At 36.1% G+C, this 72,089-nt stretch overlaps 5 protein-coding genes and 1 non-coding gene across 7 annotated transcripts; 3 read left to right on the forward strand and 3 right to left on the reverse strand.

The window, feature by feature from the left end:
• Positions 1 to 9,753: 9,753 nt before the first annotated feature.
• On the reverse strand, positions 9,754 to 10,940 carry LOC118348290. Of its 2 annotated transcripts, none has more exons than XR_004801372.1 (3): positions 10,699 to 10,940; positions 10,369 to 10,466; positions 9,754 to 10,013 (listed from the first exon to the last, which is right to left on the reverse strand). XR_004801372.1 is itself a non-coding variant. In XM_035689667.1 (3 exons), exons 1-3 carry the CDS (start codon positions 10,706 to 10,708, stop codon positions 9,880 to 9,882), a joined length of 327 nt encoding a protein of 108 aa, XP_035545560.1. In that variant the 5' UTR covers positions 10,709 to 10,940; the 3' UTR covers positions 9,754 to 9,879. The 2 variants fall into 2 exon arrangements, 1 of the variants encoding a protein (XP_035545560.1); XM_035689667.1 differs by having other exon boundaries at positions 9,754 to 10,098.
• Positions 10,941 to 13,088: 2,148 nt separating this feature from the next.
• On the reverse strand, positions 13,089 to 16,356 carry LOC108993307 (CASP-like protein 2B2). The gene is made up of 3 exons (XM_018968185.2): positions 15,560 to 16,356; positions 15,306 to 15,438; positions 13,089 to 13,510 (listed from the first exon to the last, which is right to left on the reverse strand). The coding sequence occupies exons 1-3, from the start codon at positions 15,781 to 15,783 to the stop codon at positions 13,259 to 13,261; spliced, it is 609 nt and encodes a 202-aa protein (XP_018823730.1). The 5' UTR covers positions 15,784 to 16,356; the 3' UTR covers positions 13,089 to 13,258.
• A 6,732-nt stretch (positions 16,357 to 23,088) lies between these two features.
• Positions 23,089 to 23,541, reverse strand: LOC108993337. The gene has a single exon (XM_018968216.1). It carries the CDS (start codon positions 23,539 to 23,541, stop codon positions 23,089 to 23,091), a length of 453 nt encoding a protein of 150 aa, XP_018823761.1.
• A 13,248-nt stretch (positions 23,542 to 36,789) lies between these two features.
• On the forward strand, positions 36,790 to 37,537 carry LOC108993427 (NADH-ubiquinone oxidoreductase 20.9 kDa subunit-like). The gene is made up of 2 exons (XM_018968346.2): positions 36,790 to 37,066; positions 37,171 to 37,537. The coding sequence occupies exons 1-2, from the start codon at positions 36,913 to 36,915 to the stop codon at positions 37,317 to 37,319; spliced, it is 303 nt and encodes a 100-aa protein (XP_018823891.1). The 5' UTR covers positions 36,790 to 36,912; the 3' UTR covers positions 37,320 to 37,537.
• Positions 37,538 to 53,096: 15,559 nt separating this feature from the next.
• On the forward strand, positions 53,097 to 57,661 carry LOC108993395 (scarecrow-like protein 13). Its single transcript, XM_018968295.1, has 2 exons — positions 53,097 to 53,201; positions 55,543 to 57,661. The coding sequence occupies exon 2, from the start codon at positions 55,780 to 55,782 to the stop codon at positions 57,418 to 57,420; it is 1,641 nt and encodes a 546-aa protein (XP_018823840.1). The 5' UTR covers positions 53,097 to 53,201; positions 55,543 to 55,779; the 3' UTR covers positions 57,421 to 57,661.
• Positions 57,662 to 68,740: 11,079 nt separating this feature from the next.
• Positions 68,741 to 68,833, forward strand: LOC118348343. Its single transcript, XR_004801437.1, has one exon. It is a non-coding gene; the product is annotated as a small nucleolar RNA SNORD96 family (small nucleolar RNA).
• The last annotated feature ends 3,256 nt before the right edge of the window (positions 68,834 to 72,089 follow it).

Here is a 72,089-nt window from a genome sequence, read left to right on the forward strand (position 1 = left end):
CGCTCGAGCTGCATGTCGAGCGGTATCCAAGTCAGAGAGCTTCGCTCGACCCTCGCTCGACACCCAACTCGAGCGAGTTCAGGCAGAGAGCTTCGCTCGACTCTCGCTCGACTGTTGGCTTGAGCGAAGTGCAGAAAACCTACATTCGCTCGAGTGTTCGCTCGAGCCAATGTTCACAGAAGTGAACATTACTGTTCCTATAAATACCAAACGGCGCCCACTTCTCTTACAACTTCAGAAATCACTTTTTTCACTTGTTTTTAGTGTTTTCTTGAGAGAGAAGTTATAGAGTGAGTTTTGAGAGATAACTTCCTTGTGAAGTTTTGTTGTATTCATCTGTACTCCATCTTTGTTGATAGTGAAATCTCCAATACCGACCCCACCAGTGGACGTAGGCTCAGATTGAGTCGAACCACTTAATTCTTGGTGTTCTTTCTGTGTGATTGTCATCAATTTCTTTCGTTTAGTTCCGCTACTATACTTCGAGTTAGTCTTAGATCTACAGTTATTCCCAACAGTTTATTTATTTAAGTTGATTTGTAATTGTGTAAGTTCGAATAATTGGTTTTTTGGTTGATTTGTGAGATTTTTCTAAGAAATAAGTTTGTTTTTGCTTTTATTTGGGTTTGTAAGATTTATAACTTTCCTTTGTACACGGGGTTTGGACAGTGGTGGCGCTAATCTACCGCCCATCATCCGAACAAGGCATTTGCAGATAAGAGTCGGAGCCACCCCCCCCCCCCCTCTCTGATCCCTTACGGTGAGCAACAGAGTCTGAGATCACCCTTCCGGGGGGCGAATTGCATCCCTAATGGAAACTGATGCTTTTGTAAAATGGTAGTAAAATCCCCTATGCCTATTTCTATCTCTAATTTTTGTGTGTTATAAAAAAAAATACATAATGATATAGTTTTCAATATGTAAATTAAAGGTGTTAAAATACCTTTCGTCACGTCTTCCGTCTGCACAAGAATGTAAAACACAAATAATGATAATAATAGAGAATGCAAATGACAATACTTGTTTTCTATACTTGTTTTTTCATAAAAGCAATAAAATAGTAGATCAAACCTGTAATTTTATAACAACTTCAAGATAACTTTGTCTCTTAATAACCTGTCATCACAAAATCTTTTGCAAACATAAAGAATAAATTGACAAAATAATAATCTAAAACAACAACAAATATCACTAGCAACAACAACATAAAATATAAAGTTGACTATGCGATAGATAGTCGGGCCCTTAATTTATAAAAATATAAATATAGAATATAAGTCATAATATCATATATAAATATAGATATAATAATACATAAAGTCTAACTATAAATATCAAAGTTTGTTTCGCCTCGCATTTCTCTCATTCCTAGTCGTCGTGCTCCTCATCTCCCCCTTCCTTTCAGGCTTTCAACCCAAGTGGCCAGCATCCTCTTTTCTCTCTTCAATCTCTTCTCCTTCGTCTTACCCTCGTCCTTTAAGCTGACTTCTAAATTCAAAGACCCACGACTGTGACCAAGGGTTACAAGTCCGAGAGTTTATTGGCCCACAAATGTGACCATGTTGACCCTGGCCTATAAAGATCTGTGCACACATCTGTGTGATTATTACTTGATTTTTTTTATTTATTTAAGTTGATTTGTAATTTGTGTAAGTTTGAATAATTGGTTTTTTGGTGGATTTGTGAGGTTTTTCTCATCTATGAGTTTGTTTTTGCTTTTATCTGAATTCATAAGAATTATAACGTTACTTCGTGTGTTTGTTTTGGTGTTAGACAAGGTGGTTGACGGTGGTGCCGCTAATCTACCGCCCCTCATCCGAACAAGGAACCTACCGATAAGGGTCGGCGCCCAACTCACCCACTCCTTCGGTCCACGTGGTGAGCGACAGGCTCTGAAATCACCCTTCTAGGGTGCGGGTTGCATCCCTAATGGATACTGATTATTTTACAAAATGGTAATAAAATCCCTTATTCCTATTTCTATATCTAATTTTTGTACGATATAAAATCATATAGTTTTTGGTGTTTAAGTTAGAAGGTGTAAACAACTTTAGTCAAGTTCTTCCGTCCGCCCAAGATTGTAAGAGGCAAGGTAAACCACACAAATAACGATAATAATAGAGAATGGCAAATGAGAATATATAAATTTTACAATATTTACTTTAATTTTTTATAAATAGATATATATTTACTAGATAAAAGCAATAAAATAGTAGATCAAACCTGTAATTTTGTAACAACTTCCAAATAACTTCGTCTCTTAATAACCTGTCATCACAAAATCTTTTGCAAACAATAAGAATAAATTAACAAAATATTAAACTACAACAACAAAAAATTTCACTAACAACAATGATATAAAATATAAAGTTGACTATGCGAAGGAAAGTCGGGCCCTTAATTTATATAAATGTAAATATATAATATAAGTCATCATATCGTGTATATATATATATATATGATATAATTATACATAAAACCTATCTATAAATACCAAAGTTTGTTTCGCCTCGCATTTCTCTCATTCCTAGTCGTCCTGCTCCTCTACTCCCCCTTCCTTTCAGGCTTTCAAGCCAAGCAGCCAGCATCCTCTTTTCTCTCTCAAATCTCTTCTCCTTTGTCTTGCCCTTTTCTTCTCCTCCTCCACTAAGCTAACTTCTAAATTCAGAAACCCACGACTGTGACCAAGGGTTACGGATCTGCGAGTTTATTGGCCCACAATTGCGACCCTGTTGACCCTGGGCTATAAAGATCAATAGGTTGACGATTTGTGCACACATCTTTTTATAACTTGTGAAATGTGGATTTGTGCAAAGATTCGACGAGTATAACTTGATTTTGTTTATTTATTTAAGTTGATTTGTAATTGTGTAAGTTCGAATAATTGGTTTTTTGGTTGATTTGTGAGACTTTTCTAAAACATAAGTTTGTTCGTTCTTTTATTTGGATTTGTAAGATTTATAACTTTACTTTGTGTGATTGTTTTGGTGTTAGACAAGGTGTTTGAGTGGTGGTGGCGCTAATCTACAGCCTGTCATCCAAACAGGGCAGCAGCTATACATATAGGGGCCGGAGCCCAACTACCCCCCCTGTGTCCCATGTTGTGAGCGACATAATCCGAGACCACTCTTCTGGGGTGCAGTTTGCATCCCTAAGGGAGACTGATGCTTTTACGAATAGGTAGTAAAATCTCTTATGCCTATTTCTATCTCTAATTTTTGTGCGATATAAAAGAAATACATAATCATTCAGTTTTTTTGTGTAAATTAGAAGGTGTAAAGTTCTTCCATCTGCACAAGAATGTAAGATGCAAGGTTAACAACACAAATAATGATAATAATAGAGAATGCAAATGACAATATAAAAATTTTACAATACTAGTTTTAATTTTTTTATAAATAGATACATATCTATTGGATAAGAACAATAAAATAGTAGATCAAACCTGTAATTTTATAATAACTTCAAGATAACTTCATCTTTTAATAACCTGTCATTACAAAATCTTTTGCAAACATAAATAATAAATTAACAAAATAATAATCTAAAACAACAACAAATATCACTAACAACAATGACATAAAATATAAAGTTGACTAAGCGATAAAGTCGGGCCCTTAATTTATAAAAATGTAAATATAGAATATAAGTCATAATATCATATATAAATATAGATATAATAATACATAGTTTGTTCCACCTCGCATTTCTCTCATTCCTAGTCGTCGTGCTCCTCTTCTCCCCCTTCCTTTCAGGCTTTCATGCCAAGTGGCTAGCATCCTCCTTTCTCTCTCCAATCTCTTCTCCTTCATCTTGCCCTTTTCTTCTCCTCCTCCTCCTTTAAGCTAACTTCTGAATTCAGAGACCCACGATTGTGACCAAGGGTCACGAGTTTGCGAGTTTATTGGCCCACAACTACGACCATGTTGACCCTGGGCTATAAAGATCTATAGGTTGACAATTTGTGCACACATCTCTCTATGACTTGTGACATGTGGGTCTGTGCACAGATTTGTGCGATTATTACATGGTTTTGTTTATTTATTGACATAAGGGATGGAGCCCAACTTACCCCCCCTCCCCATGCGGTGAGCGACAAAGTCTGATACCACCATTCTGGGGGGGTGGGTTGCGTCCCTAATGGAGATTGATGCTTTTACAAACTGGTAGTAAAATCCTTTATGCCTATTTCTATATCTAATTTTTGTGCGATAAAATAAACAAAAAAAAAAGCATAATCATATAGTTTTCAGTGTGTAAATTAGAAGGTGTAAACAACAATAGTCAAGTTCTTTCGTCTGCACAAGAATATAGGAGGCAAGGTTAACCACACAAATAATGATAATAATAGAGAATGCAAATGACAATAAAAAAAATTTTACAATACTTGTTTTAACTTTTTATAAACAGATAAAAGCAATAGCATGGTAGATCAAACCTGTAATTTTATAACAACGTTATGATAACTTCGTCTCCTAATAACCTGTAATCACAAAATCTTTTGCAAACATAAAGAATAATAAATTAATGAAATAATAATCTAAAACAACAACAAATATCACTAACAACAAATATCTAAAATATAAAGCCACTATGCGATGGAGAGTCGGACTCTTAATTTATATAAATATAAATATATAATATAAGTCATCATATCAAACCATATATATATAGATATAGATATAATAATATATAAAGTATAACTATAAAAACCATAGTTTTTTTCACCTCGCAATTCTCTCATTCCTAGTCGTCGTGCTCCTCTTCTCCCCCTTCCTTTCAGGCTTTTACACCAACTAGCCAGCATCATCTTTTCTCTCTCCAACCTCTTCTCCTTCATCTTGCCCTTTTCTTCTAATCCTCCTTTAAGCAGACTTCTTAATTCAAAGACCCACAATTGTGACCAAGTGTTACGGGTCTGCAAGTTTATTGGCCCACAAATGCAACCATGTTGACCCTGGGCTATTAAGATCTGTGCACACATCTCTTTATGACTTCTGACATGTGGGTCTGTGCACACATCTGTGCGATTATTACTTAATTTTTTTTATTTATTTAAGTTGATTTGTGATTTGTGTAAGTTTGAATAATTGGTTTTTTGGTGGATTTGTGAGGTTTTTCTCAACTATAAGTTTGTTTTTGCTTTTATTTGGATTCTTAAGAATTATAACCTTACTTTGTGTGTTTGTTTTGGTGTTAGAAAAGGTGGTTGACGGTGTTGGTGCTAATCTACCGCCCCTCATCCGAACAAGGACCTGCCGATAAGGGTCGGGGCCCAACTCACCCCCTCATTCGGTCCACGTGGTGAGCGACAGGCTCTGAAACCATCCTTCTAGGGTGCGGGTTGCATCCCTAATGGATACTGATTATTTTGCAAAATGGTAATAAAATCCCTTATACCTACTTCTATATCTAAGTTTTGTATGATATAAAAAAAAAAAAAAAAAATTACATAATCATATTGTTTTTAGTGTGTAAATTAGAAGGTGAAAACAACTTTAGTCAAGTTCTTCCGTCCGCCCAAGATTGTAAGAGGCAAGGTAAACCGCACAAATAACGATAATAATAGAGAATGGCAAATGAGAATATATAAATTTTACAATATTTACTTTAATTTTTTATAAATAGATATATATTTACTAGATAAAAGCAATAAAATAGTAGATCAAACCTGTAATTTTATAACAACTTCCAAATAACTTCGTCTCTTAATAACCTGTCATCACAAAATCTTTTGCAAACAATAAGAATAAATTAACAAAATATCAAACTACAACAACAACAAATTTCACTAACAACAATGATATAAAATATAAAGCTGACTATGCGATGGAAAGTCGGGCCCTTAATTTATATAAATATAAATATATAATATAAGTCATCATATCGTATATATATATATATGATATAATTATACATAAAACCTAACTATAAATACCAAAGTTTGTTTCGCCTCGCATTTCTCTCATTCCTAGTCGTCCTGCTCCTCTACTCCCCCTTCCTTTCAGGCTTTCAAGCCAAGCAGCCAGCATCCTCTTTTCTCTCTCCAATCTCTTCTCCTTTGTCTTGCCCTTTTCTTCTCCTCCTCCACTAAGCTAACTTCTAAATTCAGAGACCCACGACTGTGACCAAGGGTTACGGATCTGCGAGTTTATTGGCCCACAATTGCGACCATATTGACCCTGGGCTATAAAGATCTATAGGTTAACTTGATCAGAGACGATGTGTGCACACATCTTTTTATAACTTGTGAAATGTGGATTTGCGCAAAGATTCGACAAGTATAACTTGATTTTGTTTATTTATTTAAGTTGATTTGTAATTGTGTAAGTTCGAATAATTGGTTTTTTGGTTGATTTGTGAGACTTTTCTAAAACATAAGTTTGTTCATTCTTTTATTTGGATTTGTAAGATTTATAACTTTACTTTGTGTGATTGTTTTGGTGTTAGACAAGGTGTTTGAATGGTGGTGGCACTAATCTACAGCCTGTCAACCAAACAGGGCACCTATACATATAGGGGCCGGAGCCCAACTACCCCCCCTGTGTCCCATGTTGTGAGCGACATAATCCGAGACCACTCTTCTGGGGTGCAGTTTGCATCCCTAATGGAGACTGATGCTTTTACGAATAGGTAGTAAAATCTCTTATGCCTATTTCTATCTCTAATTTTTGTGCGATATAAAAAAAATACATACTCATATAATTTTATTGTGTAAATTAGAAGGTGTAATGTGCTTCCGTCTGCACAAGAATGTAGGATGCAAGGTTAACCACACAAATAATGACAATATAATAGAGAATGCAAATGACAATATAAAAATTTTACAACACTAGTTTAATTTTTTTTATAAATAGATACATATCTATTGGATAAAAACAATAAAATAGTAGATCAAACCTGTAATTTTATAACAACTTCAAGATAACTTAATCTCTTAATAACATGTCATCACAAAATCTTTTGCAAAAAACATAAAGAATAAATTAACAAAATAATAATCTAAAACAACAACATAAAGCTGAATATGCGATAGAAAGTCGGGCCCTTAATTTATAAAAATATAAATATAGAATATAACTCATAATATCATATATATATATATATATAGATAAATACATAAAGTCTAACTATAAATATCATAGTTTGTTTCGCCTCGCATTTCTCTCATTCCTAGTCGTCGTGCTCCTCATCTCCTCCTTCCTTTCAGGCTTTCAACCCAATTGGCCAGCATCCTCTTTTCTCTCTCCAATCTCTTCTCCTTCGTCTTACCCTCGTCCTTTAAGCTGACTTCTAAATTCAAAGACCCACGACTATGACCAAGGGTTACAGGTCTGAGAGTTTATTGGCCCACAAATGTGACCATGTTTACCCTGGGCTATAAAGATCTGTGCACACATCTCTTTATGACTTCTGACATGTGGGTCTGTGCACACATCTGTGCAATTATTACTTGATTTTGTTTATTTATTTAAGTTGATTTGTAATTTGTGTAAGTTCGAATAATTGGTTTTTTGGTGGATTTGTGAGGTTTTTCTCAACTATAAATTTGTTTTTGCTTTTCTTTGGATTTGTAAGATTTATAACTTTGCTTTGTGTGATTGCTTTTGTGTTAGACAAGGTGATTGACGGTGGTGGCACTAATCTACTGACTGTCATCCAAACAGGGCTCCTACCGATAGGGCCCAAGGCCCAACTCGCCCCTTCCTTGGCCCATGCAGTGAGCGACAGAGTCTGAGACCACCATTCTAGGGTGTGGCTTGCATCCCTAATGGAGACTGATGCTTTTGCAAAATGGTTGTAAAATCCCTTATGCCTATTTATATCTCTAATTTTTGTGCAATATAAAAGAAATACATAATCCTATAGTTTTTAGTGTGTAAATTAGAAGGTGTAAACACCTTTCGTCAAGTTTTTCCGTCTGTACAAGATTGTAAGAGGCAAGGTAAACCACACAAATAATGATAATAATAGAGAATGCAAATGATAATATAAAAATTTTACAATACTTATTTTAATATTTTATATATACATATATCTATTAGATAAAAGCAATAAAATAGTAGATCAAACCTGTAATTTTATAACAACTTCAAGATAATTTTGTCTTTTAATAACCTGTCATCACAAAATCTTTAACAAACAGTAAGAATAAATTAACAAAATATTAATCTACGACGACAGCAACAAATTTCACTAATAACAATGATATAAAGCTGACTATGCGATGGAGAGTCGGGCCCTTAATTTATATATAGAAATAATAATATATAAAGCCTACTAACTATAAGTACTATAATTTGTTTCACCTCGCATTTCTCTCATTCCTAATCGTCGTGCTCCTCTCCTCCCCCTTCCTTTGAGGCTTTCACGCCAAGTGGTCAGCATCTTCTTTTCTCTCTCCAACCTCTTCTCCTTCGTCTTGCCCTTTTCTTCTCCAACTCCTTTAAGCTGACTTCTGAATTCGGAAACCCACGACTGTGACCAAGGGTTACGGGTCTATGAATTTATTGACCAAAACTGCGACCATGTTGACCCTGGGCTATAAAGATATATAGGTTGAAGTTCTGTGCACACATCTCTTTATGACTTCTGACATGTGTGTCTGTGCATAGATTTGTGATGCTATTACTTGATTTTGTTTATTTATTTAAGTTGATTTGTAATTGTGTAAGTTCGAATAATTGGTTTTTTGTTTGATTTGTGAGATTTTTCTCAATTATAAGTTTGTTTTTGCTTTTATTTGGAGTTGTAAGATTTATAACTTTACTTTGTTTGATTGTTTTGGTGTTATACAAGGTGGTCGAACGGTGGTGGAGCTAATATACCACCCATCATCCAAACAGGGCATTCTCAATTATAAATTTGTTTTTGCTTTTATTTAGATTTTTAAGATTTATAACTTTGTGTGATTGTTTTGGTGTTAGTCAAGGTGGTCGGACAGATGTGGCGCTAATCTACCACCCGTCATCCAAACAAGGCACCTACCGATAGGCCCCCCCCTCCCCGACGGTCAATGCGGTGGGTGACGAAGTCTGAGACCACCCTTTTGGGGTGCGGGTTGCGTCCCTAATGGAGGCTAATTTTGCATAATGGTTGTAAAAGCCTTCCTATTTCTCTCTCTAATTTTTATGCGATATATAAATAAAATACATAATCATAGTTTTTAGTGTGTTAATTAGAAGGGGTAAACACTTTTTGTCAAGTTCTTCCAGCTACATAAGAATTTAAGAGGCAAGGTAAACCACACAAATAATGATAATAATAAAGAATGCGAATAACAATATAAAAATTTTAGCAATACTTATTTTAATTTTTTATAAACAGATATATATCAGTTGGATAATAGCAATAAAATAGTAGATCCAACCTGTAATTTTATAACAATTTCAAGATAACTTCGTCTCTTAATAACCTGTCATCAAAAAATCTTTTCCAAACATTAAGAATAAATTAACAAAATATTAATCTACAACAACAACAAATATCACTAACAACAATGATATAAAAACAAAAAATGAATTAACTCTCTCTAACAAATAAAAATAATGTACAAATATCATTATCAACTTTCGAGAAAAATTCATTGATGCATTATTCCATTTTCATTTTAATCTCTTATATACTATGACATTTTGTAAACACTCAAGTTTCATTTCTAGAGGCATATAATGCCTATGATGAAACTATTGAGTATGGTCTAGATGATAATAATATTAAAAGATGATGAAATGATGGGGGAAAAAATTAAAACAATGGCCGCATTCATTTCACATACGAACACAGAGGTTGGGGGGTGGCAAAGGAAAGGAACTATGGCAAATCATTAATGCCAAAATAAGCATCCTATTACTTTCACTTACAATGTTGTACGCAATTTCAGTAACAAGCATGATGAAAGCCACTGAAGCATTGTTGTTTCACACTCTTAACTGGATACCCAACAGTGGCCAAATCACGCACATGATGTTCAATAATCTCGGTGTGAGTCCCACCGCGTGATAGCTGAGGACCTGGTAGGATCACAAAGAAGATTTCAAAATCGTATGGACTCAACGAATACGTTCTCATTGAAGGATGTGGATGAGCTGAATATTCCTAGCCAAGAGGATAAGCCAAACCAGAAAAGAATTAGAAGTGGATTTGCATTAAAACTGCAAAATCAAGATACCCCCGTGGAGAATTATAAACGTATATGAATCAATTTTCAGTAGAAAGATCGGGGGAAAAGAAAAAGTAAAACAATGATTGCATTCGTTTCAGATACGAATTTATTTGAAGATATAGAGAAAAAAAAACAAAAAACAAAACTAAAGATACATTGCAAATCATTAGTGTTAAGATTTCCCCCCTATCACCTCCACTTACATATAAACCGCAGAGGCCTTGGAGACCAACGATCGCAGTGGGTCTGCCCTGCCGTGAGAAATCTTTGAGGTGCTTCTCACTGCCGGATAGCTGAGGACCTGGTGAGATCACAAAGAAACATTAAAATCGTGTAGACTCAAAGGAATACGTTCACAAACAAGGGTGTGGGCTGAATCTTAACTAACAGAAAGAACCGGGCAAGAAAAACCTAGCTAGCAAAAGAACAAGAAGCATATACCCAATTCGAAAAGGAGAAGAGAGAGGGGCGAGCATATCGCAATTCTTTAATCCCGAGCAGAAAAAAAGTTGGAGAGAAAAAGGCGTGCATACCGTAAATCATTAATTTGAGCAGACAAATGACTTCGTGCTCGAGCTCGTCTAATTTCAATGATTCTCACGACCTTAGCTCATACTAGAACTCATCGCTACCATTGAAAACCATTAATCAAGAGGCAATGTTTCGCACCAGAAGTACACCGATTGAGCAAAATCGAGGAAACCGACGCAGGGCAAAGAGGAATTCCACCGAAACTCTCTCTCCATTCAAATGGCGAACGATTTCACCATCTGGATACTTTGGGGTTTTCTATTTTACCGTTACTGGAATGTTCTGCTCTTTATTTTTCAAAATCTTTGATGTTCAAATTGGAAAATGGGAAGAAAAGAACGGCTATAAACGGTGTTTTATTTTAAAAAAAATATTTTAAAAAATTGGTGTTATAAACGGAAATTGAACAACGGCTACATTTCTTTTCTTCTTCTTTTTTTTTTTTTTTTTGTCTTATAAATTGATTAAAAAATCCACATTTGAAAAAATAAAAAGATAAAGAAAAATGTTAACAGTATTTAAGAAAAACTTGCAAAAAGTTTACTTCTCTATATGTTAACTATAATTTAAATTTAAAATAATAAAAAAACTAACAAAATAAGTCATATACGTAAAATTGTAATTATATATATAGCAAATACTCAAAACGTAAAATTATGGATTGTGGATTTAGCTTATAAGTTCTTCACACCTTACTTCTTGTTATAAGATTAATTAGACCAAATTAGATTTTTTATCATAAAATAATATTGAGTGCTCTTATTTAAGATTCAACTGTTAAGCTCAAATAATAATAAGTTAGAAGAGATAACTTAATTATTTGATTCTAATTATATGTGTATATATATTTAATTCACAATGCACATTATTATAACTTTTGATAGTTTAAAGCGAATGTTGCAAAATAAATATTGTTGATGTAACACAATTGTAAAGTGTTCCAAATTCCAATCCAGAGTTTTTAAAAATGTTGACACGTGCTCAGGATCATTTCAACTGGTGGTTTTGATCAGTTAGACATTCTTTTTAATTACTCTTTGAATTTATTCTAGTTGAGAAATAATCAATTCACAAAAAAATCTCATAAAAATAAATTCATAAATTGACATAATTTAAAATGACAAGTCAGATTATAAAATTCATTTTACATCATTTCAAAATGCTGAGATTTTGTAGTATGTGTAGAGCCTAACTATAATCAATATAATACAATGAAGCTCCAACATCTGATTCGTCAAAACATGTTTTAGTGCACTCGTGCTTTCAATTAAGCTTCTACTCCTAACATTTATTTCTCATACATATACATTTTTATTCATTTCGTCCATCACACAATTAAACATATGGTTTTCTATCATTTTACTATAATTTAAAAATTATTACATTTCATTATTTTGGTTCTTTAATGTAAGATTGCATATTGGTAAGCTAAACTGTTGAGCCAAGTGAAAGCCATGTTTTTTGTTATTTTCGTAAGCATTTTGTTACCATAGCTAAATAAAACATGGAAGTCTCACATAAAATATAAGGGTTGTTGGGCAGGCCCCGCATTCAATACATTTGTGCCACCCCCGCATGCGAGTGGGACTATCCACCAGCTCGAGTTTCACCTGCCCGCCCAAGATACCCTATTATAAAAGAAAGAGTAAAAAGAACCCAAACTTCATTGAGACGCGTTTCGATTGTAAAATGAGTTGAGATGATTTTAGATTAGTTGAATAAAATATTATTAAAATATTATTATTTATTATTATTATTATTATTTTAAAATTTAAATAAGTTGAATTGTTAATTATATTTTATATGAAAAATTAAAAAAATTGTAATAATAAGATAAGATAAGATGGATTAAAGAGTGTTTCTGTATCTAAACGGATAATGGGTTATGCATGCCGTGTGAGATGAACCAGTGAAATATATGTCGGTTAGGGTCAATAGAGGACCAGGGGAGGACTTCGAAAAAAGGAAGCAGAGAGGAGCTTCTTCTCTCCCTCTCAGGAAGGACAGAGGGTTGAGGGAGGAGGAGCCTTCCAGAGCCTACCAGAACATATAGGACATCATCTGGAGCTTTGTAGTTTTGGATGGGTTCCTTGGGGTTTTGAAACCTCAACCCAAGAAAAGGAGTTTGAGTCGGAAATTTTCTTTTTACAAAACAGACGCTAAGCGATCAAATATCTTCATCCTCACCAAATCTTCCATGCCTCTTATACAAAACTGATATTTTACATAGATCATTTCACATCCATATCAGTTCATGTCTTCTTCGTGATCTTTTAAATCGCTTTCTAGCACAAGATTCTGCTCAACTTAGATATATTCTTAAATGGCCATTTTCCCAATTCAGTACAGGTACTCTTTTTTGGGTTTTTGAATGAACCAAAACACAAACGAGTTTATGGAAACAATAGCCTAAAGGCTAAAATTATTGTAGTATTTGAAGAGAGTAACAAGACTTTACATCGGTAGCATACAGAATTTTGCCTCCAAGTTACAAAATTATTTGGGCAATGGCTGAAAGAGTAGTGATAATTCAAACAGTTACATCAGAGGATTTTTTAAAACCTACCGCCTTGCGCTGCTCCTGCCCTTAGTGCCACTGTACAAGCGGAACAGACTGAAAGCAGACATACAAGACAGAACCACCATGCTAAGGCTAACTAATATTGCACTTCCTACTCCCTCTCCCACTTGGTTACAGAACTTCCCATACATATCGCATATCTTCATCCATTGCAGTTCTGGCTGGCCCCACTTCGCAAGTGTTGCAGATTGTGTAGCAGCGGCCACTGCAGATACGGTCGTGTATGCCATTACCTGCCCGTACAAGATAACATCAACAAAATGACATAATAAGTATGCAATTTTCTTTATCTGCCCACTTGAATAGAGAAGTGCTTTCTCCATTTTCAAATGAACAACATACTACAACTTAGCATCAAATTGATCACACCCTCACTTTTATGATACGAGACTGTATAATGCAAATTATCTACTGCTTAAAATTTGTCATAGGAGTCAACAAACATATGAATTACCCTTCTCTACCTAGCAGCACCAGTTGGCAAGTGAAAAATTTGTTGATGCAGAGCCCAGAAGAAAATAAGAAAATTTCATTTTTTTTTTCTCTAACCAAATGTGTGGTATATGGATGATGAGTATAAGCACTCAATTAGTTTAGAAAGAATAAAACCAAAAAAAATTAAAATAAATAAAAATAAGTGTGATGTGTGGAGATGATGAGTAGCAAAGCTCAGAAAATAATAATTAGGAGGCCAGCCAAATATTGTAGACAAGCCTGGACCACATATCTTGCTGGCTGTTCTATCTGCAGTCATGATTCCCAACCAAAACAGTTCTACAAGTATTTATGACATCACATTCTCTACTTGTGAATTATTGGTCTCAAAACTATACAATAGAATAGAACATCCACAGCTTCTCCTCACACCTAGTCAAGTCCATCAGAGTCAGTCTCACCAATTTTTTCTCAGAGAAGAACACTAACTGAGATCATGAACAAACTAGCCTGACTCCATTTATTTCACATTTTAAATGCTTCCAAGGGAAAAAGAGCCATCAGTTCCGGCCATTGTTAGGATTGAATTGGTTAGAAGCAGCTTGGCTAGCCAGGGAGTCTTCAATCCTGATCATTACGTCTGTGTGCCAATTTGCACCTTCATGAGAGTCAAATGAAAGGACCCAAAATTTGCTGATATTTTATCTCATGGACATCTCCCTGGTTGTAAGAATCTGTGGACTGTTGTAAAGGTGACAAGAAGAGACGTGCAGGGACATGGTCTGAGACTCTTTGAGTAAGAATGCAAGCTACTCTCATGTCATTTGTAACATGGCATTCATGCAGCAGGTACAGACAAAAATTATTCAGGGACCAAGATCTATTTACGGCGTCGCATTAGAATGTTTTCAAAAATACATTTGAGCCATCGGAAAAATATGGAGGATTAAGACCTTTCAATTTCATAAATTGTTGGTTTGGATATTAATCTTCAATTTGGGTCAATAAATAAGAAGGCAAATAAAAGAAAAGCCCCCTTTTCAGCCTCGTACATTAAGAAAACAGGGGAACCCTGTATATTAGTACACACTCAATTTTGTTTCGGTATTTATCTTCCAAATCATTCCAAAAAAAATATTACTTTTAGGGATAAATAGCTAAATGTAATTTTGGTGATATTTGAGTGAGATGCAGCATTAAACACAACATGAAATTTGGAAAATCTTGAATTACCATATGTCATTGCAATTTGCCATCGTAATGATTAAAGCACCAATGTAATCACGGAGGGTTTACTTCTACTCTCAACTGGGGAAAATGAAATAGCTAATGATATTATCCTTATCAAACCAACCAAAGGACATTGATTATTGTTCCATTAGGACGGATTAGTCCACACCTACTGGACAGTTCAAATCCCAGATCAATATATGCTATTTGTCAACATGGATAATGGCTTTATTGAAATCTTATGTAATATGAGGCATATGGATGTCTCAAGTGAAAATAAAATAAGAAATGCATAGAGTGTAGATTTTTCTTTTGGTCAGGAAAAAGGGTCATAAAAAAAAAGTCCAGAATGCAATGTTGTACCTGATCAACAGAGAAGATTGCCCAAGCCAAGGGCTTGCTGAACAGCACATTTCCTCTAACCATGCTCACAACGCATCTCAGCACCTGAGCCAACGAGTAGGCAGCAGCTATACCATTGACCATCACCAAAAACCTACACGGGGATGCAAAATGAAAGTTTTTCACAAAATCATGGGATAATCAGGACTATATTATGGTAAACCTGAGAGAGAGAGAGAGAGAGAGAGAGAGAGAGGTAGGATTTGAGATCTCACACAAGAGCTTTCATGTCTACAAATCTAGCTTTCTTCCGAATAGAGAAGATTTCTCTGACCTGGGTATCAGTCCCCACAAGAACAACTGCAAGAACTCCTAGACCACAAATCACGCACCTCAGTACCAACTCTGCCACCCGCATCCTCCTATCAACAAGCCTCACATTTGTTACATGATACACTGGGACATTCCCTGGACTGACGCCAACACCCAAGTAACTCATCCTTCCCAAGACCCGCGATCAGAAGAGAGGAGGCGGAAGCGCAAGAGACAACCCTCACATCCACACCAAACCACCAATCTGTACACAAACTGAAACACCCACAAGCAGAACAACTTGCACTACTTAAATGCACAGACAACCTGTTCGCTCTCCATTTATTTCATTGTTAACTTCGCTTGTGTTCAGATTATAAAAAATAAATAAAATAAAAAAATTAGCTTATATTTGGTGGTGGAGCTTAGTTCAGTTACTTTATGCCTGCCAAGTAGTCAAAGCTGGAGACTTTAGAAATGAATGACTTGAAGAGACGCAGGGTACCTCATCCTCCACTTTAAAGTGCATTTAATGGGCCTTTTTTTATCCTTTTTCGCGCATTTAATGGGGGCACCAGTTTCACGCGTCTGGTTCTGCATTTGAGAATGTTTTATTCAAATTTTCTTTCTTTTTTTCTTTTCCGGGAATCTAGAGACTACTAGATCGATGCAGAGATGTCTTCCTAAATAGGAGGAGCAAGAGCTGCAAGATAAGGTTTGGAGAGGAGCCTTGAATCTTCCAATCAATGAAGGCGGCGGTGGAATTAATGGTGTCCTATTTTTCTTTCCCATGGCAGAAAGGTTTTGGCTTATGTACATCCTTCAAATTAAGATACAAGTTTCTGCATATACTCTTATAAAACGGTATCACAATCATGGATTCAATTTTTTTAAATTATACCTTTAAAAAACTGAGATACATGATGAAGGTAAAGCAGTCATTGGGAAAGAAGACTTATACATGATGAGAATCGTTCCTGCTGTAAAACGTAGGAATGAAAAATATGACAATAATACGTATGTCTATCTGGAAGAGAAGATGCACCCTACTCTTATTTTATAAGTTTTTTTTTTACCACATTAAATATTTAATAAATATTATAAAATCTAGTTTATCAGACCCTAATTCAAAAATTGGATAAAAGCTAATAAGAAACATCAAAAACTAAAAACAAAAAGATTTCAGGTAATTTGTAAATAATTTATGAATAACAACGAACTATTTATATATAATAGTAAAATAGAGACTACTTTACTTACCAAACACAGCCTAAAGTGGGTCATATGGGTGATGATTTTTGCTGATCTCTATGGTGGGGGTGCATTTGGGGGTTAGGTTTTGTATTTGTGCACATTTGTTATCATGGTGAATTGTGACCATAAGTTCATAACTCCATTAGGCCACAGTCCCCTTTGCAGGTAATATCACTCACCTAACCTTACTAGTTTTGGGAGCTAGGTAGGTTTTCTGTTTCTTAAACAGTGATGGAGCTTAATATGGTTCCATGAAGTCTCCGTCTGGTTTGACACCTAATCCACTACGTACTTTGATCATCTGATGAATGGACCGCTCATCTTCAGCTTATGTACTTATATATCGTTCCATACATTAAGAGGCAAACGATGATGCTTAAATGGTTTGCCTCGTAAAAACACAAAAACAAAAAAACAAACAGCTCCTCATCAAAACTTTTTTTAAAGGAAGCTTTCGTTAATAAAAAGGAAAAAGATGCAGATCTTCATGAACAAACACATTACTATAATCAATATATATAGCTAGTAGAAATACAAGGGGAAAAAAAAAAGAAATTTGAAATCAAAATCAATAAATTGATTTTTATAAAAGATATAAAAGATAATCCAAAGAGAAAGTCAAAATAAATTTTTTATGGCCTAATTAAATGATTCTGGTGTCAACATTTTAAAGTCATGGAAAGTGAGAGCTTTCATGAACTTGAATATACTGATCACCCAAATCATGCATACCGCTCATGAAATTAAGGCACGTTTAAATTGGAGCAATTCATCTCATCTCATTTTATTATTATAATTTTTTTAAATGATCATATAAAATATAATAAATAATTTAATTTTTTCAAATTTCAAAACAATAATAATATTAAAAAATATTATTCTAACGATATTTTATTCAACTCATCTAAAACAATCTCATCTCATCTCTCAATCCAAACGAGACCTAACATCACATCTCTCATCAAGAGTTATTGTATTTGAATGTTGAGGTAATCCCAAACTATTTGAATTAATCTATGAATTGTAATATTTTATAGATTCTAGTGAAATGTGTTTGAATATAAATATATTAAAATTTATTTTTAAATATATATATATAAAATAAGTTAAGATGAACTTAATTTTTTTTATAAAAAATAATTAATTTTATTAATAATTAATTTGAGATAGGAAAAATAGGCTTGCAAACCAACGGCAACCAAATCTACAAATGTGCCACGAATAATAGGAGAACGAGGGCTAGCTCACCACTTTTATTTAGGATGCAGTAGTACTGTACTCGCTTCAAGAAAGGAGGATAGCTCTCCGTACGTACCCATAATACAATATTCTTATGCAGCGCAGCACTAAACTATCGGCTAAGATATTGGGATTTCCATCTTACCCTGATCAATAAAAGGATTATGCAACAACCCTATCCTCATCCTTAACCTCTCTCTATTGTATTTTGTATTTGGGGATACGATCCGTTGCGAATCAAACTCCGTGTGTGTTTTTTTTTTCTTGAGGTAAATGGGCTGCAGAGCCCAAAATTCCAACTGAAAATACTATAAGCAGCCTAACAAGCAGTTCAGGTCAACAAATAATATCACTCTCTTTCATTTTGTTAAACAGAGAAGCTCTGCCTTCTCTTTAGAAAGAAAACCAATTATTCCAAGTGCTATAGCCTCGGCTCCACCTTCCTCTCCCTTTCTTTTTCATTTTCCTCTTCCGTTTCACTATCTATTTGTGAATATGCTTTTATAGTAGTGTTTTTCCACTAGAGCGGATTTTCTCAGATCTGTTGCACTCTGACCATGAGCAGTCAACACGTGCCCCACCACGATGTTCCCCTCCTGCCGATCTACTGGGATGACGCAGAACTACACCCAAAATGTCGGCGCGTGGCTCTCACGCGTGGTCTTGACGCACCGCCTCACTCCGACAGCTCCACCAGCTACACTCGCTACACCAGTAGACTCCCCACCCTTCGATCCTTCAGATCAGCCAGACCCATCCTCCATTCCACCGATGCGTGGTCTTCACGTGCCACTCCAAAGGCATGGATTGATTGTTTCTCCGCTGCAGATCTGCCCTTCCCAAGCCAATCTATCTGAATTATTTTCCTAACCAGTGATCTTGTAAGAGAGACTAAGGACCTCACCAACAAATACCTCAAGACTTTCAACTACATTGCATCCGCTTGCACCGCTTTTAGTGGTGGCTTACCTTCAAAATGTCTTTTAAGACGGTTCCCTCTTAGCAGGGCTTCGGTAGAGACCAAAGAATTGGTCTCATAACCTTTTTTCTTTTTTTTTTCACCACATTTGCAATGTTGTTGTTGTTTTGGGGTATTTTATCAGGGAACCCCACCCCCTCTAACATGTATCATCTTTTATTTTAATGAAGTTTGCTTGCTTAGAAGAAGAAGAAGTAAAATAAATTAATTAATTAATTAAAAAAAAAGAAGAAGCAATTCATGTCCACATGAAGAGCATTCAATCCATGCAATGGCCAGGATACTAAACTATATAGATTATGTTGATATGAGTAATATTAGATATAATCATTATTTATCCAAGGTACATTTTTTAAAAAATATGAGTAAATATAGGACCCACATAAGAAAATTAATTCTTTAATAGTAGATCCTATTCTTTTTTTTTTTCTTTTAAATGCAGCGTTTACACATGCCATAAGTGTTTTAATATCAAATTAATTTTATAATGTTCAAAAGTTCTACATTTCCTTTACATTTTATTTACTTTTACAAAAAAAGAAAAAAGTAATGTTAGATACAGTTATGGGTTGTGCAAGCATTGTGCAGTCTTTTTTAAAAAAATAGAGTTCACAATTAAAAAATTAATTTTTCATGTATGTTTTATATTTACTCGATCACTTTTTTAAAAAGAAGTACACGACGCCTATCACCGGAGTTCGAAACCAGCCGAAGCCGACAGAGAACCGGTCGGTTGGCAATATAAATTTAAGTGAAACAATGTCGTTTGGTTAATACACCAAACAATATCGTTTAGCTTCAAGGTTTAATACCCTCGTGTCCCCCCTCCCCATCTCCTTCTTCTTCTCCCCCGATTGAGTCTTCTCAGACTCTCTCTCACGCACAGCCGTCGTCATCACGTTGCGCAGCCTCTCCCTCCAACAATTGTTGACATCCATCTCGCCATCTCTCTCACAGAGTGTAGCTCTCCTCCGTTAACCTCTACTCCCTCCATTTCCCCCTCCTCCGTTAACCTCTTCTCAAACCTCTATCACTCATCTCGCCACCCATGGAGAAATCTGGGACTTCAAGTGGCTCATTTTATTGTGTTGGGTTAATGGTTTTGTTTTGTGGATTCCTTGGTGTCTAATAAATGGTGATGGAAAAATCGAGCTTCCATTTTTTGTGTCTGCATTTTCTATCGTCTGACGATGGGAAAATCGATTTCCCAAACCACCGAACTGATCATTACCGACTGTCAAATTCAGGCCAGCTCTCTTTCTCCCTATCGGCAAGTTTCGGTCGAGAATAATATATATTCTCCATGTTAGTGCGGTTTTTCAAAACAAAACCGCACTGATACATTCAATTTTCAGCCCTAGTACTATACTCTATAACTGCAAATATCATTTTTCATATATATATATATATATATATATAATATATACACAGAGTGACGGGGATATATGCTCACAAAGTTCATGACTACATATATAGCAAGAGAAATGCTCAAAGCCAGTTGGGTGTGTACGTAGCACCTTAATTTACACTAACCAATAATATCTCAAACAAATATGAGACTTATGTGATTTATTATGTGTCTTGATGTATTGACTCAACCCCTTTTCATTTGTCTCCCCTCTCACATGCCTACTATCCCCTCTCCTTTCTCCTCTCCCCTCTTCTTTTTCCTCTCCCCTCTTTCCTCTGGGGCAAATTTCACACGAGCAAAAAAGGAGAAACTTTGAAGAACATATATAAAATTTTTATTGTTTTATTTTGGCATTTAGACCTTGACCAGTTCATTGAGTAACTTTTGCGCTAAAAAGATCCTGGCCAATTCTGACATTCTTGGAAGAATTCTTATGCCAAAGAATTATGAGTCGAGAAACACCTTGTTAAACTTGAAGGAGAAAGATTACTTTGTTCTTTAAAAGTTAATGTTATAGTCTGCTATTGCAAGAAGACCGTGGGGTTCGAAAGGACTACCCCAAAATTATAGACTAAGCTCACTCAAACATAAATCGATTCCACATTTTCTCAGCAGCCAAACAGAAATTAAAATATAACAAAATCAAAGTAAAAACTGACCAAAGAGATCAAAAACTAATGGCGGAGGGGTTCATTGAGAGATCATGCATAGGGCGGTTGTGTGGTATTTTTCGTTAAAAAAAAAATGATAAAACTAGCTCTCTACAACCAAATAGAAAAATGAATGAAGAAAAATTAAACAAAAGGCGAAAAAATGGGAAAAAACTCTTTTTCTATTATTGACTATTGCTCAAAGGAGTTGGATTGTTTGGGAGCGCATGATGTTTGCGCATGAGACTTGAGGTTGAGGGGGGGCAATAGTCGGAGGAGATGAAGGGGGGTTCGAATGAGATATTATTTGCTTTGAGAGAGAGAGTGTGTGTGTATGTATTTTAGAGAGAGAGAGAAAGCGAAGGAGGGAGCAAGCGATGGGGATGTGGGAGGAGAGGGAGAGAGAGAGAGAGAGAGAGGGAAGAGATCATAGAAAGAAATAAAAGATAATTACTTGCATGCGGGTGTAAACTCAATTTTACTGCAACTCCTACGTGGCAACTCGTCATTCGCTGGTGTGAAAGGGAACTACACTCCCGACCGGCTGGGAGCTTCACCCATATAGCAATTGTCCAAACTTAGCCCACCATCAACTAGAAAGCCACAACGTACATACAACATAAAAGCATTATATGATGATTTGTTGTAGTGAGTTACAAGTTCATCATCACATGTACGTACGTACATGACAAGCATATTGTAAGAACTATAATTAATCACAAAAATCTCAATAAAATGGATATTCCTTGAGAAGTCATGTCATTTGGTTTAGTTATTAAGTACTGACGGAAAGAAATTATTGAACGAAAATGAATTATATTTGCATATGAATATGGTGACATTCTAGTGAAGATATTTGTCCCAACACAAATTGGTGCTAGACAAAAGAATTGTAAGTGTTTAAGTTGTGCATAAATAGTCTCTATTTACGGATCTCATAAGGTACACTGGTTGGTAAAAGATATAACTATTAAAATGAAAATAATTATTTGACTCAATCAAACGATTTGTGTCTCCTGACATTTTCTCAAGTACTAACAGTGTCCCTTGAAAACCATCACCGTGGAAGAATACAAACAATACACCGTTTGGTATGTCATGATCACCCCTCAAATCTACATGATTGACTTTATCATTAATTATAAGTATTGATCTAGCTCAAAAGTTGATAGATTTCGATAATCGCTTTCTTATATATCTTGCTGGAGCCTGTCGGCGATCCAATCATTCAGTGGCGCGGTTGATGACCTGAATAATTTTCCGGGTGCATCACATGACGTAATGGTTGAAGACTTGAAGTTGGTTTTATTGAAATCGGACTTTAGATAAAATTTTGTAAGCTGCTTCTTGGCAGCTCCAAAGCGTGAGCTGCCTGTAACGTCCTAATTAAGCATAGATCTAAACGACATAATTGTCGTTTTGACTGGGTACGTACTTACTGATCATCTACGACAATTAATTAGCGTCCGTCATAAAATGGTGAAAACTAGGTCTAAACATCATCGTCAGATCAGACTTGAATCAAGTGACGTTTTCATGAGCTAATTGCCTGCCTGCTTTAACGAAAACATGACTAGCTAGCTAGCTGCGCGCATGCTGCAAATTAATTACAAAAATGATTAGATTGCAAGCAAATTCATTATCGTTTGATATTATCTCAAACGATACGTACAAAAAGGTTCTTGAAATATTTATCAAATATTGGACTAAATAATTGGTCTAACGATATGGTACACCAACATGATGATTCATCTGTTTTAGTAATTACTGTCGCTGATATATTTTAATGGTGCATAGACTGAAAATCTTTTGATTATAGCTTCCATTAATATCACATCACCGGAAAAGGCAAGCACGTACATGTCTTACATAAACATATACATATACATAGATATATATATGATATATATATATATATATATATATATAATTGCGGAAAAAAGCTTTATATATAGGAGTTTACAGATGAAGAGAAGTATCAACATCTGTGTCAGAATCGGAATCCTTGAATTTATTCGAAGGAGTGAGCGCTGCCGAAGAGGGTATATGATCTATAGGCCACGAGTTCATCGAGAGTGTGCCGGTGCCGTCGCTGTAGCCAGCACTGTAGCCCGATTGTCTGCTCTGAGATGGCGGCAAAATGGGGAGGGGAACTTGGGGAGGCGACCCTGGTGGTGGTGGTGGAAGGATAAACTCGGAGTGGAAAAAGGACCTCGATTGCTCACAATGCATACTGGGGACGTTGTTGGGATTTTTCATGTGTTGTTTTGGTTCGGCGAGGATTCTCATGAGCTCTCTTTCCTCTCTCATTTCCTTCACTTTCTGCAGCTTTCTGAACCTTTCCTGCAATAGAGCAATGGAGGAATGAATGGCGGTGGAATCGGCCTGCTCTTCCCTACTACTACTGCTCATTTCAGAAAAGTATTGTATATGTAAAAATATTTCTCAAGTTAGTCGGATGGTGGAGTAGTAACCTAGCTCTCTGAAGAACCTTAAATATATATTTGTATATATAGGGAGTCTTCGGTATTGTCAAGATCGTTCATTTTCAAACAAATGTTCCAAGCAAGTTTAGCAGTTCGATGAGATAATTTCAATGATTTAGAAAAAGATTGAGAGAATCAGCAACTAAAGCTGCAAAGTCCAAAAGGAAGATGGTTGAGTGGCCAAATCTAAGGGGGGCTATTTTGTTTAGTGTACATGACATGAGGAGAGAGGCAACAGCATTGCTAAAGAGGAAAAGGGTTTTGAAGAAACTCCAAAGGGAATGTTGAAACTAGCACATGGAAGGGTGTGTTTGGAGGAATAATAGGGTTTGGATGATGCTGTGTGTCAGCTTGTCCCCCAAAAAAAAAACTCTCTTTAATTAGCCTTGGAAGCGATAGATCTAGCTATATATCTAGCTAGACTATTTCCTTTTGTTTTCTGAAATAAACATCTCTCTCACAAATTCTTCTCTTTGTTGATGCAGACTAGGTGGGATTGGTCCGAGGGGAAGAAGACAAGGATCAGAAGAGGGGAAAATAATCTTGAAAAGTCATCATTCTTTCATCGAACAATATTGATGTAGGACAAAGACAAACATACCAACATTCTCTCACCCTCCCAATATAGGTTTTGTCTGGGAGTTTTTGGCACAGAATGGCATGCAGAAATCAAAGCTGCAGATGCTACTAAGACATGGCTTGGATGCTTCTTTTGTCAAGCTTTTAGCGCGCGCGCGCACCCTCCATTATTTTCTTTGGGGAACTTCGATAGTTCGAGAGATCACGACGGTGTGCATGAGAAGACACATACATACATACATACATAAATACATATATGCATGCATGTTCATTTAAATGTACACTGCCGCAAACGTTTAAAATATGATTACTATAATTCTCAAAAAAATTCTTTTTTTACTTCAATTTACAACATAATCTGATATTTACTCTCAATATGATATGATCATATCATCATGATGAACAAAAAATAAGTGAAGTGATATATATTATAATATTATTGGTCAGATCTTATAGGATATGTTAAACTACAATTAATTAAATTGGTAGAAGTAATTAAAAAAAACCCCAAAAGTTGTTAAAAATTATTTATTCTCCCAAAAAATCAAAATAATCCCAAAACTCCCCAAAATATGTGATACTCAGTTTTAAAAAATTTGAAACAATTACTTATGTCTTTTATTAAAGTCAAAATTTAGTCCAGAATCTGAACTACAAATTAGTTTTTTTTTTTTTTTTTCGAAAAGTCGTCGTCCATGCAGTACTTTTGGACCTAAAAGCTGCTGTTTTCTAAAAGCTAAACATAATATCTTTATAAAAAGACTCATAACTCATATAACCTTATTCTATTATATATGCGATCCGACGTAAATATTGAATCTAACCTTTTTTTTTTCTTCTTTTCTGTATACTTCCTATATATCTTTTCTTTTTTTTTTTTGCTCAATTATTATGTTCACAACTTCAAAGAAAAACGTTAAATCATGAATACAATAGTTTTTTTTATTGAAAGAGGGCAAATCGAGATTTGTTTCATATACATCATGTCATATTATAATATCCGGCCTGCCATGCTGCATGCTAGCTAGGTTGAAATTTCATTGTATCTTATATATAATATAATATTGGGTTTACAATTTATATATCATTTTTTATGAATAACTAAATATATGTTGGGGGCAAAGATCAAGTTAGCTTAAAGATCAAGTTAGCAAGGTCATGATGACCATGCATGCAGGGGTTGAGAGGCGACCCATCTACACACCAAACAATGGGCGATTTACGCATGGTGAGCAATATCATGAAGGCAAGGTACGGAGACAGGACTTGCTGCAACTTGGCGACCACTAGTACTCCAAGCTCATCATAACCAAAGATGACACGTAGGAACCCTTCTCAGGGAATGGAAATTTCCATATCGAACCCCTTTAGTGGATGACAGCATATCCAACATTAATTAAACAAAGAAATACGAATATGACAAGTATTACTTAAAGACTAAGTACTCGATCGATGGAGAGCATGCAGAAGCTGGACTAGGCTTCCTACGCAAATGGACATGAGGAAGCCAAAGTATAGTAAATATTACGACATAAGCAAAAAGTAAAAGGATACGAAGATGGTAGCATGCAAGTTATATGACTTCCTATCAGTTTCTTTTCTAAGCCATGACCAAGCTCTTGTTCTCTCTTCTGTAGGATCCACCGATCGAGTACGAAGATGGTGGCCTATGTAGATAAGAAACTATATCAATAGATACATACTACGGAGCTGATCGTGCCTCATAATAAGGCATGTTCTTGATAGCTAGGGTTGAGACTCCCCACTCCTCTGTCGCTCAGTTCGCGACATCTTGCATGGAATATTTGCGGTGGACCCTGCCTAGCTCTTACCCAACGCTTGATGGATCATGTTAACTTGCTACATTGTTTAGAGGTAGGGCCTTAGAGGTGGCGGGAGAAGAGAACCCTGACCTTACTACTCACGAATTCTTTCAAGAAAGGATCATGTCCATGGCATTAGAAGGCACAATGGAACCAGTGTAGCTTCTGTTGATGAATGGGCTATCGGGTCGTTCACTTGGAATCTCGCTACTCCCACATCAAAAACTGGGACTAGAAGTTCTTTTTCGCTTCTAGAGTTGGTTGGGATTTTTCCATTGGTGAGGCCAGCTATCGCGAGTTTCCTGTGAAGGCCTCTTGGCGTTTTATTCCATATGGTCGTGATTTCAAAGTTACTGATCCCAAGTCCCACCAGGGGAGAGGTTGAGCATTTGGATCTTATTTACTCATTGGTTAGGGAAAAGCCAACCTGTGTTGGTTCTGATGTGATCCTCACTCGAGAGAGTATTGACCGTTTCTTTGTGGTACCAAACTGGTCGCATGTTGTAGGTCTTCAGATTTCAAAAAAAAGAATATCGTTCCTGTCTAATTTATATGTCGATTATCATCATGATCACATTGACACAGTTTGTCTCCAATTTGCAGACGCATATGCATCCCATGCACTCTCTGCTTGTCCCAAACAAAAAATAATCTTGTTTTGCTCAATCAATTGGAAATGAATTACAGTACAATTACAAATTAAGCGTATACCATGCACCCCACATATATCAAATTATCTCTACTTTTGTCATCCTCCTAATCCCTTCCTCACCGAAACTTTATTTGGTGCATTTGATGGCCTGGGAAACTGGACCCGCTTTGGACTTCATCAACTCGACGACCACCGCATCATACATGCAGCAATGAAACTCAGCCCCACTCCCCATTTCCTTGGCTCGGATACATTCCTAGCTCACACTCCACCACATCTTTTCCACCAACCCATCCATCTTCTGTTGGAAGATAAAGACAAAACAATAGAAGAGGAAAGAGCACTCACACGTCGGTACTCTGTTTTTCTTAATTAATTCAATATTGTTTCAGTACATCAATATATAAAACCAAAAGAAAATTCTGGAAATTAAATTAATGACATTTATGGCCTTTCAGATTCACTAGACGGTACACACCTAGATACAATGAAAATAAACTTTCCAGTTTTCACATATCTCATAAATGAACAACTTAATAAATTGTGGCCTTTTGCAATAAATCAAGTTTAATCTTCAACATTCCCCCTTAAACTTGACATCTTTCCAACACCAATCATCATCCTCAACTTCTGAAATGTATCATATTTGAGAGGCTTTGTGAATATATCAGCAGCTTGGTCAAGTGACTTCACATACTCTACCTCCACGTACCTGCTCTCAATGCATTGTCGAATAAAATGATACTTTGTTTCAATATGCTTGCTTCGATTATGAAACACTGGGTTCTTTGCTAGAGCAATAGCTGACTTATTATCCATCATGATCTTGGTAGCTTCATTTTGCTCAAAATGGAGTTCCTTCAGCAATATCTTTAACCAAATTGCATGACAAGCACAAGTAGTAGCAGCAACGTACTCAGCTTCACAAGTTGAAAGAGTGACTATGGGTTGTTTTTTAGAACACCAGGAAATTGCATTATTTCCCAAGAAAAAGACAAACCCAGTAGTACTCTTCCTATCATCACTATCTCCACCATAATCACTATCACAATAGCCCATTAACTTGAACTTATTTGAAGTAGAGTAAAAAATTCCATAATCAAGAGTACCTTTAAGATAACGAAGGATCCTCTTGGCTGCTTTCATGTGTGTTTCAGATGGATTTTCCATAAAGCGACTCACAAGTCCAACTGAAAAAACAATTTCAGGTCTAGTACAAGTCAAGTATCTTAAGCTTCCCACAAGACTTCTGAACAACGTTGGATCAACCTTTTGTAGCCCTTTCTCCTGTTTTGAAAGTTTAACTCCACACTCCATAGGCGTATTGACAGGATTGCAATCCAACATCTTGAACTTCTTTAGCACTTCCTTTGTATAGGCTTCTTGCGAGATGAAAATCTCATCCTTCATTTGCTTAACTTCAATTCCCAAATAATAAGACATGAGTCCCATATCACTCATCTCAAACTCTTGAGCCATAACCTTCTTAAAGACTTCAAACATCTTTTGATTGTTTCCTGTGAATATAAGATCATCCACATAGACACAAACAAATAATAAATCTTCATGTTCCTTTTTCACATAGAGTGCATATTCATGAATGCATCTAGTGAAACCATTCTCTTTAAAATACTTATCAAGACGGCTATTCCAAGCTCTTGGAGCTTGCTTTAATCCATATAAGGCCTTTTTAAGTCTAAGCACTTTATCTTCATAACCTTCAATAACAAAACCGGGAGGTTGTTCAATATAAACTTCTTCCTCAAGATAACCATTCAAAAAAGCGGACTTAACATCCATTTGATGGATCTTCCATTGATATTGAGCTGCAAGTGAAAGTAGTAGTCGGATTGTCTCTAAACGAGCAACGGGAGCAAAAACTTCTTCATAGTCAATGCCATATTTTTGCTTGTAGCCTTTTACAACAAGCCTTGCTTTGTATCTTTCCACTTCACCCTTGGAATTCTTCTTGACTTTATACACCCATTTGACTCCAATTACTTGATTACCACTTGGAAGTGAGGCTAGCTCCCAAGTGTCGTTCTTTTTAATGGCTTGAATTTCCTCCTCCATGGCTTGTATCCATTTTTTATCTTTCATAGCTTCTTCAAAATTCAAAGGCTCATTACTAGAGTATAAGCATAACAAATTCTCATCTTCTAACCTTTCGGTTTCTTCATAGAGATCCTCAATGCTTCGATATTTTTGAGGACCTTCACTTGAGCTAGATGAAGATGATGCTATTGAGGATGATGTTGGCGTTGTTGGAGATACAATTTCATCTTGGACTTCTTGTGTTGACGTTTCTTCATCAAAATAGGGGAGAAAATCATAAGCATTTTCATTTTTTGTACTCCAATCCCATGTTGCATCTTCTTCAAATTCAACATCTCTACTAATAATGACTTTATTGTTGCTTGGATTGAAGAACTTGTAGCCTTTTGAGTTCTCATCGTAGCCGATAAACACAACCTTCTTACTCCGATCATCAAGCTTTGATCTCTCTTGCTCTGGAACTTGAACATAGGCAATAGACCCAAAAACTCGCAAGTGTGACACATTTGGCTTCCATCCATTCCATGCTTCTTGTGGCGTCACATCCTTCAAACTTTTGGTAGGTGAGCGATTAGAGATGTAAACTGCACATGCAACCGCTTCAGCCCAAAATTCTTTTGGCATCGACTTGCTTTTCAACATGGTCCTTGCCATATTGAGAATTGTTCGGTTCTTCCTTTCAACAACCCCATTTTGTTGTGGCGATCTAGGAACGGTCAAGGGACGACGAATTCCATGTGTCTCACAAAAAACCTTGAATTCGTTGGAAGTGAACTCACCACCTCTATCGGTTCTTAGAGATTTGATTTCATAGCCACTTTCTTTTTCGACACGAGCTTTGAATCTTTTGAATGCCTCAAAAGCCTCACTTTTTTTCTTCAAAAAATAAACCCATGTTTTTCTTGAATAATCATCAATAAAGAGCAAGAAGTAAGAACTTTTACCAAGAGATGGAGGCTTGATTGGACCACAAACATCTGCATGTATAAGTTGAAGTGGCTCGATGGCTCTTGAATTGGATTGCTTGGGAAAGCTCTTTCTTGAATGCTTCCCTAGTAAACAAGCTTCACATAACTGATCAGGATGATCAATCAATGGAATACCTTTCACCATCCTCTTTGCTCCCAAATCTCTAAGCCCTCCAAAATTAAGATGCCCATATCTCATATGCCAAATCCATGATGTATCTTTAATACACGTCTTTAAGCACATGGCTTCATTAGTCTTCATATTCAACAAAAACATGCGATTTCTTGTCATAGAAGACTTAGCAATAAGGTTCCCTTCTTTATCTCTAAGCCAAAGAAAACGATCTTCCATGTTTATTTTGCAACCATTCTCCATGAGTTGCCCAATACTCAAAATATTATTTTTCATCTTAGGAATGTAATAAACATTAGGAAGAATCTTATGGCTCCCATTCTTTGCCTCAAACAAAATTGTACCTTTGCCTTTAATCTCCACCTTTGATTCATCACCGAAGCGCACATGGCCCATCACTTTGGTGTCAAGTTCCACAAATTTGCTTCTATCGCCCGTCATGTGGTTGCTAGCTCCATTATCTAGATACCACATATTCTTCTCACCATTGTGCTCTTCATTAAGCGTGAGGAATAATACGGGCTCCTCAACATCTTCCTTGTGCAAAATGAACTTTGTCTCCTCTTCTACTTTCTTGGTTTGACACTCCCAAGAATAATGCCCATATTTTCCACAAGAATAACATTCAATTTGACTTTTGTCATTCTTTACCTCATGATTGCCTCTTCCTCTTCCTCTTCCTCTTCCACGACCTCTTGAAAAATTTTGATTTCTTCCCTCTTGAGAAAAACTTTGCTCTGCTTTTCCTCTTCCACGACCACGTCCTCGTCCACGGCCTCGACCTCTTCCACGTCCTTGGCCTCTTCTACCATTTTCACAAGCTTCTCCTTTATCTTTCAGGGAAAGCTTTGCTTGCAAGGCTTGCTCCACTTGCTCTTGCTTGCCTCGGTTCATCCTTTCTTCATGAGCCCGTAAGGATCCATTTAATTCATCAATGGACATGATCTCCAAATCTTTAGATTCTTCAATGGCTACAGCTATATGGTCAAATTTGAAGTTGAGAGAGCGGAGAATTTTCTCAACAACACGAACATCTTCTAATTTTTCTCCAAGCCTCTTCAATTGATTCACCACCATCAGAACTCTTGTGAAGTAATCTGAGATGGATTCACTCTCTTTCATCAAAAGAGATTCAAACTCAGCCCTTAGAGTTTGAAGACACACTTTCTTCACTCTTTCAACTCCCATGACGGAGTTACGAAGAGTCTCCCATGCTTGCTTGGAGTTTGTTTCGTTGGCCACTTTCTCTAACATTTCATCATCTAAACCTTGATAAATGACTGTGAGCGCAGTTTGATCTTTCTTCCTTTCTTTCTCCAAGGCTTCCTTTTGGGCTTGATTCAAAGACTCCTCATTTTGAGGTTGAACAAAACCTTTCTCAACAATCTCCCATAGTCCTTGGGAGCCAAGGATAGCCTTCATCCGGATTGCCCAGTTTTCATAATTGAGCTTGGTGAGTTGTGGATATTGGAAAGAAAGAGAGGTTCCTTTAGAAAACATTTTCTTGAACCTAAGCTCTGATGCCACTCTGTTGGAAGATAGAGACAAAACAATAGAAGAGGAAAGAAGCACTCACACGTCGGTACTCTGTTTTTCTTAATTAATTCAATATTGTTTCAGTACATCAATATATAAAACCAAAAGAAAATTCTGGAAATTAAATTAATGACATTTATGGCCTTTCAGATTCACTAGACGGTACACACCTAGATACAATGAAAATAAACTTTCCAGTTTTCACATATCTCGTAAATGAACAACTTAATAAATTGTGGCCTTTTGCAATAAATCAAGTTTAATCTTCAACATCTTCGTCCACAGTACTGCCATTGATCTCTTCATTCCCCAAACACAACCCGCTCAGACCCATATTCACTAAATACCTCTCTCTCTCCATCTGCAACTCCCTTGCGGCCGCCTGTTTCTCGTATCTTCCGGTAATGGAAATCTTCAGGAGAGCCTTCGACCGGTGCTTCACGGCGAGGCATACTGTTAACAGGCCCGAAGGGATTCCAATCATGCAGCTCACAATCGTTTGAAAGTTCTCTCCAAAGTACTCCATAAGATGTCGGGAAAACTCTGCGAAATCAGACCTCCTGGTTATGGGGATCCTCTAGAGGGTCTTCGACTTACTTGACCGGTGCTTCACGAGGAGGTAGAACGATAAATGGCGCGGAGGGATTCCGAGCATGCAGCTTATGACTGATCGAAAGTTCTCAAATTCCAGCGACGGTTGAAAGTCGACTTCCCCGACGTTGGTCTGGCAGTGGCCTTCTGATCAGCTTTTAATTTCGACTTCCAAGCGTAGAAGCTGTCAAAGTAATACAAGGGTAAATCTCAAGATCGAATTCACAGGGACAATGAGAATTTAGCAAACATTTCATTTTCGCAAGACCACATATTACCGTTTGGAGTGACACGAAAATTTAAAATAATCAGCAAAGAGAAATAAGTTCCTAAACTTAACCACTAACAATATTTACACCTAAATGTGGATATTTACTAAGGGAGTGTAGAGTGAATTATGAGTGAAATTGTCGGGACGTTCAAGCATAAGTAAAGCTGAAAATAAAAGAGAATCTATTTTTCTAAAATTGCTAAGATTAAAGGGATTTAAAGAAATCGAATGGAAGTTGACTTAAACTTGTAAGAAACAATTAAACAAACACTTGGGATGCAATTTTCACCCACTAATTTGATGATGGATTTACTTCTCTTTTTATTTTCTCTCAACCATTTTCTCATTCCTAGAAATCATAGTCGGATAAAATAGCAATGAACCACAATTTTATTTTAATAAAACTACTTGATAAATTATATAACAATCATAGAAAGTGAAAGAAAATCATTAAAGTCATGTTACTTGTTCAAGTATCAATTGTGCCTTTACGTCTACAATTGATCTAAACCAAGAACAAAGAACTCTAATATATTCTAGATGCACATTGAGATATAATCCATCAAGTTAATCATCAAAAGCACTAAATATTGAAGTAAATCCAATCCCAAATAGTCACGGGTTACTCATTGAATCCCAAGCTAAAAATCTAGCCTATCATCTCTAAATTAACAAAATGCTCAAGAAAATTAAAATCTAACATCATCATATACTGTTTCAAATTAAATTTACTGAATAAAAATATACTGTATCAATCAGATATGCTGAAATTCGAAACTGAGAAGAATAAAAACTGACGGAAAATAAAATAAAATAGCAGTGTTTGCTGAAACCCAAATGCTGAAGATGAAGAATCAGCCACCGGAAAATTAAATACCGAAAGAAAAATATACTCCCAGTACATGCGGAAGAAGAAAAAAAATCAGCACTGCCAAAACTAAAAATATAACTGAAGGGGACGCCGAATGAGAAAAAAAAGTCTGAAGGAAAAAAAAACAAGCGCCCGCCGTGCGAAAAAAAATCTTTTTATACTGTGCGTTCTCTCCCCCGTTTCATGCGTCCCTCCGTGCGTTTTGACTCTCGTGCGTCTCAACTCCCGCAGCCCACGTTCGTGCGTTTCATCTCTCCACAGTGCGCACGTCTCTTCCTGCTGCATCTTCTGCGTTTTAATCTGCCTTGCGTGCGTGCGTCCGCATTTCCTTTCGTCCGCATCTCCTGCTGCTGTGCGTTTCATCCCATTGCAACTCTGCGTTTCGTTCCAGGCCTCTTGCGTTTTGCTCCAGCTTGCCTGCGTTTTGATCCAGTTCGGTGCTGCGCGTTTCGTTCCACTGCAGCCCAGCGTGAGTGCGTTTTATTGCGTGCGAGCTGCTTGCAGTGAGCGGTCTTCAACCCGTACGCATTCCACTTCATGCGTTTCATCCTTGCTGCTCAATTCATCTCCCTGCAACATAAATAAGACATGAGTACAATTTTTTTTTTTTGTGTGAACTAACTGCAATACAACTTCTTTCAAGTGCAAAATATCAAAATTTCATATTGAGTCAAGAATTAGAAATTACTACATAATTAAATGTTCATTCACATTTTGGTTAAACAAATCACTCACTTTAGCAATTTAATCATGTAGTTTTTGACATTTTATCACCTTCAAAGAAAACGACAGGGAAGTAAACGCAGTCAGTGATCGCCATTCTCGAGAAGGTGTAAGGCAGATTTACTAATTTGTATACTCCAGCAAGATTGGAACGATGCACAAAGAGCTTCTAAATTCTAAGTTCTAACGGAGATAATTACAAGGTGGTAATTAAAGATCGATGGAGAGGGCCGGGTTTATATAAGGACTACGAGCGACTGATTGGATTTTAGTAGGAACAGGGAATATGTTAGGGGATGCATGGGGATATTACCGAAATGAAATACAATTTCATTACCTAATATAGGTAGGAACAGGACATCGACCTTGACGTGAAATTCATGCATGTACGTTCCCATGCAGGATAAGTAAAACAACGTGTATTTGCATGCCTTATCCGTTTACGAATAGTAGAAATTACGACTTGGATCGATATTTGATAGTCTTTTTTACAAAGAGTCTTGAGGTATATTTTTTTTAAAGGGTTTAATTTTTGTGAAACTGCATTATAAAATTAGGAAATTATTTGGATTTTTTTTAATAAACGTTTTGTATTAGAATTTGTGGAAGTAGTGGATTGATAAATTAATTAAGGGTTTTGGATAAAATTATTTTAAGTTATGTTTCTTATTTTATAAAAGTTATATTGGTTTTTGAATTTTTCTTTGATTTGAATAAACCTAAGTAAATGAAGTTGGCAAGAGTACGGATATACGTCTGTATCTGCAGTTATGGACCTACATATATGTGGTATTGTGTGGTGACACCTTGCCTAAATAAAAATCTTAGGCAATCATGACACAATAGCAGCAATCAAATATAATTAATTGTAGAAGTATCCAGTAGTACTTGGTCTAGAAACAAGAACATCGTAGATCAGGCAAGTTGCTGGCAGACAGTCACATACCTGCACTGATGTCGATGGAATTGAACTAGCTTTATGGGTATCTGGCCTTATATATGCTAAAAGCGTTATTCATTGCGAGAGGAAAATAAATGTCTTCTTTCTACACTTGTTATGATTTTTAGTTGAGAATCAAAGGTTTTGTTTCTTGCTTGAAGAAGATCATAAAGGGTTCGTACGTTCTTATCTACATAATGATCTCGATGGCAAACCCAAGTCGATGACGAGTGAGGTTCTTTCTAGGAAGCAGCTTCACCGATCGGGCACCAATCTTAATTACATCACTGGGAACATGCGCCGTCGAAGGGTCTCATATGACTTGGCACTTTGCTTGGAGGCACCGTTTTCGGTCACCCTAGCTAGCAGCGTCAATTAAGAAACTCGACTTTCCGTACCATCGTTTGTACCGGAGAGAATTTGGCTAGTTTTAACAGGAACTGACCTTCAACGGTTCCTCTAGCAAATCCCCGAAAGCCACCTAGCTAGCTAGGCTGCCCCCATCGCGTCACAAGGTCAAAGTTCGATCGTCTAATGTTGCCGTCAATGCCCGTGATTCGTCCACGTGCTTTCATAATTTGTCTTTTTTTCCCTTAAACAATATAACAAAGATTTACGTTAATCCCCTTAATAGAGCATTTACATGAGGCTAGGTATAAATTTAAAAGTTAATAGTAGGTTCCTAAATTTACTCATTCCTCTGGCTCTCCGAATTAACCTATTAATTACCTGAATAATTTAAAAATTTTTTAAAAGAGTAATGTTATATGTAGTCATGGAATACGCAAGCGTCGTGCAGTCATTTTGAAAAAGAGTGAGGTTTACTATTAAAAAATTAATTTTTTTCATGTGGATCATGTATTTATTTATTTTTTTTCAAAACGATTACGCGACGCTTGCATACTCACAACTATAACTATCATTTCTCAATAAAAAAAAATGTTATGTTAATAAGGTAGAGAAATAATAGAGAAATATTTTTTTTTTACTAAAACTTAGCAAATATGATCTTAATTATTATATTTTCAAAGAGTCATGATAATTATCGCAACTTTTGTTTCAAATTTAAAAGATTAATAGATAATTCAGATAAGTATATTGTATTTGGATTTAATAATCATGTTACAAAAATACCGTCCATCGTGTTTACAAGCAGAGCAATATTTTAGGTGATGGTCTTGTTTCAATCAGTAATGATGATGGTAATACGGTAAGCTTCTCTTCGCTTTTACAACTTCCTAAACATATGGTTAGTTTCGTTGTTTTTGCTCGAACAGCTATTCTCAACTTGATCAGTAATACTATTACTAGATATAGTTATGGAGTGAGTAAACATCACACAATCTTTTTTAAAAAAAGTAAGATTTATTATTAAAAAATTAATATTTTATCATGTAGGTTCTGTATTTACTCATCTTTTTTAAATAGATTGTTCAGTATTTGCACATTACACGACTGTAAATATCATTTTTTGTTTAAAAAAATTATATTGATGAAATAAGATGAGTTGGGTTAAGAAATTCTCTCAATCCAACCAACCCCTAGGTGAGCTCTTCGTTTTTATTAGCCCCACCGTTTGGATACTAACACTATCTTAGAATATTTGTGAATATTAATAAAATAATTTATAAAGAATAATGAAATATATGAAAATGATAGTGAAATAGTTTTAAAATATCTAAGAACAGTTGTATTTCCAAACGTAGATTATTCACACCATTATCCATGAGGTCCAAAGATATTAAGCCATCTTTTGTTTTCACAATCATTTTCATATCATCTCATTTTATTATTATAATTTTTATAAATTTTTACACAAGATAAAATAAAAAAAAAATTAATTTTAAAATAAAAATAATATTAAAAATATATTCTAATAATATTTTATTTAATTTTTAATTTTTATTTCAACTCATCTCATCTTATATACAAAAACAAATGAGCCCTAGAAAAAGCCGAACTCAGCCCATTAGGCTCAAGCTTTATCATCTTTTCATTATAAAAGCGGAACTCGGCCCTTTAGGCCCAAGGTTCTATTCTTTCTCGTTTACTGGCATACACAGCCGTCGTTGCGCTTGCGCACAGCGAGTCTGCGAGAGAGAGAGAGAGAGAGAGAGAGAGTGGATAGTGACAGCGTTGTTGAGAGCAGAGAAAGATGAACACAGACATCACAGCGTCGACGAAGCCAGAGTACCCGGTCTTAGATCGGAACCCTCCCTTCACCAAAGTAGTCGGAAACTTCAACTTCCTCGACTACCTCCGCTTCACAACCATCACTGGCGTCTCCGTCACCGTCGGCTACCTCTCCGGTCTCTCTCTCTCTCTCTCTCTCTCTCTCTGGCTCTATCTATCTATTCAAATTGATAGCTTGTGCACGAAATGGAATTAATTTTGTTAATTTTTTGCTAACTAGGGATTAAGCCGGGGATTAGGGGACCGTCGATGGTGACCGGAGGTCTGATTGGGCTGATGGGAGGGTTCATGTACGCGTACCAGAATTCGGCGGGTCGAATCATGGGATTCTTCCCCAACGACGACGAGGTAGCTCGTTACAAGAAATGACGATGATTTCCCGAGAATATTTTTTTACCTTTTTTCTTAGTGCTTTGGAAGAATCTAATTAAAAATCCCCCTCTTTGCAGACAGTATTTCCCCTAATGTTTCTCCCAAAATCATACATTTTGATGATGTTAATAATCAGAATGTTGAATATGTTGTTTTCATATCTATTTGTGCTCTAGTCGCGGTGTTGTTATGGAGTTTCTTCTTTGGGTGATGAATCTGATATTGCTCGAATTTGATGATCTTTGCTGATCCATTTGCTTTGTGTTTTCTGGATTTTCTGGGTTTCTAGGAAACTGCACAGTATAGTTCTAAAAGTCCCATAATTTATCACCCCTGGATGACCTTTATTTTATCGTAGCTTACTAATTTGTTAAGAAGCCCAACCTGTAGTTACCCTAGAATTTTGGAAAGAAAAATGCTACTCGCAACCGCCCTTGGGAAATCCCCGCGGCATCGTGTCCGATGTGGCATATCAACGTCGTCGTTTCACATTTTGCCCATCCCACGAAAAACTATTTTTCACACTATCTTCGTATCTTTTTCTTCTACCTCCACGAAGCCCCATCGTCCTCCACGAAGTCGCCGCCCCACGAAGTCGAGCCCGCTGCAGCCCAGTCTTTGTCTTCCCCACAATCAATCTTCGTGGTCTCCAACCACGAACCCACGGTTCTGCTAAGTCATTGTCTTCGTCTTCTCCGCGAAGCCACTGTCTTCGTCTTCTCCGCGAAGCCACTGTCTTCGTCTTCTCCGCGAAGCCACTGAGCCATGGTTTTGCGAAGTCACAGTTTTGCGATTCCCCTCATTTCTTCCAATCATTTACGAGTTCTTCCGTTTTCCAAAACCCACAAAGCAGACAATAGCTCATACCCAAGAATTAGAGAAGAAATTAGCAAATAGAAGAAATAAAGAGGAATAAAAATCAAGAAAAACCGAGAGTAACATAGAGGGAGAGGAGGTAGGGTGCGACGACAGCAGCTAACTTGAGGGAGTGGGTGCAACGGCCGGCGTTTTCTGGGCAGGTAATGACTACGCGGAGAGAGAGAGCTGGCGCCATGGCTGGCTGCTGTGGCTCACGAAAATCCTCTATTTTTTGGGGGCTGAAACAGGGGCTCACCGTGATGAGTTTGTGAGGGAAGTTTCAGAGGATGGCAAACGATGGTGGCGTTGGTGGCTTCTGCCGTGTGAGGGAAGTTTCTTCACGTTGCTTGGTTGTTGTGCCGTGAGGTGGAGGCCGTATGTGTGTGTTGATGGTGCAGGAGTGACGGCGTGGAGGTGCTTGGTTCACAATTTGCTGGGTTCATGTGCAGCGGTGAGAACGCGGCCTGGAGGTGGGACTGGCTGAGCTGCCGTGCATGGGGTTCCATGGGCTTCGGCTTGAAGCTTGCCAATGGTGACGACGTGGAGGTGCAGCATGAATGCCTCGGACGTGGGCCTACAGTTTGCATGTTTTACGTGAGGCTTGGCTTCGGCAAGGTGGTGCAGGTTGTACATGTGGAGGATGTGCAGTGTGGAATTGTCGTGGTGCTTGCATGGTTGTTTACATGGTCTGGTGCAAGGTGCTGCATGAGTTGGGCAGTGGCGAGATTGCTGGTCTACGGAGGAGTGGTGGTGCTACGTTGAAACCTGTTTTCGTTGGACTTGCGGGATGCAGGGGAAAGATTTATAGACAAAGTAAAAAGAGCAGTTTTCGTGGGGATGGCAAAATGGGAAAGGAGGCCAACTGACTCCTTTTGTCTTCTAGCGAAATGCAAACGACGACGTTGATATGCCACATCGGACACGATGCCGCGAGGGTTCCTCTAGGCGGTTGTCTATAGAAGGACTGTTTTGGAAATCTAGATTCCCGATGTCTGTTTATTCCGTGCAGTTAGAAGAGTGCTATGAGGCTGTAGTTTTTCCCCCTTTCCATTCTTTCTTCTTTTCTCGCTGCAGAGAGGTCTAATCCTAGGGTAGTCAGAAATTGTTATATTTTTATAGTAGATTTTTTGTTTCATGGATTTTGAATTGGATAAAAGATTTACAGCAGATATTTCATAACTTGATGGAATACAAACATTGCATGGTAACATATTGCTCAACAGTTTTTATGGAGTTATTCTTGGAACCAATGGTTCTAAACTGGTAATGCACCAAATGCATATACCTGGAGACATTAGGAATAAATATTGTATTTACTTATAATGTGTTATTGTTAAAATGATAAGCAAGAACCTATGTAATTATCAAGTGTTCTTGTAGCTTCTAGTGTATTTGATGATTCTGTTGGTTCAATGATCAGTAGGCCCTTTAGCAATATTATCTGGTTTGTACGAGAATGTTATAAATTTTGTCAATATTTTGGCATTCCAATTTACATATTTTTGGTTAATTACAACAAGAAATTCCGTAAAACTTTGCTTCCTAAGTGATTGGAAATTTTGAATTGCTAAATGGTGGTTTGAAGTGTACCAGTGTCTGCAGTCATGTTTTGGGTCCTTGTAAGGTCATAAACCCTCTTTCCCGCCTCCATCTTCCTGTTATTAACTGTGCAGTATGTCTAATCACTTCTGGGTTTTATTGTCTCTCCTATTCTTATTTGAGGATTTCACCTTGCGGGCATCTGACTGAGTATGTTTATTTTGGATAAGTGGTCGGTATACTCATTAGAAAGAAAACGTAGCAATTGTTTCATATCATCACATTTTAGCCTTGAAGTAGTCTAGTATTATGTCACTGCAAATTGGAATTCTGAACTTGGGAGTATTGCTGCCGGGCACTTTGTTCAGCCATGCTTTTATGTTTTGTTGTTATAAAGGGAGATAACCCCATACCATCGTGGAGCTGAATTGACGCAAACTTTGGTAGAGCAAGGCGTACAGCAAACCGAAGACTCCCCCCCCCAAAAGTAATTCAGGCCAGAAAATGGTTAGATTTTGGGAGATAATGCATGATTCAACACGCTGAGTCTTTTGAGGAGCCATTAAATAATAAATCTGGAGGTTGATAATGGTGGTGGCTGTAGTATCTGTAGGGAAGGCAGCATAGAATGGGGGTAGGTAAGGAATAGAGATGGCGGAGTTTGGTAGAGAATTAAGGGGAAATCAAGGGTAAAGAGAAGAGTGTGATACGTGGGGGATGGTGAGGAGAGAAATGAGAAAAAAATGGTTCCTCTCTACCATGTGATAAGAATGGGGGAGGAGTAGAGGGAATGAGAGAAGCTCTAAGTTGGAGGAGGGAGGTGGAGGTTAGTTTTGAAGAGGGAGATGGAAGAGATTGAGTGACGGTGGCAGGATAGGCATAGCCAATTTCTTTCTGTTTGGCATCTGTCATTAATTCTTAAAAAGTCTATTTTTCCTGCGGTGGATGAAAAATTATTTGGTCAGTTCAGGTCAAATTATTCCACTGACGTGAAATTTGTGTCAAAAAGCTATTATCTCCATGACGTGAAGATTGTGGAGGCATGTGGAATTCAGCATACAATATAGACCAATAAGATAGTAAAAAACACAAATCTCTCGTTCAACTTTGATGGCAAATAGGCTTGGATTTGTTCAATTTTCAGATTAACCTTGGGTGTTTGCAGAGCCAAATTATCATAAAGATTTTAGTTTTTCCTTGCTTTCCAGCTTGGACTCGATCTATATGGGTTGCATGATCGCAATTGAAGCATCGTTTAAAGGTTATATATGATGGGGGATGAAATACTGAATAATAAGAATATCTAATTTGGAGATCATAATCATTACTTGGGTTTGCTGATTTTATTTTATTGTCGTGGAAACCGGGATGATCACAACGTACGTGTTTATTTGATCAAGACTCGTCTTGTGCTTATTAGCGCGTAGACCAGACCGGTGGATGAACAATTTTCTCACTGTTCATAGTCATGTAAGAGGAAGGTAGGAAAACAATATCCTCCCCAGTGAGACAAAACCCTCATAGGAAAACAATCCAGAAGTTTCCATCCTTCTCTTCCTTTCTTTCCATCGGAATCACTCCCACAATTCTTTTCTGTGACAGTTCTTTTACGCACTCCTCCACCACCCACCCCATTGCATCAGATTTTTCGGATTTATCTCTATTTTTCCTTTGTGTCGGCGTCTGAGCATTTATTTTCAAAGTCACACTTCCTCTTTTGAACTTGTGATTTCATTTGTAGACCATTGGAGATGGTTTGATGACTCTATGCTTGACTGCTGCTAGCCTTTGGAAAAGATCAAAGCTGAAGGCATCACGTTTGGAAAAGTCGCATGTTTGGCACATTGCAAAGGGGCTAAAGTGGTAGCTTTTAATTCAAACTAGTGAAAGCACCATTGTTGACTTATGCAAGTGTGTAACATCATCATGTACTTCTTTAGATGATTGTCATGTGATCACATCGTACAACAAAGTAGTTTTTAAGCAGGTCTTGTGAGCTTATCCATTTTGCAATCTTATCATTAGCTATTCTTCTCTTATTTATGTTCCTTATTCTTGGTGTAGTTTTACAAAAACTCCTGCATCCATGAATTTTATATACACAAAGCCTTATACCTGAACTAATAGGTTTGATGGAATGGGGTAAACCATGTCCAGATCTATATTTTTTATACTTTTTTATTGTTATATGTTGTCCCCTTTGGGATTATCTGTAATTTGGATTTTATAACTCTGGCCAATTTGAAGACCAGATGCTTAAGTAGCTTGATTGAAGTCCCTATCCGCCAAATAGGCAGGCTTGTGTAGCATCAATTTCTTTCTTGGCAGATTCTGCAACAGCTTCAATAGCATAAAATTTTAAAAACAAAACAAAAGAATAGCAAATCGACAAATAGCTAATTTGTTGGATCGGTAAAAGCAAGCGCAAGGGGCAACCGAGAATACATGATGTGTACAAGAGAAAGCAACCATACAATACTAAAGATAACAAAAATTGAGAATTACCAACTGTTCCAAAAGGGAAAAAGCCCCAAGAAAACAAACAAACTTTAGAGTTGGTGAGTAAGAAATGTCAAATAACCATTTAATTCCCAATCTTTTTCAATGATCCTATATGTTTCACTGAACATTCAAAATGTTCCAATCATTTTCAAGAACTTGTTTGGGTTGGGCCTGCAGGTTGGTGATGGCACTGACCATCAACCATGATTTAGGCATGCAACCACTACTATCATACCCTCAACACATCAGTCCCTCCCTCCATTGTTTACAAGTTGTAACAGGGCAGCATAAATATAAGAGATACAGTTTTTGAAAAATCAATCCGTGGAATTAGCATTCCAAGATGTAAGCAGTGAAAGATCCATCACAACACAGTTCCAAGTTACATCCCCAACTGATAAAAGGTTGCAATTTAAACTAAAATCATGAATTAACTTTGACCCCTTCAGTCGAAAACAAACGGAATCAACCTTAGAGAGAGAGAGAGTACCTTCGCGGGATCGAGATAGCACTCGGGCTCTTAGGTCGCGACACGAAGGAGGGAGGGAGATGGCTCTCGGGCTCTGAACCCATCTTGGGTCTTGGCTGCACTTCGGAGATTCTCTGACAGTGAGAATGAAGAAGAATTGATGGAGGAAAGTGAGATGGATTTGAAGTTTGAACAGAGGAGGGAGATGGAGGAATGAAGCCGAACGGATTGTTCGAAATGCGGCATTTCATTTTCCACGTAGACGTTCCTGCACGATCCCTGCGCCAATTCTCCTGTGGATATATTTTTCCTTTCTTTAATCTCCATCCCGTAAACAACCTAACCCTCTCCATATCTTGAAAACACTCCACCTTTTCTCCCAAGAAAACGTTTCGAAAGGCCAATCAACTAGAAAATGGAGAACCCAATGAAAACTCGAATCTTTAGAATGGGAAAACCTAAACTTGGAGCCAGAGACTGAAGCAGCAGCATTTCTTTTGGACCATGTTCTCATCAAGAGAATTATCTCATCTAAAGCCCTAAATAAACACACACTGCATGCAACTACCAGAGCCATTTGGAGTTTTGTGGTTGGGCTTACCATTGAAGATCTTTACATCGACACGTTCTTGTTCACATTCTCATCACAGCAAGAGAAAAATCGAGTCCTAGCACAGAGGTCATGGAATATCAAAGGATTTCACATGCTCATATGCGAATGGCCTCCAGGTTTGAGCATTCAAGAGATTAATCTTAAAATGTCTGTTTTTTTAGTTCAAACACATGGTCTGCCTTTAGAGTTGATAACGATTAGTAATGCCAAAAAAAATAGGAAATGTTCTGAGAAATTTGATACAAGTAGAACAAATGTCTAGTTTTGGGTGAGTCCTTAGAAGATACATGAGAGTTTAGGTAGAAATAAATGTTGACAAACCACAGATTGAAGGATTCCCTTTAAGCTGACCTATGAAATCTGCAACTTGGATATCTTTCAAATACAAAAGACTGTCTGATTTATGTTGTTGTTGTGGATGCCTAGGTCATACCCAACAAGTTTGTCCAAACTTGCAAGATAAACAAGAATAGTCCCCTTCTGGCCTGTGGATGAAGGCTGAAACCTATGACACTAGGAGGTTGTTTCCCTCTGAAGATCAAAAAGAAATGCTAGGTGGTAAAATGTCTGGTACAATAACCAATAGCATATCTAGCCAACCAGTGCATAGTCAAGACACTCAAGAAATTAGAGGTCCTTTTTCATGTAAGCCAAACAAAGGAAAAGGGAAATTGTGCGCTAACGTTCAGGAATCTCAAATAAAACAAGATCAATGGCTATGTTCAATGGCTTATAGTGGGCAAAGAGCCAATACTCAAGCTAAGTCCAATGCAAGGTTGCAGTTCTTCAAGGATAGCCAATTCTACATGAACATGGAATACACAGGACTTTTGAGTGGGACACGTGGAAGCTTCCCAAACCCTCAGACAAAAGGAAATGAACCATTTAATGAAAGTCATGCAAGTCACTTCCAGCCAACAATATTGGAAGACACACCCTTTCCCCAAAAGGTAACGTCCGGTTCCCCCTTCTCTCCATTCAATGAAATCCAGACCATCCAAAAAACCAACATAGATCCAAGGGCCACAAATCAGACTTACCCATTAAATGGGTTGCCGTCATATGAGAAAACTAGGCCGGGAGTTTTAATGCCTCTTTTAGACCCTTCCACCTTGACTGACAAACAAAATCTCAAAAGTCCAGAAAGTCCCTCAAAGACAAATATTTATAAAAGCATTATAGCTCATTTTGACAGCATAATAGGCTCAGACAACCCAACTGAAAAGACCTCACTTTCTCTTTTGGTTAACCCATTAGGGCGAGCATGTTTAGCAATAAGACCAAAACACATAGAGTTAACCTTTCCAAGCAAGCAAAGCCCACCATCTCTAAATCCTAAAAAAAAAAAGGAACAACTGAGTATAATGGCTTCTGGGACAAACAGACACTAGTCCAGTCACAAGAGATTCATCCAAGAAATGTGCCAACTTGCTTATAGAAGAACAAGGAGACTCAAGCCAGGTCACATTTGTCGAGAGCTGGGAGGATGGGAAACCAAAGAATAGGAGATAGGCAACAATAAAACAAAGGAAGAAATGCCTATTGTAAAGCTGTTTCAACAGAAAGTGAACAAAAGGACAGAGACTCTGATTAGGTGTATCATGAAGCCTCGATATTCCCCTTACCAAAAAATGAAGATTTCAAAATCTGGTATTATTTCTCAACCAAAAAACTTTCAGTTATTTTCAAATGATGATGAAGCTGATGTGGCAGAGAAAAAACTCCCACCAAAGTAGAAATTAGGATCATTTCCTGGAACTGCAGAGGCATTGCCCGACCTCGTGCATTTAGAAATTTAAGGGCAAACATCAGGATACATCAACCTGATGCAATCTTCTTAACAAAGACACTTTTGGCAAATGTAAATACTATGGATATTGTTAATAGACTTGGTTTTGTAAAATATGTTAATATGCTACCAGTAGGAAAATGGGGTGGGCTTTTGTTGATGTAGAAGAATGATCTTGATGTTGAACTTATCTATGTGGATGTTAATATAATAGCATGTTTGGTGTGCTTGAGTCCTTCTCATAATTCTTGGCTAATTAGTTTAGTTTACTGTCCTGCACAAAACAATTTGAAATGGAAATTTTGGGACAACATGCACAATATTTTCAATAACTTTCCAGGTCCAATCCTAGGTATTGGAGATTTTAATGCTATCCTAGGTAAGTCTGACAAATTTGGTGGGAAACCTTATGCAAACACTTCTTCCCATAGTGGGCTCAAAAAGTTTAGGGAGGATAATGGGATGGTTGATATGGGATTCTCTGGACCAAAATTCACTTGGTCTAATAACAAGCATGGCTTGAAAAACATCAGGGAAATATTAGATAGAGGCATTGCAAATCACTCTTGGACTTTACTTTTTCAAAATGTTACTATCCAAAACCTACCTATGTATGTTTCTGACCATGCTCCTATACTCTTAGACACCATGGGCAGCAGAAAAAACAATTCAAGCTTCAAATTTGAGAAATTTTGGATAAGGGATCTAACAAGCCAACTAGTCATCCAAAAAGTCTGGAACTCTGAGTTCCAAGAAACACCTGGATTCATGCTAACAAAAAAATTAAAAGAGGTAAAAAAAGCTTTAAAAACTTGGAACAAAAATTAATTTGGACACATCCAGACTTCAATAAAAAACATAACCCAATCTCTCAATCTCATGCAATCTAAAAATCCCACTAGACAGTCCATTCTGTTGGAAGATGAGTTAAAAGGTAACTTAAATGAGCAATTAAAAATGGAAGAGATCATTTGGCGCTAGAAATCCAGACTCCAATGGCTTACCACCACAGACATCAACACAAAATTCTTCCACATGACTGCCACCATGAAAAGGAAAAAAAAACTCAATTGAGAGTCTGAAAATAGGCAACAATCAGTGGACCTTGGACACAACTAAGATTCAAAACAGATTCCTGGACCATTTCAAGAACATTTACACCACCACTAACCCTACATTCTCCAATGAGCTTGATGAATTATTTCCTCAAAAAAATCTCTGACACTGATAATCAGATTTTTTGTGAGATCCCAAGTGAAGAGAAAATCTCAAATACTGTTAGGAAAACCCCCAATTCTAAAGCCCCTAGTCCAGATGGTATCACTTGATTGTTCTACAAGCATTTCTAGAACATTGTTAAAGAGAAAGTGATTGCTGCTATAAGGAACTTTTTCACTCATGGGAAACTTTTAAATGAAATGAATCGCACCCACCTATCCTTTATCCCAAAGACTAGCAATCCAAACGCTATCCAAAAATTCAGACCCATCAGTCTCTCAGATGTTTGCTACAAAATCATCTCGAAAATTCTAGCAAACAAACTCAAAGCAATTCTTCCCAAGATCATTTCACCTCACCAAACAGCCTTTGTTTCTGGTAGGGTGATTCAAGAGAATACCATTATTGCTCAAGAGGTTTTCCACCACCTAATGGCTAACAAAACTGATATGGAAAATGTTTTTGATTTCATGGAATGAGATTTTTTCATTAAAATTCTCGTCTGTTTAGGATTTCATTCTACTTGGACCGATTGGATAAATGAATGCATCTTTACTATCAGCTTCTCAATCATCATCAATGGAGCTCTCACATGCTTATTCCTTCCCTCAAGAGGTTTGAGACAGGGTGAACCACTGTCACCCTTCTTGTTTATCATGGGCACTGAAGTACTCTCTAGACTCATTGCTAGATAAGAAAGACATGGTCTCGTTAATGGTGTAAACATCAGCAGAACTGGCCCTAATCTTACTCACTCTTTGCTGATGACCTAATTTTGTTTGGCAAAGCCACCATACAAAATGCACAAGCTTTGCAAAGATGCATTGAAAAATACTCAAACTGGTCTGGTTAGAAAGTCCACACTAGAAAATCTTCCATTTAATTTAGCCAACACATTCTCCCGCAAGAAAAAAGAAACATCAAAGATTTGTTGGGGTTCAAATCTGCCAATTCCAGAATAAAATATCTAGGAATTCCTTTGACACTCACCACCTCAAAAAATACTTATTTTAATGAAGTTCAGGAAAAGGACACTCAAAAGCTTGTTGGGTGGAAAGCAAAACTCCTTTCTCAAGCGGGTAGAACTACCTTGATTAGATTTGTTGCAAGTGCCATACCCTCTTATCTCATGTCAACCATATGGATCCCACAATCAGTTTCAAAAAAACATTGACAGATCCTTTAAGAATTTTTTGTGGGCTTCAATCCAAATAAGTCACACAATTTCACACCAAAATCTTGGAAATCAATCTGCCAACCAAAGTCTATAGGAGGCCAGGGGTTAAGGTTGACATCAAATTTTAATAAAGCCCTCCTTTGCAAGCCAAGTTGGCAGATGATAAATGGGAGTAATTCCATTTGAAAAATAGTTCTTGAGCATAAATACCTAAAAATCCTCTCTTTCCTTGAAACATCTCCAAAGTGTCTGATTCTTGGATTTGGAAAATAATTCTAAAACAAAGAGACCTTATAAAAAGAAGCATATGTCACTAGATTAACAATGGAACCAATACCAGAGTGTGGAGAGACCCTTGGATCCCTAATCTAAGTACTTTCCTCCCCACCCCTCAAACTGAATCCATTTATAAAGATCCTGAGCTTTTGGTTTCTGAGTTGACTCTAGAAGAACTCGGAAGATTGAATGTCCTTCTACTCCAAACACTCTTCCATCAGGACACTGTCAATGATATCTTAAAAATTCCTCTAGCCTAGTATAACTACCATTCGAGAAGGGATAATGTGATTTGGACCCAACATGCTTCATGTAAGTTTTTGGTTAAGTTTGTTCATGCTGCTCTAAACTTGTTCTCTGATCATCATCTAACCACCATCAGTCCAAAAACTTGGAGGAAAATATGGAAACTCAAAATCCAAGATAGGCTTAAGATGCTCACTTAGAAAATCATGAACAATATTCTTCCCATAAGATCCTTGTTGAAAAAGATGCATCCCATTGAATGATGATCAGTTAAACTGCCCAATTTGTGATTCTGAATAAGAAACTCTAAATCATTTGTTTCTAAATTGTACTTTTTCAAGAGTTTTGTAGAGACAATCTCCATGGCCCCTATACATCTCTTGCTTTGCCTCTAGAGGGATCATAAACTAGATAAAATGCATTCTCAACCCCACAAACTCCCTTAGCATCTCCACTTCTTAAAAACAGCTGTTCCAAATCTTTGCCATCACTTCAATGGACAATATTTGATTTTTAAGAAACAAAATTGTGCATGAGACCTTTATTCCTAAGATTGAAAATTTTGTGACTGAGACTATAAAGAATTTCAATGATGCATGAGACAATAAACAACTAAGCAACCCTGTGTATGGGAAGGCTACACCAAAATGCTATTATTTTTTAACATTTGACGTAGAAGTAAGGAACACAAGAAGCACTACAATTGTTTTAGAATTTGAAAAATGTGTATTGAAATTTAAAAAAGTTGAATTGTTTATTATATTTTATATGGAGATTTGAAAAAAGTATAATAATAAAATGAGATGAGATGAGAATTTTATATTTTATCTTAGACCCCAAACCTGCCGACCCACGTTACAGCTCCATAATAGGAGCTTTGTGCTTAATTATATATTTTTTTGAATCTTTAAATTAATCTTTTTTGTTCCTTTATTTTTTTGTTTTTTTTGGATTCTCCTGTCATATGCAAATGTTACAAACACTTCAGAAGTTCAGAGACAAAATTATTATTATTTTATATATTTTGTATTTTTGGAACAGGTTGTCATTAGCAAGAAGTTCGATAAAAACGAGATTCACAGGCAGGGCTACTCCCAAAAATAAGTGTAAAAAACCTATGCTTGTAAAAAAACATCAAAGAGAATAAAATCCACGGGTTAGAGCATTCTTATTAGATTGATTAAATTTATTTTTAAAATTTAATTAATATCACATTTTTTTATATTTATTTATTCTATTTAAATTTAATCTCTACATTGAATTAGTCATTAACTCTCTATATAATAATAAAATATTATTTAATTAATAATTTTTTATTTAATTTATTTATATCATATTTTATAATTTTATTAATTTAATATTAATAATAATTATATTTTAATTAAATTAATATTAAAAAAATCATATTTTGAAACATATCTTGTGCCTTTTCTTTTCACTCCTAATCCCAAGCAAAGCACAAAAGTGGTACAGAACTCTAGGCTTGACAGATAAGGATGACACATAGGCTTCATCTGATGCTGATAGCCTCAGACATTGAAGATAAAAAAAAAAGGGCAAAAAAAAGAAAAAAGAAAAAAAGTGGGCCAAGAAGGTACTCTTTCTTTAAAGTATAGTATAGAGGAAGAACTTCTTTCTTTAAATTCCTCGTCAACGTCATTCTCAGATCTCACTTGACTCTGTTCTAGTGGGTAACTCCTTGGAAGGGATGATGATGACACCATTAACCATGACAATAATATTTAAATGTATATATATATATATATTATATGTATAAAGATGGTCATGCATTCAACCACAAACTCCCAAAATGGGAGATGTGGAATTTTGCCTGATTATTAGGTGCTACGACTATGGTGATGGTGTCATTGTCAATAATACAATGACACCTTCCTAACAATTTCAACGTTTCTTTCTTTTTTTTCTTTTTCTTTTTTTTGTTCATTTGAATAACAGTTAAAGAAGTTTGTCATCTTGCATGTGTAATTCTTTGATTTTGTTGCGTTGACTATTACATATGTTTGAATTTGTTGCATATGCAATTCTTTCTTTTGGATTTGTTGAAATTTTGACAAAATGATGTGATCTATCTAAAATATGTGCAAGCTTAACTATTTTTTTGTTTTGTTTGTTGAAGAAATTGAGGTGAGATATTTTGATGAATAATATTTTTTCTCAAAGAGAAATTTTATCTAGAAGTCTTACACCACACACCTCTACCTAATCAATGTGTGATTTATCATTTTTTCTTTCCGTCTTAATACTTAAATATGTGTGTGTTTAAATAAAATAATAAAAATAACAAGTCACATGTTGGTTAGACGAAAATGTGTGGTGTAAGGCTTCCTTGTAGTTCTACCTTTTTTAAAATTAGATTGGATTGGGAGTATAAGAATTTTAAGAGACTTTTGAAAAAAATGATAAATCACATATTGATTAGGTAGATGTGTGTGGTGTAAGGCTTCCTTGTAGTACTACCTTTTTTAAAATTAGTTTGGATTGGGAGTATAAGAATTTTAAGAGAGTTTTGAAAAATCTTTTATTGCAAAATATCCCTTATTTTACACATTTTTTGGGATTATTCTTTGCCAAAGTCCATTAGTGCTGTCAATCTTTCGCATAAATATGTGAACTCGACATGAAATTAATTTGTTAGGATTGAGAGTTTAACATGTATAATTCAATAGATGATATTATCATGAATTATACGATCTAAATTCGACTTAACTCAATTCAAATATGATACATGACATTTAGAGCTAACGATTATTGTCATAACACACGAATATGACACAAATCTAATACAAAATTAGGAAATTAAAAATCAAAATCTAGCCACAACATGACCAATATTGCACGCCATATTAATAGACCGATTAAGTGTTAAAAGAACTTTTCCATAGGGTCTCACCTAAACTAAACCTTGATTACACCCATTGAGTCAACTCTATCTATTAAGGTCGGTAGGTAGGAAGGTTGTCCTATTGTTTGCAAATAAAGCATATCATCTAAAAATGCAGGTAGTCCTATTTAATGCACGTTATTGTTGTGGGTATTTTTTTTTATATATATTTTATTAATGTGATTTATTAAAATAATTATTTTATATTAAAAATAAACAACAAAATTAATTATATTAGTGGAGTGTACAAATAATATAAAAAATGATTGTACATAAAATTTTTATATTTAAAATATAAAATTTTTATATAAAAAAAGTATTTTTTTATGATTGAATTTTCTTTTCTTTTAACCGGTCTGTACAAAAATTTCACATTATATGCATGGCATTATTCTTAGGCCCGTTTAGATTGTAAGATGGTCTCATCTTATCTTATCTTATCTTAATATTTAAATATCATAACTTCTTAATTTTTAATTTTTTTATCTAATCATTATTAAAGCATTGTAACTTTTCTAAAATTTCAAACAAAATATAAAAAATAACAAAAATTATATCAAAAAATTATATTACAATAATATTTAAATTTTATAATATTTTTATTTAATTTTTTCTTTTTTTTTTTTAATTTTATAAAACATCTTAACTTAAATCATTAAAAATAATATTTATAATAATATTAAACTCATATAAAAAAATTAATTTTTAATAATAAATCTCACCATTTTCAAAAAAAATTATCCATCACTCACACATCTGCAACTCTATCTAACGTTACTAACTCTATCTAACGTTACTCCAATCCATCATTTCATATAATTCACAAATTTCTTATCCCAATCTCCACTCAACTCATACTCCAATCCGAAAATTGGATTACGGATGAGTACGTGGCGCGTTTCTACTGAACAGTATTTAATGCAGCCCTCGTTGTGGTGGGTCCGGTCCTGTAATGTCTGGTACGAACCGCGAGGGAAAGTACTTCCAAGGGCTCACGTGACCAGTCCTGGTCCTTGTACCGCCTGATTCCTCCCATACCAAGTGGATTTACAAGTAAGCCAAACTACTTCTTTTTTTTCTTTTCTTTTTTTTTTCCATTTTTATAACTGTTGGCGGCTTCGCGGAATGGGAGCATCCGAGACTCCGAGGGAGGGTGAGAGAGAGAGTGGATATGAAAATGCCCTTGATCTCTTCATTTATTTACGTTATTGCAATTTCACTCTAGCACACAGAAACGTTACTCAAACAGACCCATCTTTTTTTCCCATAACCGGGTTACCGGGGGACTACAAATTTTTAGTAAAAATATGTGTATATAATATATATATATATACATATATTTGACACTAATTAAAATGAAAGTAGGCCTTGTCATCATGTTTTAATCAGTCCATTAAAGCTCAAGTAATTTTTAAATTTATTTGACTAATTAGGATTATAAATATAAATGTTTTTATCTATATAAAATTGATGAGATGACAATTCACCCCCAAAAAGGAAAATGAGTGGCATCAAATGGGTTATAAATAGTGTTATATATATATATGTATAATTTTACACATAATATTATATGTATTGAATGACAGTTTCATTTTAAATCAAATCATAGTTCTCGTCAAATAGATACCTTAATTATACAATATGATTTATTTTTAATAATGATTTAAATCTTCATAAATACATAATTAATTTACTCACTCTTATATTAATTAAGAGAAATAATATTTGTAATCGGAGAGTGTGTAAGCGTCGCATAATTTTTTTGAAATAAGTGAATAAATACGATATTCATATAAAAAATTAATTTTTTAATAATAAATTCTATTTTTTTCAAAAAATTTACACAGTACTTACACACTTCACGACTATATATATAATTAAAGACTATGTGCTCATTATCTCTAATCAATCGTAGCTTCTATTTAAGTCTACAAAGCACTGTAGTCAACTTGGGCCAAGCATATGAATAATGTTCAGCCGTATAAAATCGCTGCAAGTTGTGAATTAACAAAAGGACACTTGCCTCGGTTGCTTACGACATTGCCAAAATTCAAACCACGTCATCGTCGTCGTCATCATCATCCCCCTAAAGTGGCAATATTGTCATTAGTGGAGAAGTTGAGGACAATTGTTGTATATATGTTTCTATAAACATCCACACAAACGCCCCAGATGCATTCCTACACGAGGCGAAAGAACGAGCTCATTCTGTGGTATTGACCGGAGAATCTCATCTTTCAGAGACAAAGCGAAAAGGTCTCGGCTTGAGAGTTTGTGATTGATGTCTCAGGTGTGCAGAATTACTATATATACTTGTTTATTTGTGATTATCATATCATGGTAGTGTTGGCTTCTGTATGGGTTTTCGGGTTGTTCGTTGAAGTTTTGTTTTTTGAGTATTGTTGTGCGGCGACAGATTTGTCTGTGTCATTTTGGGTCTTTGTGGACGTGGGTTATTATTTTTCTCTTCTTTGGATTGATTTAGAGCTCTGGGTTCTGTTTTAATTGAATTTTCATAATATGGTTATATAAATTTTTGTTTGAATTTATGTAAGGTGGGATTTTCTCTTTCGTTTTCTGTTAGGTTGAGTTCTACTTTGGCGTCTAAAAGTGGAATTTGCATTTTTATCACCCTTCTTTGTTTTCTTTTTTTTTTTTAATGGTTGAGGTTTGAAAATTTAATTCCTTTATTGCAATTCTCATGATGACTATTCAAGAATGCATATTACATGTTATGATGGAATTCCAAGCTTCGTGTGAAAAGCATGCTTGGTTTTTTGAGGAGTTTGTGATTGCTTTGAGATTGTTTTAGTTCTTAACGAAAAATTCGAGTGATTTTACAAATCTGATTTGTTATGAAGTTGGATATCGATTATTTTTCCTACATCTTAGATTGGGCATACTTTCTTTGTCATTTGAGGTAGTTTTTTCTCTCTTTTTTTCAACTAAATTCATCTGTAGTTCTCTCTCTATCCGGGTAACTTTTTACTTCTAAAGTGACTTTTTCGTAATATGGAGAATTGACGTAGATTAATATTGCTATAGAGAATCTATTTTATTCCTTTACAGTAAATGCTTGAAGTCACCGACACACAATTCATTGTCATTGTTTACTGAAAAAGGAAAGATTCTTCGTTAACATCCATCTGACAGGGGGGTAAATTGAGTATGTCTAATTAGAATCGTGGATTCTATTGTTTCTCAACTTGCTAAGTTTCTGAAGTTGGTGTAGAACATATACGTTTTAGGCGATGTTTATGTTTATGATCTAGGGATTGGCACCCGCAGGACCTTATTATATTGTGTTGTAAAAGTGGTTACATTTATCAAAAAAAAAAAGTGGTTACATTTGTGCTGGATCTGCACAAATTTCTTTTTAGTACTCTGCATGATATGTTGGAAACTACTGACTATGGTTTGAACTTTGAAGGGTAAGGAAGAATGAAAGTAGTTTTCTAATATTTAATTAGGCAGTGTCATTTAGTCCTTTGCTCAGAAACTAGTTTCTAAGTTCTTTGTATAGATATTCCACCTGAGCAAATGTTTTAGTTGCTCTTAACGACTCCTTGCGAGTATATGACTATCCACCAAAAAAGTCGAAAGAAGAGAAAAGAAACAAGGTGAAGGCATTATCATAGAAGTTGCCATGTTAATTTTTTGTCAAGGTTGGAAGCAAAAGTGTCAACATCCTGCTACCAATATTATCCAATAACCATGACCACGAATGGTGGCTTAAACTCCTAGGAAGGGCTTGGCTCAATTATTCTCACAAGTTTAGGGACGTCCTGAACCAGGGCAAATATAGACCTAGAACTAGCGATTAAGAGCCAAGATCTCATGGTGCAAGAGCATGTATATATCAGGCCACTCATATGACCCAATTGCAATGGACTCATAGCTGTCCCAATTTCTACCCGAGGCATAATTTAGTTGAAGAGGATCTTTGCCATAACAAGTCTGAGAAGAGGTACTAGGGCTTGGGACATGGTATCGCTCTTGATCAACTTAAAGTTGATGTTCAATGTTGTGCTTTTAAATTCTTAATTTATTTAAGATTTGTGGTCTCCATAACCGTCCTTTGAGTTGCATTTGCATTGATTGTACATGCTAGTCTAATTCGAGTGACTGCAAACAAGATCCATTTTTGCAATATATTTTACCTATTAAAGGTTCAGATTTATGAAAGAGACCTATGTGTTGCATTGTTTATATCTTAGCAAAGCACCTGGCTATTGCATTTGAGTCTGTATTAAGACTCTTTGGTAACACAAATAGGATGTCCATAATAGTACCGTTAACATCTTTGATATGGACAGCAATTACAAAGTTCAATGAACCTGACCTTTTCCTTCCACTTTGGCACTTTCTGGGTAGTGCATCTTTGTTAATCTGTTTGATATTTTAAAAACAATGAAACTTCCATCTTTTACCATCTGTATCTTGAATCATTGCCAATGGTGTTCATGGATTCTAGTTGTTTTTTTATGACTTGTTTACACCACAATAGTTGGTTGATTTCAGGTTTTATAATTTTCTGTTCAGTATCATTGCTCGTTGAATGCCTTTATTGGTTCTTTTTTCCTTCAACATTGATGTAGTGATCATGTTTAATCTTTTTCCTTTCTTGGCAGATTATGTTGGTGTAAAATTTTTCTTGCTGATAGCAAAAGAATTTTGTGGCTGTTCCTGACAAACAAATCATCTAGCTGTTTATTTGCTGTGTGCCCAACTGTTTATCAAGATTTGCTGTAAAGTTTTATGTCATGTTTCGACAGATAGTTGAAATATCAAAGTTCAGGGAGCGCTTTTAGTGCCACCAGCAATTTTGTGTTTATTTCTTGGCTAAGTCAGTCTATCATTATCTGTAGATGCAAACATCTCAGGAACACCATAGGTCAGCCAACTTGCAAGGGTTGTACCACCAGCCTTTGCAAGATCCCCATTGCTTGTCTCATTTCCAGATTTTAGAAAACAATATGCGCCCCAATATTGGCAACCAAGGAACAAGTGTTTCGGTTGAACCATCTAAGGAACAATTCTTCACTCTGGAATCATCCCCATCAACTGCTTGTTACGCTGTCTGTGATTCCCCTTCTGTCACTAGCTGCTTGTCTAATATAAATCCCTTTTCCTCCCAAGTTTCTCAGTCATACCTGTCAGATCCACATCATTCTCCCAACAACAACCATGGATCGCCCGTAAGTGGTTCTTCTGTTGCTGATAATGGTTATGACTTTAGGCACAAAATCAGGGAAGTTGAAATTCTTTTGTTGGGTTCTGGACCAGATATTGCCGACAGCTGCTATAACTCTGTCAATAGTGGGATCCACCAATTCACTTCCATGTCAAGGTGGGATTGGAATCAATTGGTTGAAAAGATCTCTAGGTTAGACCTGAGAGAGGTGCTCGAATACTGTGCAGAAGCGGTATCCGATAATGATGTGTCATTGGCAGATGCTCTAATGGAAGTGTTGGAGAAGAGGGTATCGATCTCTGGGGATCCTGTCCAACGCTTGAGTGCTTACATGTTGGAAGGACTTAGAGCAAGGTTAAAACGTTCAGGGACTGTAATCTACAAATCCCTGAGGTGTGAACCAACAAGCTCAGAACTAATGTCGTACATGTCTATCCTTTATGATATTTGCCCCTACTGGAAATTTGCTTACATATCTGCAAATGTTGTCATTGAGGAAGTTATGGAAAATGAACCCAGAATCCACATCATTGATTTCCAAATTGCACAGGGTACTCAGTGGATGTCACTCATTCATTCTCTTGCACGGCGGCCTGGAGGGCCTCCCCCTGTCCGCATCACAGGTGTTGATGATTCCCAATCAGCTCATGCTCGAGGTGGAGGACTTCATATCGTAGGGCAGAAGCTGTTGGAGTTTGCCAAGTCACGCCATGTACCATTTGAGTTTCATGCTGCTGCCATGTCTGGTTGCGAGGTTGAGCGAGAAAATCTAAGGGTTCAACCTGGGGAGGCCCTGGCTGTTAATTTCCCATACGTGTTGCACCACATGCCAGACGAGAGTGTGAGCACACAGAATCATAGGGACAGACTATTGAGGCTGGTCAAAAGTTTGTCCCCCAAGGTTATGACTCTTATTGAGCAAGAATCCAACACCAACACTTCCCCATTTCCTCTAAGGTTCAAGGAGACAATGGAATATTATACAGCCATGTTTGAATCAATCGATGCGGCTCGCCTCCCGAGAGATGACAAGCAACGGATTCGTGCAGAAGAGAACTGTGTGGCCCGTGACATAGTAAACATGATAGCTTGCGAGGATACTGAGAGAGTGGAGCGGCACGAAATGCTGGGAAAGTGGAATGCAAGACTTAAAATGGCGGAATTTACTCCACTAACATTGAGTTCCTCGGTGACTAATGCTGTCGTGGATCTACTAAAGCTCTATAATGAGAACTATAGTATCATGGAGAAGGATGGAGCCCTCTACCTACGTTGGAGGAACAGGTGTATGGCGACCTCTTCAGCTTGGAGGTGAAAGTGATTGCTCTGAGAATTTCTGTAAATCTTATTTTTGTCATTTTTTTTTAATGATTTCTAGAGCATTAGAGACAGTGTTATATGCAGTTATATAGAGTTAGATAGTAGTAGTACTCTTCCAAAGATACCTAACTCAGAGGATAAAGCTGAATCTCTATATTCACTGTACATGTCTTACTAAAAATGAAAGAAAATAGGTCTCAGTCGTACTGCACTTTGGCAGGTTGGCTGCCAAGAAATTTCTCGGCTAACCTCAATTACCAATTAACAATGACAATGTCTTCATTAACCGTCCAGGTCGCAAGCATGCAAGGACAGGTTTACATTTTACTTGTGGTTTCACTTTCTGGGAGTAGATATTAAAGCCAGACTTTTCTATGCTTCCGTAACAGAGTTTATGCTGGAGAAAGCCAGACTGATATGTTTAGTCTTTTAGGCCCCGTTAGGTTTTACAGATAGTTTCAATTAATCTCATCAGTCTTAACATCTAAATACTATTAAGACACAGACTTTTAAAGTTTAAATTTTTAAATTTTTAACTTTTTCATCTAATCAAATACTCTGCGTTTGGATGTTGAACTGAGTTGAGTTGAGTTGAGTTGAGTTGAGATGAAAGTTGAAAGTTGAATAAAATATTATTTGAATATTATTTTTATTTTGAGATTTGAAAAAGTTAAATTGTTTATTATATTTTATGTTGAAATTTGATAAAGTTATAATGATTAGATAAAATGAATTAAGATGAATTTAGAATCCAAACTGACCAATTTTTCAAAATTTTAAACAAAATATTATAAAAAATTCAAAATAAAAATAATATTAAATTTTTTTATAAAATATCTTAATTCAAACTATTTTATTATTATTTATAAATTATTTTAAATATCTCATTCCATTTTACGCTGTGGAACGAACATTCTCTTCTTATTCATTGCCCTATGATTCATTCACGAGCACAAAAACAGTTGCTCTACGTGAAGTACTGCCAAATAATTCGCAGCTTTTGGAAAATATTTACAATGATTTCTTCCTGAACCATTAACACTTATTAAGGTGTATACTAATTTTCTTTTTTTATGTATTTTATGTTGATCAATTGCAAAATCTGAAACGCTTCTGGATGCTGAAGATTTGCTTGCATAAAATACCACTAATTGAAAAGGGGATTTTGGATATTTTGCCAAATTTAAGGTTCTGTCTAGGGGTGGGCTCCGACTCCGACGGAGTCGGAGTTGTCATTTCCGACCTCCGACACCGATCGGGGTCGGAGCCAAAATTCCCCTCCGACTCCGACTCCGAACGTAGTCGAAGTCCGATTCCGATCGGAGGTCGGAGCTCCGACCTCCGATCAGAGCTCCGACTGGAGTTCGGAGGGAGTTCCGAACGGAGGTCGGAGCTCCGACTCCAAACTCAATTTCAGAATTTTTTTTTTTATTATTATTTAAATTTTGTTGTTCAATTTCGTTTCAGATAGTGGGCAACATATATATATATTTTTAAAAGTTAACCATATACAAATATTTGGTTTATTCAAGAGTTTTCAATAATTTAAATATTCGTTCTGATTTTGTTACTGAATTTTGATTATATCTTTAATTTGTTTTATGTCCGCCTGAAATTTAGCATTAAAAGTGCTCATGACTCATGAGTTGAAAATTACACAAATTTAAAATTTTATAGAAAAGAATGATGGTACGAATTTGTATAATTCGATTAATTTCAGTTGGATAATAAATTATAAACTTTTGAGAGATGATGGATAAGTACTAATAGAAATTATAGAATAAAGAGTACTTATCCCACGTATTTGCTCGGGATATAAGTACATAAATATAACTATATAAATAGTTTAAAAAGTAAATAACATGTATGATGCAGCCATAAGTTATAACAGTCTCATTTATAACGTAATAACAATATGACTCAGTCTTGAAATATAACTACATAAAAATTAAACACGGGTTTCACTCAAACCCCAATGTTCCATTGGTCACGCCTGAAATGAAGATAGAAAGTAGCAATCAATAGATGAAAAAAATTGATAATAAAAAATTATATACGGTAAAAGAATAATTTGATTCTTACCAAGAAAGGAGGTTCTCTCAACTCCATCCCAACTCTCAAGTAGCGTCCGTTCCAAACTCTCAATCATCGGTAATTATGTTAGGGTTCACAATTAGATCTATAAAATCATAAAAAGTAGAAGTTAGAAACATTAAAAATAATTAAATCATCATTTAAAAGCATATAAACTTACCCGATTCAAGCCTATAGCTCTCGGCATCAACGCCAACGGTATCTAGTCCAATGGGCGTTTCACTTATCCAATTCTGTGTGCAAACGAGGGCCTCCACCGTTGACGGTGACAATGAACTCCGATAAGCATCCAACACGCGACCTCTAGTGCTAAATGCTGACTCTGAGGCAACCGTAGTGACAGGAATGGCTAGCACATCTCGGACCACACGGGAAAGGACTGGATACTTGGTGGAATTAACTTTCCACCAAGTTAATAACTGAAATACATCACTAGGTGCCTCGACAGCTTCCATAAAATATCGTTCAACCTCAGATGTACAATGCATAATATTCCTTGTTGACATAAGTTGATGATACTGCCGTATGACACGATTGCCTCTAACCCCTATAGATGGGTCAGTATCACCTGAGGGAACTGTCGATCCTGTCGGCCTCGAATGTGAAGAGCTACCAACTGCGGATGAAGGCTGAGCACTAGTACTGTAGTGATGATATAAGTCATCAACATCACTTTTTAGCAATCTAATAAACTCTCCAGCCTTCACTGCCCCGAGGACGGAATTTACCCAAAATTCTAGAACGGCCAACTTAACTCGGGGGTCAAGGATCACAGCCACAAATAGCAATCTATTTATCTTCTCAATATTCCCCCAATATTTATCATATTTGATCTTCATCCTCGTAGCCATATCAGATAACAATCCAGCAGAGTCAGTACAACTATTTTCCAACTGGAAGTGAAGCTCTGAGAGCTCACTGAAAAATGAGTTCGCAGTCGTATATTTGGATCCAGATAGTCGCATGGTTATCTCATAAAAAGTTCTTAAAAATTCAACAAAATAACTCACACTGGTCCAATCATGTGCGTCTGGCGCACCGAGCCCCTGTCCTGCTGGCTCCAACAAAGCATACCTCAGGCCCCCATCCTCGACCTCCATCCGCTCGAATGCTTTTTGGTACTTCTGTGCCACATCCAACATCATGTATGTAGAATTCCATCGAGTCGGAACGTCCAAGCACAGCATACTAGAACATTCAATCTTCAAATCTTCTGCTATTGCCTTAAACTTGGCAAGCCTTTGAGGGGAACCCCTCACATATCGTACAATGTTGCGGACTCGGGTTATGGAATCATGAACCTCTTTTAATCCCTCAACAACTATGAGGTTAATGATATGAGCACAGCATCGAACGTGAATAAACTCGTGGGCCCGAATGACATCATCTCTCACCGTCGTGTTCCGCTTAAACCAATCAATTGCTGTTTCATTCGCACTAGCATTGTCAACTGTAATACACAGCACTTTTCGAATTCCCCAGTCCTTTAAACAATCATCCATCTTCGCCCCAATGGATGCACCTTTATGATCCACAATTTCTTTAAAACCAATAATTTTTTTATGCAAAATCGACTCACTGTCAATGTAGTGTGCCGTGATACACATGTAGCAGACGTTCTGTATGGAAGTCCATGTGTCAGTGGTAAAAGACACTCTTTGGCCAGTGGTAATAAACATCTTCCTCATCTCCTCCTTGTCCTTCGCATGCCTCTTCATACAATCTCGCATCACTGTATACCGTGATGGAATGGGAAATCGTGGCTCAACAAAAATTAGAAACTTTCGAAAGTCTCTTTTCTCGACTGTGGTAAATGGCATCTCATCAATAATTATCATCTCTGCAAGCATGTCCCTCAACATCTTCTCACTGTATTGAGGGATGACCAATTTCTTAGTCTGTGTACCATCAGTAGCTGTAGAAGTTTGGTAACTGAGGTTGGTCTGATCAGTGGCTTGCAATCCCTTCACTATCTTATATCGTTGGCAACCATTTAGATGTGCTATTAACACACTGGTACCTTGCTTCTTCGAATGGCATCCACAAAGTGATCCACAATAATGACATCTTGCCACTGGGTTCGCAATTTCACCAGGAATTTTGGTGAAATGCTCCCATGTCCACGACCTCTTTTTAGAAGGTCGTGGTGGTTGATCTTGCTCAATGGGCATCTCCTCCTCCTCGTTGAACATATCTTCATCCTCTATATCAACTGGGAGTGGGAGTCGACTACTCGCACAAGATGTAGCTGCTCTAGATGTAGCTGCCCTAGATGTGGCTCTAGGGGTGGAAGTACCCACCGGTGTAGGAGTTGTAGCATTGGCATCCGCCACATCCCCTTGTGGACGATCATCTCCACTATGTCTAGGATCCATATCACAATCAATGAAGCTGAAAAAATTAAATTAGAAGCAAAAAATTAGTTTAAAAATAAACTAGGCTATTGTATTATACAATAGGACATGTATTATTGTATCATAATAATACATGTATCGATGTATTATTACATTGAGGTTCGGTTGATGTGCGCTTGACTCAGACGAACCCATCCAGATGGGTTCGCTCGACGTGCGCTCGACGTGCGCTCGAGCAAGAGCCATACAGAGAGGTTCGCTCGACGTGCGCTCGACATAGCGCTCGAGCAGAACCCATCCAGAAAGGTTCGCTCGATGTGCGCTCGAAGTGGCGCTCGAGCAGAACTCATACAGAGAGGTTCGCTCGACGTGCGCTCGACGTGGCGCTCGAGCAGAATCCATACAGAGAGGATCGCTCGACCTGCGCTCGACGTCGCGCTCGAGCAGAATCCATACAGAGAGTTTCGCTCGATGAGCGCTCGACGTAGCGCTCGAGCAGAACCCTTCCAGAGAGGTTCGCTCGAAGCGCTCGACGTAGCGCTCGAGCAGAACTCTTCCAGAGAGGTTCGCTCGATGAGCACTCGACGTAGCGCTCGAGCAGAACTCTTCCAGAGAGGTTCGCTCGATGAGCGCTCGACATATCGCTCGAGCCAATGTTCAATACAACGTGCGCTCGACTTGCGCTCGACACCTCGCTCGAGCTCAAGTCTTCAAAACAATGTAAAATTCATGTTTTTGAGCGCCGTGTTGGGGACTATATTGAATATTCAATACACAAGAATCACAACTGCTGGCTCCAATTCATAAGAGACGTGCTTGAATTAAATTTATCCAAAATTATTTAGGGCTCACCGTAGGTAGAAGGCTGGAAGCTGAACAGAGGGACGGCGGCAGGGAGGAGCAACGACGAACGGTGTTCTGAAGAACGCGAGACGGAGGGTTCACTGGTTCAGTCACTGGGACGGGAGACGCGAGAGAGAAGTGAAGGAGGAAGAAGAAGTGAAGAAGGAAGAAGGAAGAAGAAGAAGTGAAAAGGAAGAGGAAGTGAGCTTAGTGAACGACGGAGAAGAAGTGAGAAGCCCCTTCAAGAAGGAGCTTCCGAACGACGCCGTTCCATATTAAGTGGAACGGTGTCGTTCAAAATTTTGTTTTTAAACCCAGCTCCAAAACGACGTCGTTTTGGAGCTGGGTTTAAAAAAAAAATCGGATTCGAGCTCCGACTCCGACTCCGACTCCGAAAAATGATTCGGAGTTACTCCGAATTCCGACAACTCCGACTCCGTCGGAGTCGGCATCGTAGCGGAGGTCGGACGGAGTCGGAATTCTCGAAATTCTGCACACCCCTAGTTCTGCCTTGATTGTTCAATGCTTCTCTCTCAAATGATCTACAAATTGAAATAAAGCTGATTTTTCTCTATTGAAATAAAGCTAGAGCATTGGCATTGATATCTGCATATGCAAATGCAAAGATATACCAATTTGCATAGAAAAAATCTATTTATCATCCTCCTATCATCTCATGATGTGGTATTAAATGATAGGTTCACAAGTAAAATATAATAAATAATCTCCAATCATTTAATACCACATCATAGGATGATGAAAGTTGGGATGATGAGTAACATTACCATTTGCATAATATAACCTTTAATTTGACTGTATTGGATTATACATCTCTATAATTTTACATAACAGTATTTCAACATCTTTAGAGATGTACTATTTACTCCTCAAATGTTATTTTATTAATTTTTTCTCTCTCCTCCCACTCTCTCTCTCTCTCTCAACCCTTTCCTCTTCTCCCTCCTCCAACAACATGATAATATATAACAAAATATATATTTTTATTATTATATTTGTATTATTAATGTCAAATGTAAATAGTGGGTGCTAATTGTAAAATATATAAAAATAATAATTTAAAAAAAAAATAATAAAAATAATTATTTGGCTCAAAGATATATAGTTCCATGTTTCTTGATATGCAAAATCAATATTTAAAAAATGTGATTTTGCATATGTATATAGAAAAATCAATACTAATGCTCTTACCAGTCAAACATTGAGCAAAAAGTACTAGATCTACAAATAAATTTCACATAATCTAATTGATTAATCGATGTACTTTTATATGAAACGTCATATCTATTTTACATATGCATAGGACACATAATAGAAATTTTCAGATCTAATTGTTTCAGATCTACTCTCACCAAATTTTCTTTACAAATAAATCACTCATGGGACACAGAATCTGAAACAAAGCACCTTGAAAACAAAACACCCAAAAAAATAAATTCACCAAAGTAACAAGTGGCAAAAAATGAGAACATTTTAATATCCATATACTACTACACTGATGACATTGTAATAATTTATAAAAATTGGTAATGCATCATTGTCACATCTATTAGTAACCCAATATCCATGTCTATCCAAAAAAAAAAAAATACATACATCCTTATGTAAGCCATCCAATTTTAAAAAGATAATCAAGAAATTATTAGTTTTTTTTTAAATATAAATGGTGTGATACCCATCCTTTTATAGATTTTTATATCATTAAATTACTTATACGATATCCTATAATAAGGAGTAATGTTATAAACCTCTCGTCTCACTTTCATCCCACTGTGTAATGCACACATAAAAAGAAAAAAAAAAAAAGATATTAGGTTTATGTATAGTGAAAATTGTTAACTTTTGTCACGATATATTATTTTCTACATAGATTTTCATTTAAGTGGTTAATGATATATAAAATTATTTAAAATGGGTTATATCAATCTCATGTGTGATCAGATGAAAAAATCTAAGATGTAGAGTAATATTGCTCGTTTACATGCATGAAATGATCAGAACATTTATAACATATAATGAAAAATTAAAAAGTTAAAAAAAATACTATCAAGTATGGGTTATTAATTACCATTTAGGAAAAAACTGAAATACAAAATAAATGCTAGTAAAAGTCTATTGATTAGATCAAGAAAATCAAACATATATTTTATGTTTCAACTACCAATGGTCGCGACATTGTCACGTCATTTGAATTCAAGATGGTAGCTACTTGGTGGTTGGCGGTAGTTAATTTGTTAGTTTTTTTAATTAATTCGAGAAAAAATCTATTCATCATTTTAACTCTCATCATCTTTTTATCATTTCATAATGTGTCATTAGATGATAGGTTTACAAGTGAAATATAATAAATAATTTTCAATCATTTATTGTCACATCATAAAATGATAGAAGGATGATGGAAGTTAGAATGATGAGTAACACTACTCTTAATTCGAAGTGCATGCAGGTGTAAAACGCGGAGTTTGTGCATGTTTTATTTTTTCTTCTTCTTTTTTCCCCTTTATTAGTGCACAAGTACTATTACGTGACTTAATTAAATAGTTTGCACATCCACCTTAAATAAAAGAAAAAATTTATTCATCGTCATTTTTATCATATTCTTCTCATCATCTTATGATCTGACATTAAAGTTCAATTTGGATACAGGATGTATTTCATCTCATTTCATCATTATAATTTTTCTAAATTTTCACATAAAATATAATAAACAATTCAAAATTTTCAAATCTTAAAATAATATAATATCAAAAAATAATATTCTAATAATATTTTATTCAACTTTCAATTTTCATATCATCTCAACTCACTATCCAAACGACATATAGGTAAAACTTAAGACTAAATCCTGGTGAATTTCAAATATGTACGTCTAGGTTATTTGAATGATGTTGACATATATGCTGCAATCAAATATAAATTTATCCAAATCTAGCATTTTTAATTTATTAGCAATCAATTAACTGTCATGAAATAAACAAATATCAGGAAAAAATAACCATGTAAGACAAAATACAAACAAATTGATGACGTTTTGAACAACCATTTCCGGTGAAAATAACTCGCCGTAATTATATTAGAGGCGAATACAAAAACCGCCACAAATAACTTCCGGCGATTTTTTCATCGCCGACAAACAACTTTTGGCGATTCTACTATCGCTGCAAAAACCGCCACAAATAACTTCCGGCAATTTGACAAATAACTTCCTACGATTCTATTATTGCCGCAAAATCTATATGTCACATTAGCGGCGTAAGGAAAATCACCATTAATGTGTGCCGAATATTTCCGGCGATAAAAAATCACTGCAAATTCTATTATTTCCAGTGACTACTAGTTGCCATAAATAGAGTTCAGTAACTAAATAGACAATGTTGGCAAACATTTTTCTGGTGCTCATGTATATTATTTCCGGCTAGTTTAATTGCCTGTAAAGGTGAGTATTTCTGTCAATTTTAAAAAATTAGCAGAAAAAGTTTTACTTGGCACTTTAGAAGCGGCAACTCTTTGGCAAACTTTTTTAGCCAAAATTACTTAATTGCAGTGATTTATGCCCTTTTTTCCGACGACTAAATATGCTTATTTCTTGTAGTGCCTACATGATAGGTTTACAAGTGAAACATAATAAATAGTTTTCAATCATCTAATGACACATCAGGAAATTATGAGGGGACAATGAGAAAATAAATGATGAGTAACATTACTCGAAATAAAAAGGAAATGAAAAAGAGAAGCATGATGTTTTGCATGGAAGAAAACTCATGGGACTTGGGCATGATATGCATGCATAGAGCATATTATTGTAATGAATTTTAGCTACAAAAATGCAGGTTGGTGACATGAGTCCTTAGACTTTGATCATGGATCACAAAGGGCATTATTTTCCATCTATAGTAGTTTCATTCACACTCTTCCCACATAGTAAGATATTGGAGGAAATCAATATTTCGTTTGTTTCATTTCTTATTTTTTGCCGATAACCATGGCTGGCGACTTGCACGGTAAGGTAAATAAAGTCAGATTCTATTAAAATTTCAAAATTTTGAAATGCTTTAGTATTGATGGTTATCTTTTCATTTGATCAAATTTTTTCACGTATTCTAAATTATAATGGTTTCATTTCCATTTTGTTCGACGAAAAGCAATGAAACTTATATTGTCTAAATTATAAAGTACCATCTCTAAATGGGGAATAATTACAAAGAAAAATTACGCCATAGACAACAAAATATATATATATATATATATTAAAAAAATGCTTCTTTTTAATATATATATATATATATATATATTAAAAAATTACGCCATAGTCTGATAATAGTTATATTACACGATATACTAAATCATTGGCTCTTTCATATTGAATGGCAAGTGATTGCAACTTATACCTTGAAAGCATATTGCATAATTAGTATCACATGCCTTAAATTTGTTCGTGTATTTACAACAGGTGCAAATAGAATATGATTCATAACCATTGTGAGGATTCAGACTCAGATTGGTAGATAATGCAACAAGCAATTGAATCGGATGTCTTCTCGATCAGTTCCTCCATCATCCATCCATCACTGTATCCTCCACCAGTCTTCAACCAAATTAGGGTTTCAGAAAATATCCAAAAGTATTTCCACGAACCATCTTTTGCTTGTATATTAATTACATCTAGTGTCCTATGCAATATAGTGGATCAATGATGATCACTACTTACCGGAGTGATCGAAACATACGTGATCATTGTCAAGGATGTATGGATATTTTGTATTAAATTTGCATTAAACATGTTTGGCATAAATAGTTACATAAACCTCTACACCAAAATATGAAAGAGATCAGAGGACAAGAAGAAGAAAGAGATGCATTATGAGGTGCTTGGAGTGGTGGTTAGGCAAAGTCTGAATTGAGGGATCCTTGGAGAAACAGTGGTAGAAGGTGGTCATGGATTGATGGAAAATTAATGTTGTCATATATAATTGTATGTTTATATGCCGATTGAATGTAATGTACAAAATGCCTTCAAGTTTCTGACAATTACCCTCAAATTAGCAAAAAATCTTACTCTTATCAATTTCATAAAAAATTGACATAATGTACCCATTGAAAATATTTCAGATTTTAAATATAAAAAAAAAAATTAAAAATATAGAAGAAAAATATGATTAATTTAAAAATATATAAAAAATAAAAAAAATAAAAAATTTTCTCAGATTTACTTTTTCAAAAATAAGTTATTTTGTTAAAAAAAGGATTTTTTCAAATAAATTTAATTTTTTTTAACTGGGCCTCTATAGATGTCTCCGACACCTTGTGAGCCCAAGCCCGATTATTTTTCGAGACATTTGATAGTAAACCCTAATTTTCCTTGGCAGCGGCCGCAGAAGCTGCCCTTCCTTAAACGATTTGTCTATTCTCAGCCGCACGATTCACATCGAACCGCACAGATCCAATGCAATAGCAGCTATAAATACCCCTCAAAACCTCAAAGGATGCCAGGCTTGGTGACTCTAGGGTTCATCACCTCATCTATCATCCTTGCCGTCTTCTAGGTCTTAGTCTCTCTGTTCTTTTTGCTATTCCCGCATATCTTGAATCTCTGATTGCCGTCTTAGACAATATCAAGGTACTGAATTTGGTTGTTGTTTTTAAGACTTCGTCGAAGATGATGTGTGTTTCGCATGTAATTGCGGCCTTCTACGTTTGAATGGGTTCTAGTCGTATATGTGACAGGGGATTTTAGATCCAATCCCTTACTTGATGAGGAGCAAACTTTTGTTCTCATGTTTGTAAATTCCCAAGTTAATGTCACAAAGCAATGCTTGTTGACGTTGACGGTCCTCCCAATTCTATTGGGAGCTCCTCCGTTGACGGGCGGTCTCATATTCCATTGCCTTGTGGAGCAGCGTTGCTGCCTTTACCATTTGGGACTGGCCATGAGACAGACATTTAGGATTCTGTCGCAGAAGCTCATCTTATTTATTTTTGTGTAGTCTTGTGTTTGGCGTTTCAATATTGCCGATGATGACATTCTATACCATAATACCATCTTTCGGGACTGAATGGCTTGTAAAAAGGCCTTGCTGTCATTTTACAATTCTGAGGCATTATTAGAAATAGAAAAATGCTGTCTTTTATCAGGTGGTTTTTTATGCTGTTATTGGTTATTGTTTTGCACTTAGTTCATTTCGATTGGAATGGGGTTGAAAGAAATCGTCTTGATGGTGTTGTGTTTTGAGTTCTAGTTCGGATTCGATCCAACTTCAAGGTGGTGGTCTTTTTAAAAAGTAGAGTTTTGAAAGTTCAACCATGGTTTCCATTCAATAAATGATATGAATTCAGTCCTTTTAAACTGTACAGTTTCCGAAGTGATTTCTTAAACTTTTGTCCTTTTAAGATTAATGGCAGGATCATGCTCTGTTTGGTTCATTTGGTACATATTTCCTCCAAAATAAACTGTACGGTTGAAGCAGATAGGTTCGAGTCTGCTAAATTGTTTTGAATTTGGGTCAAGTAGCTGTTTGTGTTTTCTTCTTTATCGTTGATCCACTGCAGGATGCCAAGATGACTATATTTTTTGGAAGATGGAAATCCGAACTTAGATCATTTTTGTTAATTATATTGGTAGTTAGTTTTTTGTTTCAAATTTTGCATAATTCGGACAAAGCACGGTAAAGAGGTTACAGATTGATGTGGATGGACGGTGTATGATCCAGACAAAAGTACAGCAAATTGGTCCCAGAATGATTTGTGGAAATCTGTAGATATGCTGGTAATTGTAATGTGCATATATTGAAATTTGTTATTCTTTTAAACTCTCCTGTTTCACTGCTGGGTAAATTCAATTACCATCCGGAGGAATCAGCTGGGTGGACAAGATGTGCTTTGCTTTTAACCGGCCAATCTTAAGATTTAGGGTAAGATATTGGATAATGAGTTGAGATGAGATTAGTTGAAAAATAAATGCCAAATAGACCAAATAGATTTCTTGTAACTGATCAAGCACCCAAATAGATCAAAGAAACTATTTTATTAGACCAAATCCCATAAAAAATAATAATTTAGAACTTCTGAAAACTCAAATCCTAAGGAAAGAATTCAATGGAAATTTTCAGACATTACAACATTCCAAACTGAAGTGATGTCCTCGGGCGAGCGCTCCTTCACTCTCATGACATCCAAAATAGAGTCCAACGGCTTCGGCTGTAATGGAGTGAACCTGGTGGCAAACCTTGATGTCCTACACAAACCAAGCGAGCATCGTTTCACAAAACCGTCTGGGAGTGCTCTCTCTTGCAGTTTTGGAGATTTTCTTGCAGAGACAAGTTATTGAAAAAATGTTTCGGAAAACACAGGCTGTTGAAGCATGATTGAGTAGTGTTGTTGATGAAGAAGTTATGATTCTCAAAATCCCTGTTAAACGTTGAATATTCCGAGTCAAAATTTAAAATTCGATAGGTATGAACTATTTTTTAAACCTCCAAAGCCTAGAGTTTGAAACTAGCATACGATGCTTTCAAAAGGTGACTGGTTGCGAGTTGGAATTCAGACGGTTGTGCACATGAGTTAGGTTTCATGTCCTATTTGTGACTGAGACTCGTCATCCCTAGTGTGTAGCCAAGTCGAAGAAGACAATTAGGGACGGGGGACCTGTTAAAGAATTTTATGAAGCGGATTGAGTATGATAGTCGATAATGTAACTGCGGATGATGAGACTCGGGAGTTAGGACCGAACGTAGAGAACCTGGAAAGAGAAGGAGGCAGACAGCGAATAGGCGACCCATTATGACAAAGACTGGGCTTTTTGGGCCGTAAGAACGGGCAACTGGGGCCACGTTCGTATACTGAATGAAACTATTTTTTTCAGCAATGCTTTTTTTTTAGTGTGGCTTTTTTCTATGCGTTTTGTTGCTTTACGTTTTTGTATTGTGCGTTTTTTCAAATAGGTTTTTTTCTGTCGGTTTTTTTTGCGTTTTTCTATACGTTTTTTTTCTACGTTTTTTTACCTGTACGTTTTTTTCTGTAAATTTTTTTATGCGTTTTTTTATACGTTTTTTTACCAGTACGTTTTTTATCTGTACGTTTTTCTGTACGTTTTTTTCAGTACGTTTTTTCGGTACGTTTATCTGTACGTTTTTTCTCTTATGTTTTTTTCTGTACGTTTTTTATGTGTACGTTTTCTGTACGTTTTTTATTTGTACGTTTTCTGTACGTTTTTTCTCTGTACGTTTTTTATCTGTACGTTTTTTTCTGTACGTTTTTTCTGTGCGTTTTTCTATGCCTTTTTTTACTGTGCTTTTTTATCTGCGTTTTTTTACGTACGTTTTTTATGTGCATATTTTCTCCACGTTTTTATGCGTTTTTATGTACGTTTTTTTTTACCTGTGCTTTTTTTCTGTTCGTTTACTCTATACGTTTTTTCTGTGCGTTTTGTAACGCGTTTTTTCTGTAAGTTTTTCCCTGTGCGTTTTTTTCATTCATTTTTTTCTGTACGTTTTTGTAAGTGCGCTTTTTTCCTGTACGTTTTTTTACGCATGTTTTCTATGTGCGTTTTTTTCTCCGCGTTTTTTCTGTGCATTTTTTTTTTTTTTACTGTACATTTTTCCTGTGCGTTTCTTTTACTGTTCGTTTTTCCTGTGCCTTTTTTTTTTACTGTATTTTTTTATGTTTTTTTTATTGTAAGTTTATCTGTGCTTTTTTTTACTGTGCGTTTTTGGCTCCGCTTTTTTTTACTGTGCTCTTTTTTCTCCGCATTTTCAGAAAAGAGAAAGTTATACATATTGAAGATAAATAAAATGAATAAAATCAAACTATACGTGGCGGTTGCACATCTCCAGAGGAGACAATGGAGTAATTAAAAAATTACTTTACCTCCCAAAGTGTACCATTTTACTTAACCGCTCGAGAAAAAAAAATATTTATTTTTTATTTTTATTTAGTAATTAAAAAAATAATTTTAAGTGTATTGTTAAAAAAATATGAATAAGAAAATTAAAAAAAAAACTCAAAAGCAATGTGTAGAACGAACTATTCTAAGAGGCAAAGTAACCCAACTCAAAGATTAAACATGACTCTTAAGGAAGGCAAAGGAGCACAAGATTTTGAAATTCTGATTCCAAGTTGTTTAGGAAATAACATGTGATCTATTATAGTAATGTTATATGTATTGATACTTTTACTTATGATTTTATTTACAAGACTAATTTTATTAGGATTTTTAAAATTTAAATTTCAATTTTCAATTTTTTTGATTTTCAACATATCAATAAATTTCGGGTTATCCAACCCCAAATAACAACCCTCCAATAATAGCCCTCCATGTAAGTACTCCAATTTACATGCATCCAACCTACAAAATATCAAA

The sequence above is a fragment of the Juglans regia genome, chromosome 4 (assembly GCF_001411555.2).
Source record: "Juglans regia cultivar Chandler chromosome 4, Walnut 2.0, whole genome shotgun sequence".
Lineage (NCBI taxonomy): Eukaryota > Viridiplantae > Streptophyta > Magnoliopsida > Fagales > Juglandaceae > Juglans > Juglans regia.

Excerpts from the sequence above, each read along its gene's own strand:
- LOC108993307 (XM_018968185.2), bottom strand. The coding sequence starts at position 15,783 with ATGAGTTACTTGGGTGTTGGCGTCAGTCCAGGGAATGTCCCAGTGTAT. Across the intron at positions 15,439-15,559 it reads GTAGACATGAAAGCTCTTGT|GTTTTTGGTGATGGTCAATG; the intron begins GTGAGATCTCAA and ends ATCCCCGTGTAG. Across the intron at positions 13,511-15,305 it reads CAATCTTCTCTGTTGATCAG|GTAATGGCATACACGACCGT; the intron begins GTACAACATTGC and ends TTGTACGGGCAG.
- LOC108993337 (XM_018968216.1), bottom strand. The coding sequence starts at position 23,541 with ATGAGCAGTAGTAGTAGGGAAGAGCAGGCCGATTCCACCGCCATTCAT.
- LOC118348290 (XM_035689667.1), bottom strand. Across the intron at positions 10,099-10,368 it reads AAGGCCTCTGCGGTTTATAT|GAATATTCAGCTCATCCACA; the intron begins GTAAGTGGAGGT and ends CCTCTTGGCTAG.
- LOC108993427 (XM_018968346.2), top strand. The coding sequence starts at position 36,913 with ATGAACACAGACATCACAGCGTCGACGAAGCCAGAGTACCCGGTCTTA. Across the intron at positions 37,067-37,170 it reads CACCGTCGGCTACCTCTCCG|GGATTAAGCCGGGGATTAGG; the intron begins GTCTCTCTCTCT and ends TTTGCTAACTAG.
- LOC108993395 (XM_018968295.1), top strand. The coding sequence starts at position 55,780 with ATGCAAACATCTCAGGAACACCATAGGTCAGCCAACTTGCAAGGGTTG.